General features: G+C 41.0%; 3 non-coding genes across 3 annotated transcripts; all 3 read right to left on the bottom strand.

Annotated features, from left to right (window-relative positions):
- Positions 1-7,995: 7,995 nt before the first annotated feature.
- LOC112768350 (small nucleolar RNA R71) lies at positions 7,996-8,099 on the bottom strand. The gene has a single exon (XR_003185791.1). It is a non-coding gene; the product is annotated as a small nucleolar RNA R71 (small nucleolar RNA).
- A 29,749-nt stretch (positions 8,100-37,848) lies between these two features.
- Positions 37,849-37,955, bottom strand: LOC112764271 (small nucleolar RNA R71). The gene has a single exon (XR_003183076.1). It is a non-coding gene; the product is annotated as a small nucleolar RNA R71 (small nucleolar RNA).
- A 27,541-nt stretch (positions 37,956-65,496) lies between these two features.
- Positions 65,497-65,604, bottom strand: LOC112764850 (small nucleolar RNA R71). Its single transcript, XR_003183370.1, has one exon. It is a non-coding gene; the product is annotated as a small nucleolar RNA R71 (small nucleolar RNA).
- Positions 65,605-72,089: the final 6,485 nt, after the last annotated feature.

Genomic DNA, 72,089 nt, shown 5'->3' with positions numbered 1-72,089 from the left:
TTTTTTCAAAATAGTTCTCAATCAAATCTTTTTGATTTCTAATTTCAAAATCTTTTTCAAAAATCACTTTACTTCTTTCTCAATCATGGTTTTCGAAAATCAATTAAAGTTTTTCAAAATGTTTTTAAAATCTTTTTAAATTATTTTCGAAAATTTCTTCCCCCCTTCTCACATCCTTCTATTTATGGACTAACACTATTCCTTAATGCACAATTCGAACTCCATCTTTCTTGATAAGTTCGAATTTTCTACCTCTTCCTTCCATTTTTCTTTTTCCTCTGACACCTCAAGGAATCTCTATACTGTGACATAGAGGATTCCATATTTTCTTATTTTCTTCTCTTTCATATGAGCAGGAGCAAAGACAAAAGCATTCTTGTTGAGGCTAATCCTGAACCTGAAAGGACCTTAAAGTGAAAGCTAAGAGAAGCTAAGGCACAATTCTCTGTAGAAGACCTAACAGAAATCTTCAAAGAAGAAGAACCCATGGCAGCCGAAAACAACAACAATGCCAACAATGCAAGGAAGGTGCTGGGTGACTTCACTGCACCTACTCCCGACTTCTATGGGAGAAGCATCTCTATCCCTGCCATTGGAGCAAACAACTTTGAGATTAAGTCTCAATTAGTTTCTCTAATGCAATAGAATTGCAACTTCCATGGACTTCCATTGGAAAATCCTCATCAGTTTTTAGCTGAATTCATGCAAATCTGTGACACTGTCAAGACTAATGGGGTTGACCCTGAGGTCTACAGACTTATGCTATTCCCTTTTGCTGTAAGAGACAGAGCTAGGACATGGTTGGACTCACAACCTAAAGAAAGCCTGAACTCTTGGGAAAAGCTAGTCAATGCCTTCTTGGCAAAGTTCTTTCCACCTCAAAAATTGAGTAAGCTTAGAGTGGAAGTCCAAACCTTCAGACAGAAAGAAGGAGAATCCCTCTATGAAGCTTGAGAAAGATACAAACAATTAATCAGAAAGTGTCCCTCTGATATGCTTTCTGAATGGAGCATCATAGGTATTTTCTATGATGGTCTGTCTGAACTGTCCAAGATGTCTTTGGATAGCTCTGCTGGAGGATCTCTTCATCTGAAGAAGACGCCTACAGAAGCTCAAGAGCTGATTGAAATGGTTGCAAATAACCAATTCATGTACACTTCTGAAAGGAATCCTATGAACAATGGGACAAATCAGAAGAAAGGAGTTCTTGAGATTGATACTCTGAATGCCATATTGGCTCAGAACAAAATATTGACCCAGCAAGTCAATTTGATTTCTCAAGGTCTGTCTGGAATGCAAAATGCACCAAGCAGTACTAAGGAAGCTTCATCTGAAGAAGAAGCTTATGATCCTGAGAACCCTTCAATGGAAGAGGTGAATTACATGGGAGAACCCTATGGAAACACCTATAATCCTTCATGGAGAAATCATCCAAATCTCTCATGGAAGAATCAACAGAGACCTCAACAAGGTTTCAACAACAATAATGGTGGAAGAAACAGGTTTAGCAATAGCAAGCCTTTTTCATCATCTTCTCAGCAACAGACAGAGAGTTCTAAGCAGAACAACTCTGACTTAGCAACCATGGTCTCTGATCTAATCAAAACCACTCAAAGTTTCATGACTGAAACAAGGTCCTCCATTAGAAATTTAGAGGCACAAGTGGGTCAGCTGAGCAAGAAAATTACTGAACTGCCTCCTAGTGCTCTTCCAAGCAACACAGAATAAACTCCAAAAGGAGAGTGCAAGGCCATCAACATGGCCAAATCTGGAGAGGAGGGAGAGGCAATGAACGCCACTATGGAAGACCTCAATGGACGTCCACTGGCCTCCAATGAGTTCCCTAATGAGGAACCATGGGAATCTGAGGCTCCCACTGCGACCATAGAGATTCCATTGGATTTACTTCTGCCATTCATGAGCTCTGATGAGTATTCTTCCTCTGAAGAGGATGAGTATGTCACTGAAGAGCAAGGTGCTAAATACCTTGGAGAAATCATGAAGCTAAATGACAAGTTATTTGGCAATGAGACTTGGGAGGATGAACCCCCTTTGCTCACCAAAGAACTGGATGACTTGTCTAGGCAGAAACTACCTCAAAAGAGACAAGATCCTGGGAAGTTTTCAATACCTTGTACCATAGGCACCATGACCTTCAAGAAGGCCTTGTGTGACCTAGGGTCAAGTGTAAACCTCATGCCTCTCTCTGTAATGGAGAGGCTAGGGATCTTTGAGGTGCAAGCTGCAAAAATCTCACTAGAGATGGTAGACAATTCAAGAAAACAAGCTTATGGACTTGTAGAGGATGTTCTGGTAAAAGTTGAAGACCATTACATCCCTGCTGATTTCATAGTCCTAGAGACTGGTAAGTGCATGGATGAATCCATCATCCTTGGCAGACCCTTCCTAGCCACAACAAAGGCTGTGATTGATGTGGATAGAGGAGAATTGATCATTCAAGTGAATGAAGAATCCTTTGTGTTTAAGGCTCAAGGATATCCCTCTGTCACCATGGAGAGGAAGCATGAAGAGCTTCCCTCAAAACAGAGTCAAGCAGAGCCCCCACAGTCAAACTCTAAGTTTGGTGTTGGGAGGCCACAACCAACTTCTAAGTTTGGTGTTGAACCCCCACATTCAAACTCTAAGTTTGGTGTTGGGAGGTTCCAACATTGCTCTGAGCATCTTTGAGGCTCCACGAGAGCCCACTGTCAAGCTACTGACATTAAAGAAGCGCTTGTTGGGAGGCAACCCAATGTTATATTTTATCTATTTTCCTTTGTTATTTTATGTTTTCTGTAGGTTGATGATCATGAGAAGTCAAAAAATCAACTGAAAAAGCAAAAACAGAATGAAAAACAGAAAGAAAAATAGCACACCCTGGAGGAAGATCTTGCTGACGTTTAAACGCCAGTAAGGCTAGCAGATGGGCGTTTAACGCCCAGTCTGGCACCATTCTGGGCGTTTAACGCCAGAAAAGGGCAAGAAGTTGGCGTTAAAAGCCAGAAATGGGCACCAGCCCGGCGTTTAACGCCAGAATTGGCACAAAGGGCAATTTTGCTCGCCACTTGGTGCAGGGATGACTTTTCCTTGACACCTCAGGATTTGTGGACCCCACAGGATCCCCACCTACCCCACCACTCTCTCTCTTCTTCACCCATTCACCAATCACCTCAACACCTCTTCCCCAAAAAAAAAAACCCTTCACCTATCAAATCCCATCTTTCTTTTCACCACTCAAATCCATCCTTCATAAAACCCCACCTACCTCACCATTCAAATTCAAACCACTTTCCCACCCAAACCCACCCTCCCATAGCCGAACCCTACCCCTCTCTTCACCCCTATATAAACCCCTCTTCACTCCTTCATTTTCACACAACCTAAACACTACTTCTCCCCCTTTGGCCGAACCACAAAGCCATTTCCTTCTCCTTCATTTCTTCTTCTTCTACTCTCTTCTTTCTTCTTTTGCTCGAGGACGAGCAAACATTTTAAGTTTGGTGTGGTAAAAGTATTGCTTTTTGTTTTTTCATAACCATTTATGGCATCCAAGGCCGGAGAAACCTCTAGAAAGAGGAAAGGGAAAGCAAAAGCTTCCACCTCCGAGTCATGGGAGATAGAGAGATTCATCTCAAGGGTGCATCAAGACCACTTCTATGAAGTTGTGGCCTTGAAGAAGGTGATCCCCGAGGTCCCTTTTAAACTCAAAAAGAGTGAATATTCGGAGATCCGACATGAGATCCGAAGAAGAGGTTGGGAAGTTCTTACCAACCCCATTCAACAAGTCAAAATCTTAATGGTTCAAGAGTTCTATGCCAATGCATGGATCACCAAGAACCATGATCAAAGTGTGAACCCGGACCCAAAGAATTGGCTTACTATGGTTCGGGGGAAATACTTGGATTTTAGTCCGGAAAATGTAAGGTTGGCATTCAACTTGCCCATGATGCAAGGAGATGAACATCCTTACACTAGAAGGGTCAACTTTGATCAAAGGTTGGACCAAGTCCTCACAGTCATTTGTGAAGACGGCACCCAATGGAAGAGAGATTCAAGAGGGAAGCCGGTTCAACTGAGAAGGCATGACCTCAAGCCTGTGGCTAGGGGATGGTTGGAGTTTATCCAACGCTCAATCATTCCCACTAGCAACCGGTCTGAAGTTACTATAGACCGGGCTATCATGATTCATAGCATCATGATTGGAGAAGAAATAGAAGTTCATGAGGTTATCTCCCAAGAACTTTATAAGGTGGCAGACAAGTCCTCTACCTTGGCAAGGTTAGTCTTTCCTCATCTCATTTGTCACCTCTGCTATTCAGTTGGAGTTGACATAGAGGGAGACATCCCCATTGATGAGGACAAGCCCATCACTAAGAAGAGGATGGAGCAAACAAGAGACCCCTCTCATCATCAAATCCCTGAGATACCTCAAGGGATGCACTTTCCTCCACAAAACTATTGGGAGCAACTGAACACCTCCCTAGGAGAATTGTGTTCCAACATGGGACAACTAAGGGTGGAGCACCAAGAACACTCCATTCTCCTCCATGAAATTAGAGAAGATCAAAGAATCATGAGGGAGGAGCAACAAAGATAAGGAAGAGACATTGAGGAGCTCAAGCACTCCATAAGATCTTCAATAGGAAGAACAAGCCGCCATCACTAAGGTGGACCCGTTCTTTAATCTCCTTGTTCCTTATTTTCCTGTTTTTCGAAAATTATGCTTATGTTTATCTATGTTTGTGTCTTGTGATCATTAGTGTCTTAGTGTCTATGCCTTAAAGTTATGAATGTCCTATGAATCCATCACCTTTCTTGAATGAAAAATGTTCTTAATTGAAAAAGAGAAGAATTGCATGAATTTTGAATTTTATAACAGATTAATTTTTGATGCCAAGGCATCTTAGGCTAGTTTCACTAGCATTTTTCTGTTAGTTTTAGTTGTTTTATGCATTTTCTTGAGCTTAAAGTAACCAAGAATGGTTAAATGAACAACAAAGTAATGAATCATCCAAACAGTGTGATTTTGATGCAAATTCCATGAGTTTTTAGTTATATTACTTGAATGCTATGAATGGAAGAATTCTCATGAATTTTTGCAAGACTTTGATACAATTGTGTGGATGATTTCAGGGAAGAAGAGGCTAGGCAAGGAAGCAACAAAATCAATAAAGGAAGCTTGAGGATCAAATGTGCCAAGCCATACAATTTGAAAGTGGCGTTTAACCTCCAGTTTAACCTTAAACTGGAAGTTAAACGCCAGAATAAGGAATGCACCAAATGCTGAAAGTGGCGTTTAACCTTCAGTTTAAGGTTAAACTGAAGGTTAAACGCCAGAATCATGAAAGCTGAGAAAAGAGGAACTGGCGTTTAACCTCCAGTTTAACCTCAAACTGAAGGTTAAATGCCAGAATGGGAATGGCACCAAGGAAGTATTCCCACGTTTAACCTCCAGTTTGACCTCAAACTGGAGGTTAAACGTGTTCGAGCTATTTTGTGCACCAGGGAGCCATTTCCACGTTTAAGCTCCAGTTTGACCTCAAACTGGAGCTTAAACGTGTTCGACATTTACACTCCTGGGCTACCTTCTTCATTCCCACGTTTAACCTCCAGTTTGACCTCAAACTGGAGGTTAAACGTGTTCGGCGTTTTAAGCTCCTCCAGGGTTGCCTTCTCATTTCCACGTTTAAGCTCCAGTTTGACCTCAAACTGGAGCTTAAACGTGTTCGACCAAGAATTGCCTCCAGGGTTGCAATATTCATTTCCACGTTTAAGCTTCAGTTTAACCTTAAACTGAAGCTTAAACGTGTTCGATTAATTACTCTCCTGGGTTGCTTTCTTCCAATTCCACGTTTAAGTTTCAGTTTAACCTTAAACTGAAACTTAAACTTCAACTTAAACGCCACTTTTCAAAAGGGTTTTTGGGCAAAATATATTGAGGTTTAAGTTAGCATTTGAACACAAATATTAACTTAAACATAATATGGTATGAAACCCAATTGAATATCATGGTTTATGGGATTGGGCTTGAAGAATTGATGAGTCTGGAACTTCAATTTGTTGAGCCTTGTGTCATTACTTGTTTATCACTAAGTTTGCTCAGTGAATGTTGCAGAATTGGATCACAGCCTCATCAAGATTATGGACCATAAACCCAAGGCAAAAGGAAATCAAGGGAAGGCCTCAAAGCCCAAGAAACACAACAGAAGCTCAATTTAGAAAGTGTATAAATAGGATAGAATTGAAGTTAGTTGGCACTTTTTGACACTTTGGAATTTTCATACTTTTGTAATTGAATTCAGAGCTATGATTCACTAAACCCCTTTCATTGGGTTAGGGAGCTCTATTGTAATTCAATGAATCAATAATAGTTTTATCTTCTTCTTCAATCTTTTCTCTTGAATTTTGTTAGAAAGCTTCTCGATCTAATTCCATTGGGTAGTTGTCTTGGGAAAGAAACTATCCATAATTGGAATCCTTCGGAACCTTGGGAAAGGAATGGAGGATTCATGCTAGAGAAGCTTTCTCACAGTGAATTGGATTGGGGTTTGGATGGATATTGTGACATGTAATCCTACCAAATTGTGGTCCATGAAACTGTGTGGTATAATCAGTGATCAAGCATCATCTCTTCTTATGAACATTTAAACCAAGGGATTGAGAATTTGTTTGTTTTTAGAGAGAATTGGTGAGCCAAGGGATTGGGATCCAATTATATAAGATTGCCAAGCAAAATTCAATGAATGCATTGGTTGAGGAAGAGATAAAAATGTTTTGATTCGGAGATCTCAATATCTCCTAACACCCAATGAACTCCCCATCCTGATCTACACTTTCTATTTACATTCTGCAATTTCAATTCATGCAATCACCCCCATCCCTTTTAATTTCAGCACTTTAATTTCTCGCTCTTTAATTCATGCAATTTAATCTTCCGCAATTCTCATCTAAATCTTGATTCCGCTCAACTAGAACAAACTTCTAATCCGAATTGCTCATTCAACCAATCCTTGTGGGATTCGACCTCATTCTATTGTGAGTTTTTACTTGACGATAACCGGTGCACTTGCCGGAAGGAATTTTGCCGATTGTGCAATTTCCTAAAATCATAGCATCAAGGTTATGCTAGCATCAAGTTTATGGCGCCGTTGCCGGGGATTGGTTTTCGATTGACAATTCTCAACTTGGAAGTTAACTAGATTGAGCATTTTTCTTGTTTTGTTAATTCAGTTACTTGTTGATTTTAATTTCTGCCCTCTGTTATTTGCTTTCTTTCTTTATGCCTTTAAATTCAAGCAACCAACTCACTGACCCACTAACTATTTGAATTAATTCCTCAACTGCTATAACCATACTCTTCCATTAACCAAGAGTATTCAACTTGTTTGTTGCTTGTGGTGTGTTCTTGTATGATAGGTAGGAGAGGAGAGACATCAACTCCTCCATATACCGAAGCAGAGAGGACCCTTCATAGACTTAGAAGGGAAGCAAGAAGGAAGAGGGTACTGGGAGAAGAAGAATCTGAAGGAGAATCTGAGGACAACTTTGAAGAAGCTCTAGATCTCAACATGGATAGAGAAGTTCACAACCATGAGAGGGTTGATGGAAACAATGCCATTCCTGAGAGGAGGGTTCTTGGCTCATACATAAACCCAACCTCTGGGAATTGTGGTAGCAGCATTCAGAAACCACCCATTCAGGCCAACAATTTTGAACTTAAACCACAGCTAATATCACTGGTGGAGAACCATTGTTCATTTGGTGGGAGTGCTAATGAAGATCCAAATCAACATCTCACCAAATTCCTGAGAATTTGTGACACAGTGAAGTCCAATGGAGTCCAGGAAGATGCCTATAAACTGCTCTTGTTCCCATTTTCACTTAGGGACAAGGCAGCTAAGTGGCTGGAATCATTCCCAAGGGACAGCCTAACAACCTGGGATGAGGTGGAGAGCAAGTTTCTGGCACGTTTCTACCCCCCCACAAAAGGTCAATAGGCTTCGATCTGAGGTTCAGACTTTTAGACAACAAGATGGTGAGACGCTCTACGAGGCATGGGAGAGGTTCAAAGAGTTGACAAGGAAATGCCCACCAAACATGTTCCCTGACTGGGTGCAATTGCATATTTTCTATGATGGACTTTCTTATGAATCAAGGAAGGCTGTAGACCATTCATCAGGAGGTTCATTGAACAGGAAAAAGACTGTGGAAGAAGCCATTGAAGTGATTGAGACAGTGGCTGAGAATGAGTACTACTATGCTTCAGAGAGGCACAACACTAAGGGAGTCATGGAGCTGAACCATGTTGATACAATCCTAGCCCAAAACAAGGTGTTTGCCAAGCAACTAGCAGAGCTCACCAGGAAATTAGACACAAAGCAAGTGGCTACAATACACACACAAGATCAAGAGGAAGTAAGCATTGAAGGAAATGATTGGGAAGAGGCTAACTATGTGGGAAACCAACAAAGGCAATCATATGATCCACATTCCAACACTTACAACCCAGGATGGAAAAACCACCCAAACTTTGGGTGGGGAAACCAGCAAAGCCAACCACAAAACCACAAACCTTACAACCACAACCAACATAACAATTCCACATATCAAAACTCTAACCAAAGATCATACCAAACCACACAAAACACTTACTCCCAACCACCATATCATGGCCAAAATAACCAATCTGACCAACCCAATCCGAACCAACAATTTCAAGAGCAATTAAACAGGATAGAAGGAAGGTTAGTAAACATGGGTCAGGACATAAGTGAGTTGAAAAGCTTTAGGGATGATGTGAGATCGACCTTGAGGAACCATGGCGAAAAACTCAAGTGGATGGAGGCTCGAGTAGGAGAACTATCTCAACAGGCCCCCAAGTCAACTGCAGTGTTCCCTAGTAACACAGAAAAGAATCCAAAAGGGGAACAAAAGGGAATGAGATGGGAAGAATGCAAGGCCATCACCATATTGAAGGAAGTCCCAGAAGAAGAAGGAATCAAACCCTCAGAAAAGGAGTCAGAAATCTTGAAAGAAGGTGTGGAAGAAGCTAAGCAAGAAAGTGAAAATGAGCAAGCCAAGGAAATGCAAAAGGAAGGCATGCTGGAAACTTACCAACCAAGAGCACCATTTCCTCAGAGGTTAGGAGGAGGTGAAAAGGGGAAAACATATTCAAGGTTTTTAGAGACATTTAAGTCTCTCCATATCAACATTCCCTTTCTTGAGATCCTCCAGCAGATGCCTACACATATCAAGTATTTGAAGGAATTGCTGAGCAAGAAAAGAGTTTTGAAGGGAGGACAAACTGTAATCATGAACAAAGAATGCAGTGCACTCATCAAGAAGGACATAGTCTCTAAGAAAACAGACCCAGGAAGTTTTCATATCCCCTGCATCATAGGGGAAACAAAAATTGACAGGGGATTCTGTGATCTAGGAGCTAGCATAAATGTGATGCCTCTGACTCTTATGAAGAGGCTACAACTGAATGAGGTAAGATCCACTGATGCAATCATACAACTGGCTGACAAAACTCAAAAGCAAGCTGAAGGGGTAGTTGAGAATGTGCTGGTGAAAGTGGGAAATTATTTCTTCCCCACAGACTTTGTCATTTTGGACATGGAGGAAAGCTACTTACATCCTATCATTCTGGGAAGGCCATTTCTAGCCACTGCTAGAGCGCTCATAGATGTAGAACAAGGAGAGCTAATTTTGAGAATACAAGATGAACAGCTCATCTTCCATGTTTTCAAACCTGCATCTGAGCCTGAACCAGAATCTGAAAAGACTAAGGATGATAGTAGCCATCTCTGTTTGGAGGGAAGCAATCCAGCAACTGAAACTCTAAAACAGTCCTTGGGAGGCAAACAAGATTTGCAAGAGTTAAAGCCACAAGAATTAAAAGAAACAGATAAGAAGGAACCTCCTGGCATAAGAGTCAATGAAGAAGTCCTCAAGAGAGAGGGAAGAATTGTAAAGAAAGTGCCAAGAGGGTGGAGAAACAAGAAAATTCCCACTGAAGGTTTCTCTCCGGGAGATGAAGTGATATCAAGTCATTATCTGCCAATCCCACCTGGCCTCAAAACCATTCCTTCCCAGCTCCCTCAAGTGTTCACAATCAGGAAAGTTCTTTCTATGGAACATTTGGAAATCATAAAGGAATCAAATGGGGACGTTTTCATAGTAAGAGGAGAAGACATCAAGCACTACAATCCACCCTAACAAGGGACAACCGTCAAGCTAGTGACATTAAAAGAGCGCTTGTTGGGAGGCAACCCAACCTGAGGTAACACTCTTTTTGCTGTTTCTTTTAATTGTTTCAATAAAAAGGTGAAGTAGTTTCTGTGCATTGCAAAGAATTAAGTTTGGTGTTTCACACCAAACAATGAATTCGTGGATCAATAATTCAAAGGGGAATGTGTAACTCTAAGTTTGGTGTTCCACCATAAAGATCAACTGAACACAACAACCCTTGAATTATATGAAAGGAATAACCATTCTAATCAATCACAGAAATGCTTAAAATCCTTAGCAGCAACTTCATTCCAAGGAGAATTCAAGGATTCAAAGAGCAGAGGAGTAAGTAGGAGATTAAGTTTGGTGTTCACACACCAACTTAAGACTCAGTCGCTTGCCCATACATAGTTGAGCTAACCACTCAAGTGCTTGAGAAGCAAGCAACTTCATCACTCTTTGCAGGAAAGGAAACAAGGATCTTAGAAAAAAAAAAACATGAAGCAACAACTAGGAGAAGAAGGAGAAATCAAATTGTTTCCTGGCAATAAGGAGAAAACAAGAAATGTCACAAGGTGGTGTTGTTTCTTGACCATTCTTTAAAAGGCAAACAAAAGCATGCTTGTTCTGGTTTGAACTGTAATTGTTGAATCTTTCTGGAATGTGAAGTCATTTTGTAGGAGTGTTGGTTTACTGCTTTGAATAAAGTGAATGCCTAGATGTTTGGATATAACTTCACCTTCTTAAACAAATGCTTGCCATGCTTGTTCTGTTTCCAAAAATAAAATAAAAGATTGAACAAAAGTAACTTGGCTCAATTAGTGACAAATCAAGTAGAATTAAGTGGTGGTATGCATGCTTGATTGTTAGTCAGATCACTGGAAATAGAATGTAGAATTATCATTTTTTGTGTAGAAATTGAAAACTGTCTATGGATCCTGATGAATAAATATCTGTGGCCATGAAAAAGAAAGAAAAAGAAGAAGAAAAAGCCACTGAAAAAGGGCAACCAAAAAGCAAAAAAATTGAGAAAATAAGCTAGGCACCAATGGTTTGAACTTCTGAGACAAATGCCTGTGGTGTTTATGTATTAAGGATATGCTTGGATGAATAGGTTCTGAGGAGTGTTTCAACACATGGTAACTTGGGTTAACTAACCCGGGATTATCAACCAAAAGTCCATTATCAAGAGCAACCTAAATACAAAACATTTAGTCACACAAAGAGGTGCTGGGCACCAATGTATCAAGAAGAAATGTGAATTAAAATGCCTGTAGTGGATATGTGTAATGCACTGATAAGAAAAAGAAAATGCCAAAGGCTTGTGCAACACATGACACTGAGCAAACAAGGAGCAAAAGAGCTCTAAGAAAAAGAAAAACAAAGAAAGGAAAATGTGCCAAAGACATAAGAATAACAAGAGGCCATAGCAGTGTTTGATGGATGCAATGAAAAAGTGATAATTCTACTTGATAAGAATGAAAAAGTGATGCTGCAACTTTCTGCATAAAACCCTTCTGATGAACTTCAAATGTTGCTAATATAGCCAATGTAATTGCTTTTTGTTTCATACTTTCTTCTCAAATAACTCAGGACTTGCTTAGGGACAAGCAAGTATTAAGTTTGGTGTTGTGATGCCAAGGCATCTTAGGCTAGTTTCACTAGCATTTTTCTGTTAGTTTTAGTTGTTTTATGCATTTTCCTGAGCTTAAAGTAACCAAGAATGGTTAAATGAACAACAAAGTAATGAATCATCCAAACAGTGTGATTTTGATGCAAATTCCATGAGTTTTTAGTTATATTACTTGAATGCTATGAATGGAAGAATTCTCATGAATTTTTGCAAGACTTTGATGCAATTGTGTGGATGATTTCAGGGAAGAAGAGGCTAGGCAAGGAAGCAACAAAATCAATAAAGGAAGCTTGAAGATCAAATGTGCCAAGCCATACAATTTTAAAGTGGCGTTTAACCTCCAGTTTAACCTTAAACTGGAAGTTAAACGCCAGAATAAGGAATGCACCAAATGCTGAAAGTGGCGTTTAACCTTCAGTTTAAGGTTAAACTGAAGGTTAAACGCCAGAATCATGAAAGCTGAGAAAAGAGGAACAGGCGTTTAACCTCCAGTTTAACCTCAAACTGAAGGTTAAACGCCAGAATGGGAATGGCACCAAGGAAGTATTCCCACGTTTAACCTCCAGTTTGACCTCAAACTGGAGGTTAAACGTGTTCGAGCTATTTTGTGCACCAGGGAGCCATTTCCACGTTTAAGCTCCAGTTTGACCTCAAACTGGAGCTTAAACGTGTTCGACATTTACACTCCTGGGCTACCTTCTTCATTCCCACGTTTAACCTCCAGTTTGACCTCAAACTGGAGGTTAAACGTGTTCGGCGTTTTAAGCTCCTCCAGGGTTGCCTTCTCATTTCCACGTTTAAGCTCCAGTTTGACCTCAAACTGGAGCTTAAACGTGTTCGACCAAGAATTGCCTCCAGGGTTGCAATATTCATTTCCACGTTTAAGCTTCAGTTTAACCTTAAACTGAAGCTTAAACGTGTTCGATTAATTACTCTCCTGGGTTGCTTTCTTCCAATTCCACGTTTAAGTTTCAGTTTAACCTTAAACTGAAACTTAAACTTCAACTTAAACGCCACTTTTCAGAAGGGTTTTTGGGCCAAATATATTGAGGTTTAAGTTAGCATTTGAACACAAATATTAACTTAAACATAATATGGTATGAAACCCAATTGAATATCATGGTTTATGGGATTGGGCTTGAAGAATTGATGAGTCTGGAACTTCAATTTGTTGAGCCTTGTGTCATTACTTGTTTATCACTAAGTTTGCTCAGTGAATGTTGCAGAATTGGATCACAGCCTCATCAAGATTATGGACCATAAACCGAAGGCAAAAGGAAATCAAGGGAAGGCCTCAAAGCCCAAGAAACACAACAGAAGCTCAATTTAGAAAGTGTATAAATAGGATAGAATTGAAGTTAGTTGGCACTTTTTGACACTTTGGAATTTTCATACTTTTGTAATTGAATTCAAAGCTATGATTCACTAAACCCCTTTCATTGGGTTAGGGAGCTCTATTGTAATTCAATGAATCAATAATAGTTTTATCTTCTTCTTCAATCTTTTCTCTTGAATTTTGTTAGAAAGCTTCTCGATCTAATTCCATTAGGTAGTTGTCTTGGGAAAGAAACTATCTGTTCCGAGGGTTACCTGAAACGTGTAGCTCGGTCGTCTGGAGAGGCCCGAGGTGGGGGTTCAGGGACCCGAGCTTGATATGCGGAGTGGTTGGTGGTTGTACCTGCAATGACACTCCGATGCTTAAGTTAGCATGGGTCCAAGCAGATATGTGTAGAATGTGGAATGAATGCCATACCTGGGTGCTCCAGTGTATTTATAGTAGTTGGCCGTGACCTTCCCTGGATAAGATATTCTTATCTTATCTTATCTTTGGGAGTTTTATCTCTATCTTTGTGGAACCACCTTTTCTAGGCCTTTTCGGCCTTTAGGTTTTGGGCTACGTTCCTTTTGATGGGCCTTCCTTGTTTTATTGTCCGAGGTCCGACCTGTAGGCGTGAGCCTTAGGACGAGGTCGGACCTTTTATGAATTTGCCGAGTTGGAGGAGCCCGGTCAGGGTATGAACAGTGCCCCTGCCCGAGTTCGTCCTTTTTGGGAGGTCGAGCTCGGGCATAGTAGTTTTTTCAAAATTCAAAAATGGCCGTTCCTGCATTTATTGCATTTTACCGTTTTTCCTCGATTTCCGTTCGGGCCCTGTGAAGGCTTTATTTATTTGCCCCTTTTCCTCCTTTTCTGCATTTTATTTTTCTTTACCCTTTTTCGAGCACTGCTTCTTCTTTCTCTTCCCTGAATCTCTCCGTGTGTCTTTCTGGGGTTTCCTCTGTGCCGTCGTTCCGTTCTCCTCGCTTCGGAGCTCGTCGTCTTCGTTTCTTTCTTCCAGGTTTGTTCCCATGTTTTTCTTTTCTTGTGCATATATGCTTCTGTTCTTTGTGTGGCTCTTGTTTGTTTCTTTTTCTTTATGCCTGGGTTGCCCCGAAAAGAGGCGCCGCCATTGCTTGTTTGTTTGTATATATGGGGGGGCTCTTTTTTTTTCTCTGGTATTTTTTGATCCGGGTTGCCGCATTTTCTTCGTGGGGTTTTTGTTTCTTGCTTTGCTGAATGGGTTTTCGCTGTCTTCTTTATGTGATTTTTGCTTGCTGTTGTATTCTTCTTTGTAGGTAAGAATTTTATGTCTCGAAAGGTTCTTCAAGCGATGTCGACTAAGATTCCATGTGGTCTTGGTTGGGTAGACCCTCTTCCTCTAAGAGTCCCTTCTGTGGTAGATTCTGAGTATTTAGCTAGGTTCCGTAGGCACTGTAGTATATGTGAAAATAGAGAGTCTGAGAGGGATTATGAACTAGTAGCCCCGGATTCCGAGGAGAGAGTGTGCTTCCCGCCCTTAGATAGTTCCGAGAAGCTCTTCTTTTATGCTTATGATTGTTTTTTCTCTAAGCTGAGTGTCCGACTTCCCTTTACCGATCTGGAGACCGAGGTGTTATGGTCGTGTAACCTTGCCCCTACACAGCTCCATCCAAATTCTTGGGCGTTTTTAAAGCTGTTTCAACTTTTGTGTCAGTTTTTGGGCGTCTCTCCCTCTATTTCTCTTTTTTCCTATTTGTTTGTGTTGACGAAGCCGGGGTCGGGTGGAGGGAAGGTATCTTGGGTCTCTTTTAAGGCTAACCAGGGAAGGAAGTTTTGTACCCTGTATGATGAGTCCTTTCATGATTTTAAGAACTTTTATTTCAAGGTCCGGGCTACTGGAGATGTCCGACCTTTCTTTCTAGATGAGAGTGGGGAGCCTTCTTTTCCTCTTTGTTGGCAGGAGAATGTAGTGTCTACTAAGTATACCCTTGAGAGTCTAGATGAGGTGGAGCAGGCCTTTGTGGGTGTGGTAAGCAGTTTATGGGGTCGGGCACCTCACTTGGACACGAAGAAAATGTTGGGAGATCCAAGCCTTCTCCGTTCCGAGTTAGGTAGTTCCCGACCTCTCCGAGATTCATCTTTTTTTAGCATTTTGGTTTTGCTTGTTTTGGTGGAATTTCTGTTTGTGGTAATCCTTTTTTATTTTTGCAGAGATGTCTTCTCAGGCGGATTCCATGAAGTACCTTCGTCGGACGAAGAAGTCTGTGGCTGCTCGAAATATCGAGGCTGGGGAGGCTTCTGCCCGATCTTCTCCGAAGAAGACTACTGTGGGTGTTACTACTCGGTCGAAGACTATTCCGACTCCCCAGTTCCGAGCTATAAATCAAGATCCTCCGACCTCTGGACCCGGTCACTCTTCCCCGCCTTCGTCCTCGGGTCCTCCTCCCAAGAAACAGAAGACCTCTCAAGAGCTTGCGGGTTTTAATGACAAGGATTTTGATGCTCTTGGTTGGATTGAACAGCATATTCTCCCACAGACCTTTATTTCTACTGATGATGTGTCTATGGAGCACCATTTTCAGTATATGGCGCGGAGTTGTGTCCGGATGGCTAGTCTTCATGCCGCTATTGCCCGGGAGTTCAAGAAATCCCCCATTGGTGCGACCAGCTCCCGACTTGAGAAGGCTCAGTCTGAGTTTGAGAAGATTAGTGAGCTGAAGGCTGCTAGGATTACTGAGCTGGAGGCATCTTTCGAAAAAGAGAAAGCTAAAGCTACTGCGGCTGTGGCGGCAGCGAAAGCATCTGAGGAGATGGCGAAGGCGGCGACGGAGAATTATACTCGGATATATGCCGAGCTTGTGGAGACAAAGGAGAGGTTGCAATCCGCTCAGGATGATTTTTACGAGCTAGAAGGTCATGTGGCTAAGGGTATGGATGCTATGTTTGAAAATTTGAAGGCTCAGGTCCGGGTTCTTACTCCTGACCTGGATCTGAGCTTATTTAGTACGGTTAACGTTGTTGTGGAGGGAAAGATTGTTCCTGCTCCCAACGAGGATGAGGTTCCGGTGTCGGACCCCAAAGTTCCGGTTGCGAACCCGACTTCACCTTTGGATGGATCTGGTGTGGAGGTTTTAAACCGGGATGACGGTGCCGTCGATGCAGTCCCGATTTCTATGTTTCCTCCGCAGCCTTCTGTTGATGTGGAGTCTGGAAAGGACCTTGATCCTCTGTAATCTTTTATTTTTGGTTTTTTGCCCGGCCTGTGGGCTCTTTTGTTTTTGGATGGTTTCTGTGAACGCTTTGGACGCCTTTTTGCTATTAGCTACTTGTAGTAACTTTTTAGCTTATTATGCGGTGTTGCGTTTTGACTTTTTGTTTCCGCTTTTATGCTTTTTAGTTGTTTTTGGATAACAACCTTTTAGCTAGCGCTTGAAACTTTTGTTTTACCCCTTCCTTTGATTTCGTTTTTTCGCTTGTACTTTTTAGTTGTTTTTGTATAGCAACTTTTTAGTAAGCGTTTTCGAAATCTTTGCTTTCGCCGTTTTAAGGCTTCTTTCTCGGATCCGGGCTTTTTTCTCGGACCTCGGGCGTTCGAGTACCTCCCTTTGTTGGGTCCGACCTTGTCGTTGGTCGGCCTTTTAAGTTATTTTTGTAATCTCTTTTTATTTGGCTTTTTGAGCCTTTTCAGAGTTGCTTTATAACTTCTCACATTAATTTGAACCTCGTCGCTTTATCTTTGCCGACCTTGTGTGGTCTCTTGGCAAATGATTTTTTGCGTTTTGCCGAGCATAAATTAATGCGCCTTGGCGGGGTACTTTCTAGGATTTGTTTCATCATGAGGAAGAAGAAAAGAAAATAGAAAAATTTGATTAGTATTAAAAAAGAAAGAATATTTACAGAGTGTTTACCCTTGACTAGGTCGGGTGCCTTACTTGACCGGGTGTATTAAAAAACCCTTGTAGGGAAAAAGAGTACACCTTGGGTTAAATTTTTCTAGCTGTAGTACCGTCTTAGATTACAGGCGTGCCAGGCCCTGGGCAGCTCATTGCCTTCTAGGTCGGATATTTTGTAATAGCCTGTCCCTAAGACTTCTGTTACCTTGTAGGGTCCTTTCCAATTTGCAGCTAGCTTTCCTTCTCCCGACTTTTGTGTTCCGATGTCATTTCGGATTAGAATCAGGTCGTGAATGGAGAAGCTTCGCTTTATTACTTTCTGATTGTATCTGAGGGCCGTTCGCCGTTTTAAGGCTTCTTCTCGGATCCGGGCTCTTTCTCGGACCTCGGGGAGGAGGTCGAGTTCTTCCTTTTGTGCCTGCGGGTTACCTTCTTCGTGGTAGAAGATGACTCTGGGTGACCCTTCATCTATTTCGATAGGAATCATTGCCTCCATCCCGTAAGCTAGTCGGAATGGCGATTCTCCCGTTGTAGAGTGTGGGGTTGTCCGATATGCCCATAGTACCTGGGGGAGCTCCTCGGCCCATGCCCATTTGGCCTCTTGGAGTCTTCGTTTTAACCCGGCCAAGATGACTTTATTTGCGGCCTCTGCTTGTCCATTGGCTTGTGGGTGCTCGACTGAGGTGAATTGCTGTTTGATTTTTAGTTCGGCCACCAAGTTCTGAAAACTTGTGTCCGTGAACTGTGTTCCATTGTCTGTTGTGATGGAGTAGGGGACTCCGAACCTTGTGACAATGTTTTTGTATAGGAATTTGCGACTTTTCTGAGCCGTAATGGTGGCTAAGGGTTCAGCTTCGATCCACTTTGTGAAGTAGTCGACCCCTACGATGAGGTATTTGACTTGCCCCGGTCCTTAGGGGAACGGGCCGAGTAGGTCAAGTCCCCATTTTGCGAAGGGCCATGGTGCGATGATGCTGATAAGGTCTTCGGCTGGTGCCTTGTGGAAATTGGCGTGTTTTTGGCAGGGGGGCATATTTTCACAAATTCCGTTGCGTCTTTCTGCAAGGTCGGCCAGTAGAACCCGGCTCGGACTACTTTTTTGGATAATGCCCGAGCTCCGAGATGGTTCCCACACATGCCTCCGTGGACTTCTTCGAGGACGTTCTTTGTTTCTGAGGTCGGGACGCACCTAAGGAGGGGGTTTGAGAATCCTCTTCTGTATAATACGTCGTGAATTAGTGTATAATTCTGGGCGTCTTTCGTGAGTCTTTTAGCTTCCTTTCTTTCGGTAGGAAGAGTTCCCGACTTCAGGTAGTTGAGTATGGGGGACATCCATCCTTGCTGTTGGTTGGATATATTTAGCGTTTCTTCCTCTCTTAGCACGGAGGGGGATTGTAAGGTTTCTTGGAGGAGACTTCTGTTGTTGCCTCCGGGCTTGGTGCTGGCGAGCTTTGAGAGGGCGTCTGCCCGGGCGTTTTGTTCCCGAGGTATGTGCTGAATCTGTATCTCTGAAAAGTGGCGTAGTTGTGCCTGTGTTTGGTCCAGGTATTTTTTCATGGTGGGGTCTTTGGCCTGGTAGCTTCCATTTACTTGTGATGTGACGACCTGGGAGTCGCTGAAGATCGTGATTTTCTGGGCTCCGACCTCTTCGGCTAGCTTTAGACCTGCTAGTAGGGCCTCGTATTTGGCTTGGTTGTTCGAAGCCTGGAACTCGAATTTTAGGGATAGTTCTATCCGCATTCCTTGGTCGCTTTCGAGTATAACCCCAGCTCCGCTTCCAGTTTTGTTTGAGGACCCGTCGACATACAGGTTCCATGAGAGTGGGGTTCCAGGGGTCTCAGTGTATTCTGCGATGAAGTCGGCTAGATACTGAGATTTTATGGCAGTCCGGGTTTCATAGTGGAGGTCGAACTCGGACAACTCCACCGCCCATTGCAGTATTCGTCCTGCCAGGTCTGTTTTTTGGAGGATGTGTCTCATGGGTTGGTTTGTCCGGACTTTGATGGTGTGGGCTTGAAAGTAGGGACGGAGCCTCCGAGCTGTGAACACTAGGGCGTAGGCGAATTTTTCTATCTTCTGATAGTTTAATTCGGACCCTTGTAGTGCCTTGCTTACAAAGTATATGGGGTGTTGTCCTTGGTCATTTTCTCGTATTAATGCTGAAGCGACTGCTCGATGTCCAACCGAGAGGTATAGTACGAGCTCTTCTCCTTTTAAAGGTCGGGTTAGGATTGGTGGCTGCCCGAGGAATTCCTTGAATTCTTGAAAGGCTTTTTCGCACTCCGGGGTCCATGAGAAGGGTTTCCCTTTTTTTAGGAGTGAGTAGAGAGGTAGTGACTTTATTGCTGACCCTGCCAAGAATCTTGATAGGGCGGCTAGCCTTCCATTCAGTTGTTGTACTTCTTTGACACACGTCGGGCTCTTCATATTGAGTATCGCTTGGCATTTGTCCGGGTTTGCTTCGATGCCCCTTTGAGTCAGCATGAAGCCTAAGAACTTTCCGGCCTCTGCGGCGAAGGTGCACTTTGTCGGGTTAAGTCTCATGTTGTGTTTTCTGATGGTTCCGAAGATACTGGCGAGGTCGGTCAACAAGTTTTTGTCTTCTTGTGTCTTTACCAGCATGTCGTCGACATACACCTCTAGCTGTAATCCGATGTGCTCTGAGAACACTTTGTTCATTAGCCTCTGGTAGGTTGCCCCTGCGTTCTTCAGCCCGAAGGGCATCACTACGTAGCAGTAGTTTGCCCTTGGGGTTATGAACGAGGTTTTTTCTTGGTCGGGTCCGTACATCGGGATCTGATTGTATCCCGAGTATGCGTCCATGAAGGAGAGATACCTATAGCCTGAGGCTGCGTCTACTAAGGCGTCGATGTTTGGTAGTGGATATGGGTCTTTAGGGCAGGCTTTGTTGAGATCCGTGTAATCGACGCACATCCTCCATTTTCCATTGGGCTTTTTCACCAGGACCACGTTTGCGAGCCATAGGGGGTATTTTACTTCCCTAATGAACCCTGCATCTAGCAGTGCTTGTACTTGTTCTTCTATTGCTTGCATGTGCTCGGGTCCGAGCTTTCGGCGTCTTTGTTGGACAGGTCGGGATCCCGGGTAAACTGATAGCTTATGGCACATCAGGTCGGGGCTTATGCCTGGCATGTCGGAGGCTTTCCAGGCGAAGAGGTCGGAATTCTCCCTTAAGAGGGTTATGAGTTCCTCCTTTAGGCCCGCTTCGAGGTTTGTTCCTATGTTTGTTATTTTTTCAGGTGTGTTCCCAATCTGGACTTTTTCGGTTTCTCCCTCTGGTTGTGGCCGAAGATCTTCTCGGGATTGAACTCGTCCGAGCTCTATTGTGTTGACCTCTTTCCCTTTTAGGCTCAGGCTTTCGTTATAACATCGCCGCGCTAGTTTTTGGTCGCCTTTTAGGGTAGCGATTCCTTTTGCGGTAGGGAACTTCATACAGAGGTGTGGGGTCGAGACTATAGCTGCCAGTCTGTTTAGGGTCGGTCGCCCAATGAGGGCATTGTATGCTGAAGTGACGTCGACTATAATGTAGTCGATGCTTAATGTTTTAGATTGCTCGCCTCTTCCAAAGGTAGTGTGTAGCGAGATGTATCCTAAGGGATGGATCGGGGTATCCCCTAGCCCAAATAGGTCGGTGGGATAGGCCTTTAGTTCTTTTTCTTCAAGTCCGAGCTTGTCGAAGGCCGTTTTGAACAGGATATCTGCTGAGCTTCCCTGGTCAATCAGGGTTCGATGTAAGTTGGCGTTTGCTAGGATAATGGTGATTACCATTGGATCGTCGTGCCCGGGTATTATCCCTTGAGCATCTTCTCGGGTAAATGAGATAGTAGGTAATTCGGGCAGGGGACTGTCTTCTCGGACGTGATAGACTTCTTTGAGGTGTCTTTTTCGCGAGGATCTGGATGTTCCTCCGCCTGCAAAACCTCCATTTATCATGTGAACGTGCCTTTCAGGGGTTCGTGGGGTTTGTTCGGCCCGATCTTCGTTATCTCCCCGCCTTCTCTTCCTGGTCTCTTCTCCTTTCTCTGCTATGTATCTATCGAGTTTTCCTTCTCTGGCTAGCTTTTCTATAACATTTTTTAGGTCGTAGCAGTCGTTAGTAGAATGACCGTAGAGCTTGTGATATTCACAGTATTCGGACCGATCTCTCCCCGCTCTTTTGTGTTTTAGCGGTCGGGGCGGTGGGATCTTTTCGGTGTGGCATACTTCTCTGTAGATGTCTACCAGGGAGACTCGGAGGGGGGTGTAGTTGTGGTACTTCCGTGGCTTGTCCGAGTTGGGTTCTTCTTTCTTCTTTTGTTCCCGATCTCGATCTCGGAGTGGGTAGGTTGATTCCTTCCTAGAAGAGTCTCTTAGCTGGGAGGTTTCCTCCATGTTGATATATTTTTTTGCCCGCTCCTGCACCTCGTATAGGGAGGTCGGGTATCGTTTGGATAGGGATTGGCTAAACGGTCCCTCTTTTAGGCCGTTTGCTAGTCCCATGATGGCTGCTTCAGTGGGCAAGTGTTGTATGTCCAGACAGGCTTTGTTGAATCGCTCCATGTATTCTCGGAGAGTTTCTTGGTTACCTTGTTTGATCCCGAGTAGACTGGGGGCATGTTTTGTCTTGTCCTTTTGAATGGAGAACCTTGTTAGGAATTTTTTGGTTAGGTCTTCGAAGCTGGTGATTGATCTTGGTGGCAGGTTGTCGAACCACTTCATGGCTGACTTGGTGAGAGTGGTGGGGAAGGCTTTGCACCGAATCGCGTCGGAGGCGTCGACTAGGTACATTCTGCTTCTGAAGTTGCTAAGGTGGTGACATGGATCGGTGGTGCCGTCGTAGAGATCCATATCGGGTGGTTTGAAGTTTCGCGGTACCTTCTCCTTCATGATCTCTTGCGTGAAGGGATCATGGTTACCTTCGGGGGTGGTGCCGCGTTCTGTCCGGTCTTTCAGGTTGGCCTCTATTTTCCGCAGTTTTTCTTCTAATTCTCTGCGTTTTCGAGTCTCCCTTCTCAGATCTTGTTCAGTTTCTTTCTGCTTTTTTATGTCCTCTTCGAGTTGTTTCAGCCGGTTTTGTTGTGCCCGGACTGCTTCTAGAATTTCCGAGCTCTTCTCTTTTTCGGAAATTTGTGGATCTTTGTTTGGGAGTGATGTCTTTGGGCGATTCTGTTTGTTTCCTCCTGGAGTGCGTGGTGATAGAGGGCTGTCCGATCGTTCTCCGGTGTCAATTTCGTCCTCTTGTTCAGACGCAGCGCGGTCATTGTTGTGAGGGTTGTCCGCCATGGTAGAGGGATGACTTCCAGGTCCCCGGCAACGGCGCCAATGTTCCGAGGGTTACCTGAAACGTGTAGCTCGGTCGTCTGGAGAGGCCCGAGGTGGGGGTTCAGGGACCCGAGCTTGATATGCGGAGTGGTTGGTGGTTGTACCTGCAATGACACTCCGATGCTTAAGTTAGCATGGGTCCAAGCAGATATGTGTAGAATGTGGAATGAATGCCATACCTGGGTGCTCCAGTGTATTTATAGTAGTTGGCCGTGACCTTCCCTGGATAAGATATTCTTATCTTATCTTATCTTTGGGAGTTTTATCTCTATCTTTGTGGAACCGCCTTTTCTAGGCCTTTTCGGGCTTTAGGTTTTGGGCTACGTTCCTTTTGATGGGCCTTCCTTGTTTTATTGTCCGAGGTCCGACCTGTAGGCGTGAGCCTTAGGACGAGGTCGGACCTTTTATGAATTTGCCGAGTTGGAGGAGCCCGGTCAGGGTATGAACACTATCCATAATTGGAATCCTTCGGAACCTTGGGAAAGGAATGGAGGATTCATGCTAGAGAAGCTTTCTCACAGTGAATTGGATTGGGGTTTGGATGGATATTGTGACATGTAATCCTACCAAATTGTGGTCCATGAAACTGTGTGGTATAATCAGTGATCAAGCATCATCTCTTCTTATGAACATTTAAACCAAGGGATTGGGAATTTGTTTGTTTTTAGAGAGAATTGGTGAGCCAAGGGATTGGGATCCAATCATATAAGATTGCCAAGCAAAATTCAATGAATGCATTGGTTGAGGAAGAGATAAAAATGTTTTGATTCGGAGATCTCAATATCTCCTAACACCCAATGAACTCCCCATCCTGATCTACACTTTCTATTTACATTCTGCAATTTCAATTCATGCAATCACCCCCATCCCTTTTAATTTCAGCACTTTAATTTCTCGCTCTTTAATTCATGCAATTTAATCTTCCGCAATTCTCATCTAAATCTTGATTCCGCTCAACTAGAACAAACTTCTAATCCGAATTGCTCATTCAACCAATCCTTGTGGGATTCGACCTCACTCTATTGTGAGTTTTTACTTGACGATAACCGGTGCACTTGCCGGAAGGAATTTTGCCGATTGTGCAATTTCCTAAAATCATAGCATCAAGGTTATGCTAGCATCAATTATTTTGATGTGGTGGCAATACTTTTGTTTTCTGAATGTATGCTTAAACAGTGCATATGTCTTTTGAATTTGTTGTTCATGAATGTTGACTCTTGAAAGAATGATGAAAAAGGAGACATGTTACTGAGGATCTGAAAAATCATAAAAATGATTCTTGAAACAAGAAAAAGCAGTGAATTAAAAAAAAATGAAAAAAAAGAAAGAGAAAAACGAAAAAAAAGAGAGAAAAGAAAAAAATAAAGTTGTGATCCAAGGCAAAAAGAGTATGCTTAAGAACCCTGGACACCTCTAATTGGGGACTCTAGCAAAGCTGAGTCACAATCTGAAAAGGTTCACCCAATTAGGTGTCTGTGGCATGTATGTATCCGGTGGTAATACTGGAAGACAGAGTGCTTTGGGCCACGGCCAAGACTCAATAAGTAGCTGTGTTCAAGAATCATCATACTCAACTAGGAGAATCAATAACACTATCTGGATTCTGAGTTCCTAAAGAAGCCAATCGTTCTGAATTTCAAAGGATAGAGTGAGATGCCAAAACTGTTCAGAGGCAAAAAGCTAAAAGTCCCGCTCATCTAATTAATGCTGATCTTCATAGATGTTTTTGGAATTCATTGTATATTCTCTTCTTTTTATCTTATTTGATTTTCAGTTGCTTGGGGACAAGCAACAATTTAAGTTTGGTGTTGTGATGAGCGGATAATTTGTATGCTTTTTGGCATTGTTTTTAGTATGTTCTAGTTAGTTTTTAGTATATTTTTATTAGTTTTTAGTTAAAATTCACTTTTCTGGACTTTACTATGAGTTTGTGTGTTTTTCTGTGATTTCAGGTATTTTCTGGCTGAAATTGAGGGACCTGAGCAAAAATCTGATTCAGAGACTAAAAAGGACTGCAGATGCTGTTGGATTCTGACCTCCTTGCACTCGAAGTGGATTTCCTGGAGCTACGGAAGCCTAATTGGCGCGCTCTCAACGGCGTTGGAAAGTAGACATCCTGGGCTTTCCAGCAATGTATAATAGTTCATACTTTTCCCGAGATTTGATGGCCCAAACTGGCGTTCCAAATCAGCTCAAAACTGCCCGGCGTTAAACGCCGGAACTGGCACAAGAATGGGAGTTAAACGCCCAAACTGGCACAAAAGCTGGTGTTTAACTCCAAGAAGAGTCTCTACACGAAAATGCTTCAATGCTCAGCCCAAGCACACACCAAGTTGGCCCGGAAGTGGATTTTTATGTAATTTACTCATTTCTGTAAACCCTAGGCTACTAGTTATCTATAAATAAGACCTTTTGCTATTGTATTTTCATCTTTGGATCTTTGGATCTTTGGGATCATTTTAGATCTTTTGATCACGTTTGGAGGCTGGCCTCTCGGCCATGCCTAGACCTTGTTCTTATGTATTTTCAACGGTGGAGTTTCTACACACCATAGATTAAGGTGTTGAGCTCTGCTGTACCTCGAGTATTAATGCAATTACTATTGTTCTTCTATTCAATTCAGCTTATTCTTGTTCTAAGATATTCATTTGCACCCAAGAACATGATGAATGTGATGATTATGTGACACTCATCATCATTCTCACTTATGAACGAGTGCCTGACAACCACTTCTGTTCTACAAGCAAACAAGGCTTGAATGTTTATCTCTTGGATACCTTAATCGGAATCTTCGTGGTATAAGCTAGAATTGATGGCGGCATTCAAGAGAATCCGGAAGGTCTAAACCTTGTCTGTGGTATTCTGAGTAGGATTCAATGATTGAATGACTGTCACGAGCTTCAAACTCCTGAAGGCTGGGCGTTAGTGACAGACGCAAAAGAATCACTGGATTCTATTCCAACCTGATTGAGAACCGACAGATGATTAGCCGTGCCGTGACAGGGTGCGTTGAACATTTTCACTGAGAGGATGGGAGGTAGCCACTGACAACAATGAAACCCCACATACAGCTTGCCATGGAAAGGAGTAAGAAGGATTGGATGAAGACAGTAGGAAAGCAGAGAGACGGAAGGGACAAAGCATCTCCATACGCTTATCTGAAATTCCCACCAATGAATTACATAAGTATCTCTATCTTTATCTTTATGTTTTATTCATCATCCATAATCATTTGAGTTTGCCTGACTAAGATTTACAAGGTGACCATAGCTTGCTTCATACCAACAATCTCTGTGGGATCGACCCTTACTCGCGTAAGGTTTATTACTTGGACGACCCAGTACACTTGCTGGTTAGTTGTACGAAGTTGTGATAAAAAGTTGAGATTACAATTGTGCGTACCATGTTGATGGCGCCATTGATGATCACAATTTCGTGCACCATGCATGCACACAATTATTATGAGGTCTCTTCATAGGTTGTAATGGGGCTAGGGTCAAGGTAGGATTGTATATTTGGTTAAGTGAGCTTGAATTTGAATCTTTGATTAACATAAGCCTCCCACCTAACCTATATAACAACCTATACAATTAAGTACTAATCTAACTACCCATTCCTCACTTTTTCACATAGTCATGTATTTTTTTCATTTCACAACACCTATGCATTGATCTTTATTGAGCTTCTCTTTGGGGCATTTTGTCCCCTTTTTATTTTTTTCTCTTTTTTTCTATTTTTTTTTCTTTTCTTTTCTTTTCACATTTATTATATTTTTTCTTTTTTTCTTTTATTTTTTCTCATTTTTTTATTTTTTCAAGCTACATACAAGAACATCAATGCATAAGGTCTATACATTTTAATTAATACATGAGTATGTACCCAATTCCCAATATAGAAATACAAAACAAAAACACAACCTTTTTCCCAACCAATGTCCTATGTTTCCCACACTTGAATGATACACACACACACTAGCCTAAGCCAATCAAAGATCCAAATTAAAGACATTTGTTATTTTTTGCTTTAAGGCTTGTAATGTGCTAAATTAAGAACAAAGTGGGTTAATTGTAGGCTCAAATTGGCTAACAATGGAAGATAAAAGGTAGGCTATATGGGTAAGTGAGGTAATGAAATGATGGTGTCAATCATATAAATGCATGAATATAAGGAATAATGGACATATAGACTCAAACAAAGCAAAGATTACAATCATAGAAAGAGAATAATGCACACAAGAAGGAAGATAAGTGGTTATAAGATGTAACCACGCAATTAGGCTCAAAACTCACATGCTTGTGTGTTCGTAGCTCAAAAACCATGTTCCGAGATAAATTCTTTCAAGCAAGTTCAACAAAAATTTTTTCTCAAATTGGTAGGGTGTCCTAAAAATAGTTTCTTGGAAAAGAAATCATCACCTTAACCAAGTAGTCCTAACGAGAAAGAAATGGTAAAAATATGTATAAATTCTAACTAACATGAAACCTATCATGCAATGCAATAACTATCTAACAAAGAAAATAAAAAATTGGTGTTGAAAAGGAATTGTTACCTATGGAGATCGGTCGAATGACCTCCCCACACTTGAAAATTGCACCGTCCTCAGTGCATGCTTAGAAGCGCAAGGTGGACGGGTTGCTACAACTGGTGATTTTCTTTAAAAGGTCGTGCGGTGACTTATTTGTTGCCCCATTTAAAAGCTTTTCCTTTTTCTTCCTTCTTGGTGGCTAAACTAAAAGGAAAGAAAAAGAAAAAAAATTAAGCCTATAACAAAAATTTGAAAGTAAATAGAACATAGGCAGGGGCTAATGCCAAATAAGGGTATGGTTGGCTACTACATGGTAGCTACTACATGTGAGTAAGAAAACAATATAAGCAAAGGGCATATCAATTAATACTTGATGCGAGAGTAAAGTCAAAGCATGAAGAGCATGTTGAGCATCAAGTTCAAACAAGAAAGAGTGGGTCATGAAAGACAATAGAAGTTCATGCCAATGCACAAAGGATGCAAAAATCATCAAATGTTAAGTATTGACATAGAAATTTCATCACCCATCAATATCAAACAAGTTCATGAGCACCAAAAGAATGCAAGAAGATTCTCAACAATTGAGTATAAGAATTCAACACCATTCTTAAAATGAGAAACTTAGAAAATAAAATGAAAACAAAGTAGAAAAACAAAACTAAAATGCAATGAATGAAAATAAGCAAATGCATTAAAAGAAAATGGAGGAAACGAAAAAAATTTGTATTTTTAGTATTTTATTTATTTATTTATTTATTTATTATTATATTATTATTATTTTTTTATAATCATTAAAATTTGTTTTTTATTAAAAGAAAAAAAAATTTCCAAGAGAGGAAGAAGAAAAAAATAGAAAGAAAGAAGAAGAAAAGAAGAAAGAAGGAGAAACGAGAAAAGCAGGGTGCAAATCCGCGCGCACGCGCGGATGCAGCAGGGACAATCCGTGCGCATGCGCACCGCGCTCTTATGCGTGGATGAGATTGTGCTCCCAGCACAATGCCAGCATAAAGCTCGCACAACTCTCGGGTTGTTGTACTAGAAGTTGCGGAAGTGCAATCCGTGCGTGCGCGCATAGCATGCTAGCGCGCCGATGCCCGTTTTTTTTCTTTTTTCTTTTTTATTAGAAGCATAAGAATACAATTTAACACTTTCCTAACCTATAAACATTCTAAAGCAACTAAAATGCAATTTTAACAAAAATCTTCAACTTTTCAAAAAATTTTCAAAAAAAAACAAAACTTGTACTTCAAGTAACCTACTTTAACAACAATCTAGACTAATCAAAATACACTACAACAACCTATCAATCACAACAAAATGTATAAGAGTGTAGAAAAGAAGAAAACTACCTATAATGGCAACTCAAATCACTTATTAAGTATATATACAAGAGAATGGAAAGAGTTTACCATGGTGGGGTGTCTCCCACCTAGCACTTTTATTTATTATCCTTAAGTTGGACTTATGGGGAGCTCCTCATCAAGGTGGCTTGTGCTTGAAGCTATCCTTGAACATCCACCAATGCTTGAATCTCCAATAAGCTCCATTGTTCAAAATCAATATCTCCAAGCTTTGATGGAGTTCTTCACAAACTACGGGCTCCCAAAATTGATCCACATCTATCCCTGGATCCCAATATCTTGTTTCTACACCCATCTTTAAGTTGGTCATCATTAATCCACTCGGGTGGCATAATCTTGGAATTCTCATTTAAGCAACCAAACAACATCCTAGACCGAAGCAATCTAATTCTACACCAACCGTTGCAATTAAACTTTGAACATGCAACCATAATGAACCTAGAATGATGTTTTCAACCACTAACCATCTCCTTCTTACTCTTAAAGCCACAAATATGTCTAAGTTGACCATCCATTTCAATCAACCCATATTCACGGGGAATAATAAAGCTTAAGTATAAGGAACTTACCCACTTGAATGAAAGAATGGATGATAATGGCTTACCCACTTGAATGTATCTCCAATGTCCTTGCAAGCTCTACTCCCTTGTTTGCTTCCTTGTCAATCTCCACCACTTCATAAACTTCTTCATTCTCAATCCTTTGTTCATCAACTTCATCTAACTCTTCTCCATCACTCAAGTCATAAATGGGAGGTTGAGAGAAATCTACCTCCACATTACTTTCTATCTCATTGGGAGAGGGGTCTTCAAGTTCAAAGGATTCACCACCAAGAAGGTTTGATGCTTGATCTTCATCACCAAGGGAACTCAATTCTTGCTTCATTCCTTCCAAGTCTTCATTCAAAAATTGTTTTGGAGGTTGTGCACATTCCTCCTCAACATCAAATTCAATCTTCTTGGAGGAAATCTCTATGATTTTAGCTTCCCATGGAGGTTCCGAATCTCCTATGTCTTCAACCACTTCTTCCTTTTCTTCAATGATCATAGGCTTCTCCAATTGTTCTAGTACAATATAGCATTCCTCCTTCTCCACCGGAGTTTCCAATCTCTCCTTCATGCTATGATCTTCCTTGGATCCTTCACATGTAGCTCTGGGAATTCCTTGAATATTCAAGCATTGGGAGGATAAATGATTTACTACCTTGGTCAAGGTAGCCACAAATTGTTGCACATCCCTTTTCATTTCATTTTGCCCTTAAAGAAGAACACCATGGGTCTCATCCATTAGAGATTGGGGTGGATAAGAGGGTTCATTGTCTTGGAGGAAGGATTCATTATAGGAAGGTGGTTCTTCTTGGTAAGGTGGTGGTGTATATTGAGGTGGTTCTTGGTAGTATTGATATTGGAATGGTGGTGGTTCTATGTGTGGCTCATATGGTTCAAAATGTGGTTGGTATGGTGGATATGGATTAGGGTCAAATGGATGTGTTTGGTGGAAAGGGGCTTGTGAGTATGGTTGAGGGCTATCTTGAGGATATGGCTCACAGGCATATGGTGGTTGTTCTTGAAAGTCACAAGGAGATTCACCATAGCCATTTGATTGGTGTGTATCATAGAATGGCTCTTCTTCATAGTGCATTGGTGGAGGTTGTTGCCAAGAGGATTGATCATATGCATGTGGCTCCTCCCACCTTTGATTGTCCCATTCTTGATGTATATTGTCATTGAAGTTCTCATTCCCTACAACATAGTTGTAATCACACTCATAGCCAAAGTGAGAATTCATTATGAAAAGAGAAAATAAAAGACAAAAGCTAATAAAAAATAATGAAACAAAGTCCTAAAGCTAGCAAAAGCTAGCAAGCAACCCAAGCAACGGCGCCATTTTGATGATAGGACTTTTGACGGTTTAGAATTTCACTAATGAAATCTCATTGTAAAGTATAGTTTCTAAACCAACAATAATCTTTTGATACAAAAGATTGTTTGTTACTAAAACAAACCCCTAAATTTATAAACCAAAGTATTGAACCTCGGGTCGTTCTCCCTATGAATTACAATAAAGTGTCTTGTTATTGGTTATGAGATATTTTGGGGTTTTTGAGATTACAAGAAATATAAATGGCAAAGAAAATAAACTAACAACTAACAAAACTCTTGGCAAGATATGAGAACTAGAAATCCTATCCTAGTTATCCTCCTCAATCATAACCACAAATTGTTCATTGCTCCCACTTAGTTAACCTCTAACCATGGAGGAAAGTCAAGTGGATGAATCAATTTGATTCCTCAAGTCCTAGTAAACTCCTAAAGGAAAGACTAGCTTTAGAGGCATTCAAATCAATTAGCAACTTCTAATTATCAATCAACAAAGGAGCTAGATAACTCAAGAGTCACTAATTACTCTACCTAGGCCAAGAGGAACAAAATCTATACTAAAATCCAACCAAGTATTTTATCAAATACTTGGAAGGTACAAAAGAAAAGGAAAGCAAATTGACAACAAGAATAGAATCTAACAACAATTATTGCAAGGAATTAACAACAACAATCAAAAGAAACACAATTATTATGAATTACCTCAAATTGAATTGAAAGAAAAGAGAAGGAACAAGAGTAGATCTACAACAAAGTATAAGAACAACATAAAGGAGATTACAACAAAAGAATAAAAGAAGAATGAATGTGACAACAAGGAATTGAAAGGTAGAAGTAGATGAGAGCAAAGATTAAAACTTAGATCTAGAAATTCTAATTTAAACCTAATCCTAATTCTAGAGAGAAGTGAGAGCTTCTCTCTCTAGAAACTAACTATAACTACTAAACTAAACTAATGGTAACTAAATATCTCATCCCTCTTCAATTCTTGGCTTAAATAGCATCAAAAATGAGTTGGATTGGGCCCACAAGGCTTCTAAAATCGCTAGCCACGAGTTGCATTAAGTGGATCATGTGCCACCATCGGTGCATCTGCATACCATGCGCGTTCGCTCCCCTATGCGCGATGCAACTATGGCAAATCTTATATCATTTCGAAGCCCCAGATGTTAGCTTTCCAATCCAACTAGAATCGCATCATTTGGACCTCTGTAGCTCAAGTTATGGTCGATTAAGTGCGAAGAGGTTGGCTTGACAGCTTTTGCGATTCCTACATTTCTTCATGAGTTCTCCATTTTTACGTACTTTTCCTTCATTCCCTTAATCCAATCTTTGCCTCCTAAATCTGAAATCACTTAACAAACATATCAAGGCATCTAATGGAATCAAGGTGAATTAAATTTAGCTATTTTAAGACCTAAAAAGCATGTTTCCACTCTTAAGCACAATTAAAGAAGAAGTTATAAAACCATGCTATTTTAATGGATAAATGTGTGTAAAAGGTTATAAAATCCCCTAAATTAAGCACAAGATAAACCCTACAAATGGGGTTTATCAAAGACCAATCTTGTGCTATCTTTGCTACTTTTCAGCACCCTATGAATATTGTTGGCAATCATCTCCCCCACATTGACATTTTCCCCTTTCATGATGCTGTAGATGAGTACAGCTCTCTCCAAAGTAACCTCCGAAGTGTTAGAGGTGGGCTTGAGGGATCTCCTCACAAAATCTAGTCACCCTCTAGCTTGGGGCTCAAATATCTTCTCCGTAATTGGTTTGGCCTTCCATCATTGTCATTGATCCATTGAACATTGACAACGCATATCTCATTCAAAATTTCTTCAAATCTAGGATCTAGTTGCTTCACCTTTTCTTCATAGCTCCGGGTGCAATTTGTGCTCTTCAACATCAGCATCTTGTCTATGTTGGAGGGGCTATAGTCAATGCTCTTTCACCTCACATAGCTTTTATAATCGTAGGGTTGCCCGGGCTGAGGCACAGCATTGGCATAGAACTCCCATACCAAGCTTTCCACCACCTTTGGTGGATTACACAAGAGTGTCCAGCCTCTATTGTTAATATATATATTGATTTCTCTATGCTCATTCCTCCCTAGTTGGAATCCAACTTCAGTGTTGATTTGGCTCTTACTCACCCACCCATAAAACTGGTTTTGGTGAAAGAGTGAGAGGAACTTGAACTCATTATAGCTTGATGAGCCAGAGCCAATTTCCTTGGTCTTTCTTTTCTTTGATGTGGAGGCTTTTGGTGGTGCCATTTAGGTGAGAAGAGAGGATTGATTCACCCGAAAACTAACTCTTAACAATTTTCTAGCGGTAAGTGCACCGGATTTGTCGTCAAGTAAAAACTCACTATTGAGTGAGGTCGAATCCCACAGGAATTGGTTGGTTGAGCAACTTTAATTGGAGAATTGTTCTAGTTGAGATAAATTGGAATTGAAATTGGGATTGCACAAAGTAAATTGGTGGGAAACTTAAATTGCAAGAAATCAATATAACAGAAATTAAATTACGGAATATAAAGAGCAAAAGCTTAAATTGCAAGAAATTAAATGGAAATGGGGATTAAGCATGAAATTAAAGAACAGAATGTAAAGAGAATGGGTAGATAAGAAAATGGAAAGCTCATTGGGGTCAGGAGATGTGATAATTCTCCAGATCAAGTTCATTTTCATCTCTTCCTCAATCGATGCATTCATTGGTCTCCTTGGCAATCTTAGGTGATTAGATCCCAATTCCTTGGCAATATAATCTCTCTAAGCATGAACAAATTCCCAATTCCTTGATTTAAGTGCTCATGGGAAAAGATGAAGTATGGTCACTGATTATACCACACATGTTGGTAGGATTACAACTCACGATATCCATCCAAACCACAAATTAATCCAATCTGAGAAAGAATTTCTAGTATGATCTCCTCATTCCTCTTCCAAGATTCAAAGGAGATCCAATTATGAATAGCTTCTTTCCTAAGATAACTATCCAATTAGATGAAGATCGAAAGCTTTCTATCAAAATCAAGAGAAAAGAAAAAAGAAGATGAATGAAAACTAATATTGATCCATTGAATAATGAAAGGAATTTAGTTGTTCATAGCTCTAAGAATGGAAAATGGAGTTGAAAGATACATTGCAGAATTGAAATTACAAAGAAAATGAAAATTGGCAGAGTTTCTAAGCTATTTATACACTTTTTTTCATTGATTCTTCCATCTCTGAATTGGGATTTTGGCCTTAACTGAATTGGGTTGAAGTTGCTCCAATGGGTTTCCTGGCTGTTGAGAAGAGTTCTACTTGGGTGTGCTAAGTTCTAATGCTTTATGTTGAAGTCCACATTTGATTGTCAACGTTGAATCAAACGTCTCTTAAAAATTCAGTTCTGCTTGCTCTCATTGGCGTTTGACTCAATGTTGGAGTGCCAACATTCCTCTACCCACGCATACGCGTGCTTTGCGTGTCTACGCACTTGGGGTCATAATGCACATCCACGCGTGCGCATGATGTACGCGTGCGCGTGGATGCAGAAATCCCAATTCCAGTTTTTAAAGCTTTTAGAAGAACGTTGGCCTCAACGTTGGACTGGAAACGTTCCTTCCAATGTTGGCCTATCCAAGCGTGCGCGTGGATTCTCAAAACTTAAACTTACACGTACGCTGATGCTAGGGCATCTTGGCCAGTTTCACTAGCCTTTTCTTCACATATTTTAGGTAGTTTCATGCATTTTCTTAGGTAATAAGTAAGTTTTTGGGTGAATATGCACTTACATCTTGATTCAAGAAAATATTGTGAACTTAACATGATTTCATGAGAATAATGCATGAATTAAATGCCAATTTAGATGATGCAGGATCTCATAATCTAGAACAAAGCTTTGATGCACCTTGTTTGTTTGATTTTAGGCCAAATGAAGCATAGAAGAGCCATGTTAGTAGCCACGTTAGTACCACTAACGTGGAAAGGGAGAAAGTTTGCAACGTTAGTTGTAAAGTTTAACACTACTAACGTCTTTGAAGGCCATCTTAACCCACGTTAGTTGCCATGTTAGTTGCACTAACGTAGAAACTAACGTGGAAGAAAGAAGAAGCTCCAACGTTAGTGGTAAAGTTAACACCACTAACGTTGCAAAGGCCACAAACAACTACGTTAAGAGCCACGTTAATGCCATTAACGTGAGCTCTAACGTGGAGCAAAAATGATCGCCAATGTTAGTGACACTAACTTTGTCACTAACGTTGGATCAGGCCAAGTTGACCCATGTTAGTGGCCACGTTAGTGCAACTAACGTAGGAGGTAACATGGAGCAAGGAATATAAGAAGCCAACGTTAGTGACACTAACTTTGTCACTAACGTTGGAGATGGCCAATATGCCCACATTAGTAGCGATGTTAATGCCATTAACATGAGCACTAACATGGAAGGGAAAGAGTTTTGTAACATTAGTGACAAAGTTAGTGTCACTAACGTCTTCGTGTCATGGCATGCCTACGTTGGTGGCCTCCTTAGTAACACTAACGTGGGCCATTAACGTGGGAGAAAAGCAAGGCTGTAGCGTTATTGGCAAAGTTAGAACTGATGCCAGGGCATCTAGGCCAGTTTTATTGACCTTTTCTTTACTGTTTTAGGGTAGTTTCATGCATTTTCTTAGTGAATAAGGCAAGTTTTGGATGAAAATACACTTACACCTTGATTCAAGCAACTATTGTGAATTTCATATGATTTCATGAGGATTTTGCTAGAATTGCATGATAAATTGATGATACATAATCTCATGACTTTGGCTAGAGCTTTGATGCACATTATTTGCTTGATTTCAGGGCAAAGGAAGCAAGGAAGAACCACGTTAGTACTCACATTAATCTAGTTAACGTGAACACTAACGTGGAATGGTAAATAGCTTGCAACGTTAATGAGAAAAGTGATCACCAATAACGCCTGCGAAGCCATCAATAGCTCACGTTACTTGCCACGTTAACTAAGTTAACATGGTAGTTAACGTGGAGACAAAAGAGAACTCCAACGTTAGGGGAAAACGTGAACACCACTAACGTTCTACTCCAACGTTAGTAGTAAACGTGAACACCACTAACGTTCCAAGACTTGGCAATGAGCTACGTTAAGAATCACGTTAACTAAGTTAACGTGAACTCTAACGTAGAAGAGAAGAACAACGCCAACGTTAGTGACACTCACCTTTGTCACTAACGTTGGATCAACTAGCATTCCCACGTTAGTGGTCACGTTAAGACCACTAACGTGAGAGTTAACGTGGAGTTGAGGATTGATGAGCCAACGTTAGTGACACTCACCTTTGTCACTAACATTGGAAGATTGCATTACTACCATGTTAAGAGCCACGTTAACTTAGTTAACATGAGCTCTAACGTGGAGAATAGAGGCACTTGGAGCGTTAGTGACAAAGGTAAGTGTCACTAACGCTCTCAAAGGTGAAGCATACCCACGTTAAGAGCCACGTTTACACTAACGTGAACTCTAACATAGGGACAAAAGGCACATAGCAACGTTATTGGGAAAGGTGAGTCCCAATAACGCTTGCGAAAGGGGTATAAGCCAATGTTATTGGGAAAAGTGAGTCCCAATAACGTTAGTAAAGATTTAGAAGGCAACATTAGTGGTCACGTTAGTGCCACTAACGTTGGAGTTAATGTGAGGTATTTGAGGGTGGAACGTTAGTGGAAAAAGTGATTGCCACTAACGTTCTCGAACCCACAATGTCACTTAACGTTAATCTCACTAACGCCCATGCCTAATTCATACTTCTCTGTAAGATGGGCCCACTAAAGATTAGAACTACTTTAACTCAAGATCCAGAGCCCACATCCAAGACTTGAAGAACTCACTAGAAGATCAAGAGGAGTAATATATATAGGAGTAGTTTTGAACTATAGAGAAGCTTGGCACTTTGGAGAACTACCTCTATATATTTACTTTTCTGCACTTTTAGCATGGATTCTTCTTTTCTGCCATTTTTTATTTCTAGAGCTATGAACAACTAAACCCCTTTCATTGGGTTAGGGAGCTCTGTTGTAATTTGATGGATCAATTATAGTTTTCATTCTTCTTCTTCTTTCTTTTCTCTTGATCTTACTAGAAAGCTTTCGATCTTCATCTAATTGGACTGTTATCTTGGGAAAGAAACTCTCCATAATTGGATCTCCTCCGAGCCTTGGAAAAGGGATGAGGAGATCATGCTAGAAATACTTTCTCATGTTAGACCAAATTGGGGTTTGGGCAGATATAGTGACATATAATCCTCCCAACACTTTGATTTGGAAATACATGTGGTATAATCAGTGACCACACTTCATCTCTTCCCATGAGCAATTAAATCAAGGAATTGGGCAATTGTTCAAGCTTAGAGAGATTGGATTGCCAAGGAATTGGGATCCAATCACTTAAGATTGCCAAGGAGATCAATGAATGCATTGATTGAGGAAGAGATGAGAATGAACTTGATCCGGAGAATGCAACCATCTCCTGAACCCAAAGATTTCCCCATTTCTGATCTTACCCATTCTCTTTACTTTCTGTCATTTATTTTCATGCTCATTTCCCCAAATCCCCATTTAAGATTCTGCACTTTATTTTCTATTATTTACTTTCCTGTAATTTAATTTTCTGCAATTCTCAACTTCATCCAGTTTAGCTCAACTAGCATAATCTTCCAATTAAAATTGCTTGACTAATCAATCATTGTGGGATTCGACCTCACTCTATTGTGAGTTTTTACTCGACAACAATTCGGTATACTTGCCGAAGGAAAATTTGTTGGGATTGATTTTCATGCATCAAGTTTATGGCGCCGTTGCAGGGGATTGATTTTGAATCAACAATGATTAAGTTGGAAAATCACTAGATTGAGCATTTTTTTTATTTGTTATTTGATTTGGTCGATTACCTTCAGTTTGTTTAGTTTCTTCCTCATCCCCTTCACCCTCTTTGTTTTTCTTTTTTTTTTAATTACAATTTTGCTCACTAACCCACTAACTGTTTGATAATTTGCATCACTCACACCAACAATTACTCTAACAAGAATAATCTCTTCATTTTATCTCTTGCTGTGAGTTTTTTCTATTGTATGACAGGGAGAAGAGAGGGAGCTTCAACTTCCTTTGATTCAGAACCTGAAAGGACCCTCTGGAGACTAAGGAGGGAAGCAAGAGGGAAAGGAATTGTTGGTGCTGAGGAAGAGGAAGAGTACTTTGAACCCAACATGGAGGAGAATTTGGAAAACAATCTTGAAGAAGAAGCTCACAACCATGCTAGAGAAGGCCCTGCAAACCGTGCTGGGCAAGAAAGGAGAGTTCTAGGCTCCTACATTAATCCTAATCCAGGAAACTATGGAAGTAGCATTCAGCAGCCCACCATACATGCCAACAACTTTGAACTAAAACCTTAGCTCATCACCCTTGTTCAGAACAATTGTTCATTTGGAGGAAGTGCTCAAGAAGACCCCAATCAACACCTAACCATCTTCCTGAGAGTTTGTGACACTGTGAAGTCTAATGGAGTCCACCCGGATGTCTATAGGCTGTTCTTGTTCCATTTTTCACTCAGGGACAAGGCATCCAAATGGCTTGAATCCTTCCCAAAGTAGAGCTTAATAAATTGGGAAGATGTGGTGAACAAATTTTTGGCAAGATTCTACCCTCCTCAAAGAATCAACAGGCTGAGAGCTGAGGTGCAGACTTTCAGGCAACAAGATGGTGAGACTCTCTATGAAGCATGGGAGAGGTTCAAGGACTTAACAAGAAGATGCGCACCAAATATGTTCAATGAATGGGTTCAACTTCACATTTTCTATGAAGGTCTTTCCTATGAGTCAAAGAAGGTCGTAGATCATTCATCAGGAAGCTCTCTAAACAAGAAGAAAGCCATTGAAGAAGCCATAGATGTCATTGAAACAGTTGCTGAGAATGACTACTTCTATGCCTCGGAAAGAAGTAACACCAGAGGAGTAATGGAGCTGAACCACATTGATGCATTGCTAGCTCAAAGTAAGATAATCACCAAGCAGCTAGCAGATCTTACTAAGAAGGTGGAGAAAAACCAAGTTGCAGCATCCATCACTTCATCACCAGCTCAAGAAGGAGTGAATATAGGAGAAGAAGGTGACTGGGAGCAAGCCAACTATGTTGGAAACTTACCTAGACAAATCCATGATCCATACTCCAAAACTTACAACTCTGGATGGAGAAATCACCCCAACATTGGGTGGGGAAATCAACAAGACCAAGGTCAAGATCAGAGACGCCACAACCTCAACTCCAAAACAATGCAACGCACCAACACACCTCGCAAAGATCCTATCAACACCCACCTAACCAACCCTTTCAACCACCTAATCTCAACCCACCATCACTAAAAAATGATAGGCTCTCAAAGATTGAGGCTCTACTTGAAAATTTATGTAGAGAAGTCCAAGACAACAAGGTGTTTAAGGAAGAAGTGAGAGCCAATATCAAAAACCAAGGAGAAAACATCAAGAGATTGGAGTCTCAAGAAGGGTATTGATAAACCCATATTTCATGAGTTCTTTTGTGCTTACTTTGAGTGATTTATTCAATCCTTCACCTACTTATTCATATTAATTGCATGATTTTACTTTCCCTTCCTTATTATGTCATATTGTGAAAAACATGTTTCCTAAGCTTTAAAATTAATTGTTTTAATTACCTTTATTTCCATTCGATGCCATGATTAGGGTGTTGAGTAGTCTCAGGTTTTCTAAGGCTGAATGACTTAAAGGATGAAAAAGGAAACATACAAAAATGGAAGGAGAAGGCAAAATGGAGCTTTAAGGAAACTGGTATCCACGCGATCGCATGGACGACGCGATCGCGTGCCAGAAGCGAAGAAGCAGCGACGCGGCTGCATGACTGACGCGACCGCGCGCCTCAAGTAGAACACCCACGACGTGGACGCGTGACCGACGCGACCGCACGGCAAGGAAAAGCTCCAGACAACGCGACCGCGTGACCCAAGTGGACGCATGACAGAGGCCACGTATCAAAATTCACAGAATACGCCCCCAGCAATTCTGATGCCCTTTTTAGCCCAGATCCAAGCACAGACAGCATAGATTAGAGGTTATAAAGTGGAGGAATGCATCCATTCAGGGAGAGCTCGCCAATTTCTAGTTTTCATGATTTAGATTTAGTTTAGAGAAAGATTCTCTCTCTCTCTTTAGGATTTCGGATTTCTTCTTGTTTTGAGAGTAACTCTGGATCCAGGTTTAATGTTCTTTTATTTTCAGTTTACTTTTATTTATTTATTTGCTTTTAATATTTGAATTGATTTATGAATTATTCCATGTTACAGATCTCTATTTTGAATTAATGATATTTGAAGTATTTTCAGTTAAGATTGTTCTCTTTGATTTAAGTTACTATTGCCTTCCATCTAAGGTCACCTCTATTATTCTAGCAATTTTACTTTTTCCCCTTTTGGTTTTGGTTAAGAAATCAGTAACTCAACAGTTATTAAACTCAACATATTTGATAATTGTTATCTTGCTAATTGAGCTGAACTTAAGTAATCCCAACCTTTTCTTAGAAAATAAATAGGATTCAAAGTTCAATTTAATTAGTCCCTTGACTTTCCATTGCTTTAGTAAAGGTTTACCAAGTGGAGTTTAGATTCAACTTTCCTTATAGTTGAGAGAGATAACTACGTTGGACCTCCAATTTCTCATACCTTGCCCAAAAGTTTGCTTTACAGTATTTATTCATTTTTAATTGCCATTTAAATTATTTGTCATATAACATATTCCCACCTTACTTCCAAAACCCCAATTTACAAACTCATAATCAATAATAAGAACATACCTTCCTCGCAGTTCCTTGAGAAGACGACACGAGGTTTAATACTCGGTTATCAATTTTAAAAGGGATTTGTTACTTGTGACAACCAAAACGTTTGTACGAAGGGATTTCTGTCGGTTTAGAGACTATATCTACAACGCGACTATTTTTATGAAATTCTTTACTGGCAAAAATCCTAACGTCAAAATGGCGCCGTTGCCGGGGAACTGCTAACGTGTGCCTTATTATTGGTTATTGTAAATACTTTTCTTTTGCTTGCTTATTTATTTTTATTTTTATTTTTCCTTTTTACCTTTATTTGCTACTATGAACTCTCACTCCTCTCACTTTGAGTTTGGTTCTAATATTATTAAAGGAAATAGAAGTTACAGCAGGAATGTGAATCAAGGTCAGACCAATCAAAGATGGATGGAACCAAGAGGATCTAATCAACCTCTTTGGCAACAACACCCTCTAAGATATCCTGGACAGAGACCATTCTACCGTGCATACCCAGCTGAAAGACATGGTGGACAACCTTGTAACTACCAACAAGCCCCACCCCGTACATATAGACCGTCCTTTCAGCATAACCTTGAACCACCACACTCACAAGCTTCTCTTCACCATCGCCACCATATGATCCTTCCTTGCCCCAATACCAGTCCAATCGTTCCCAATCATCACCACTTCCCTTTGTATCATGTCTAAGTCCAGCAAACCGCGAAGCAGAGGATCACCTCAAAGAAAAAGTAATTAAATTTCAAACAACCGTTCAACAACTGGAGCAAGCATTAATTCAATGGGCTTCTAGGCGCTCAAATATACAAGGATCAACCACAGCTCCATGTGGACAGTCTAACGAAGAGCGTAGCATGGAAGAAATACTAGAGACTCCAGTGGACAAGACAGAGAATGAATTTGTACTAGAACAATAAGAAGCTGTCATTGTTCAAAAAGAAGAGTTGGTTGAAGATCTAGGAGATGCTGAACTTCCATGGGAATCAAGAGTTGAGGAGAACCCCGTCAAGGACATCACAGTTGATGCTAAGGAGGATAAAGTACAATCTCCAAAGCAAGTCGTTTATGAGGAATCAGACGGAATAATCCAGGAAGCAATTTCCCTTGATGATGATAGTCACAAGTCTAGTTCTCTTAGTGATGAACTTGCATCCGCAAGCGAATTCTCTGAGATCGAAGAATCTTCCCCAAGTGAATATGAAGATGATGCGGAGGTAGATTTCTCTCAACCTCCAATCTATGACTCAAGTGATGAGGAAGACACAAAAGACTTTGACCAGGATACAGATACAATTGAAGATCCTTGCAAGGAAGTGGAGGAATTCACAGAATAGCACAAGGAAACGGAATTTACAGAACCACCAAAAACACCTATCCCAAGGCCATTACCACCTAATACAAGCTTCAAGTGGGTACAATCCTTAACTTTTAACTGCATTTTTTCACTTGAATATGGTTTACTTGAAACAGATGGCCAGCTTAGAGCTATCTGCGGCTTTAAGAGTAAGAGGGAAATGGCTCGTACTTAGAGCTGGTGCAAAAGGTTTAATAAGGATCCACGCTTCACCTCGAAGTACACGGATTGGTATCATGCTCAATTGCATGGATCACAGAGGATGTTTGGTCACCACGGTGAGATTCTACCTCTTAACCCGCCCGAATGGAAACGTGTAGATCAAAATGGAGGCGGATTTAAAAGCAAGGCTCGGAATCATGGACTCTATCCTGACATTTGTCATCCCGGGAGCCTGAAAATCTGCTTGAAGCTGCTCAGAAGCTTCACATGCCTAGTTTGGGACCCCGGAGGCTATTGGCATTTCAAGCATTGCTGGAGATTTTTGGACAAATTTAAACATAAGCCGCCATAGCAGGAAGCTCTTCCAATGTCCAACTTAAGGACTTTAACTAAGTGCTAGGTGGGAAACAACCCACCATGGTATGGTCGCTTCCTTTTCAATTTATTTCTTGTTTATTGTTTTCATTTTTCCTTTTTCATATTAACATTAACCTGGAATCATGCATAGCATTCATGTTAATCACTGCATCCTACATTTTTCAACTAAAAAAAAAGGGTGCACAACGCGACCGCATGCCCCATGCGATCGCGTCGAATCGTGAAAAATACCACCCATGCGACCGCGTGATGCACGGGGCCGCGTGATATACATATCGGCGTAAGGATCCAATGAACAGAAAGTTGGGCTGGAATCGTGCGGCCCTTGTGCGATTCGCACAAATTGGCCCACGCGATCGCATGCACCATGCAATCGCGTCCCTTACCCAAACCAAATCCCACGCGACCGCGTGAGCGACTCGATCGCGTCGCATGGATTGCCCATCACCCCAAAAGGAGACAGAGAGTTGCGCTGAAACGGCGCTGGAGTCGTGCGTTTAGCACGAATTCCAGCGACGCGATCGCGTAACCCACGCGATCGCGTCACCCCTCTTTTCCCCCTCTCATGCGATCGCGCTCCCCACGCGATTGTGTCCCTCTCATTTTTCACCCTAACCACGTGACCGAGTGCCCCACGCGGTCGCGTGGATCCAAAAATATAACCCCCTAGCCACGCGAACCCTATCATTTGCGCAGCCACCAACCCCCAACCCCCAACCCTCCTCCCCTTCTCTGCCTCCTCTCCCTCCAGCCACCACCCACCACCTCCCAGCCGCCACCGCCCCATCACCCAGACGCTGCCGCCGACCTGCCACCACTGCCATACCACCCCCTCCCCTTCTCTCTTCTTCCTTCTTCTTCTCTCCTCCCCTCTCCGCCGCTTCCTACCGCAACCACCGCCCCCCTCCGCCGCCACCGCAACGCCGTGGCCCACCATCGCGTCGGACGCCGCAGCGGCCACCTTCTTCCCTGTTCCACCCCTTCCGCTTACCAGGTTCCGCAATACGTAGCCCTTTTTATCCGTTTGTCATTTTTCTGTATTCTTTTTCCCGTTTATGTTCATGATTAGGATAGATAGTCTTAGTGGATTTTTAGGTTGTTAGGTAGCTTAGGCTGTGGTTAGTGGATCTAGGTCTGTTTACTTGCACCGTTCTTACTTCTGTTTTATCCTATGTGCATCTCTGTGCTGCTATAATCCTAATTCATATGCTACATTTCTTGTATGTTGCTGCTGTTACATTGTGTTTTTATATTTATTTTACATTTATGTACATGCAGCTTTATTTTTAAACTACTGTGATTGCTGTTTATTTTCCGGGACAATCCAATTTTAGCCGGAATGCTGCCTAAATTTTTTTAATTTGTTTTCATTCTTGTTTTGGTTTGGCATTTCTAAACTCTGATTTACTCTACTTTACCCAAACCAATTCATGAATGCTATGGCCAGCTTTCTTATCCTTTTTGTTTCCTGGTTCATAAACTGCATTTGTGATTCACTGATTCCAATTTTTGCCTTCTTTATTTTTTATTCGAATCAGCATCACCCTGTTTTCTTTATTCGATTATGAGTACTTCTATTCTTACCTGTGAATCCTTGTTATATGGAATTTTTCTATGCCACTTACTTTACTAACTCCTTTTTTTTACCATACTAACCCTTGGGTTCTCTTGTCTGATTATTTTCCCTTTCTCTAACTTTCTCACCTTGGCATATTGACGATTTCTTCCATTTAATATATATTCCATCACATTTCATTTACTCATTTTCCTTATTCTCCCTTGCCGCTTTGAGTTTCCTTTGTTTATATTGTCTTTTGCTTCCCTATTTTATCCATTCCCTGGTTTTCTGTTTTTCAGGATGTCTGTCTCACAGAGAAAAGGGAAAGGCAAGGCTACTGGAAAGCGCAAGCGAGGAGATTCCTCCCAGTTCATTATTGACCTCATGCACGATTCTTCCTGGTGGGAGAAGAACTTCACACCGCAGGAAAAAGCTGACCAGCTGCTCCCTTCGACTGATCCTATAAAATTTGCAAACTGGTACTGTGAGCTGAAGTACCCGGTATTTGCAAACTTCAGGAATCTATACCTGGAGAGAACTCTGAGGATTCCAGAAGCCCTCTAGTAGTACATCACTGAGCAAATCAAGCAGAGAGGCTGGTTCTTTCTGGAAAGAGCACTGACAGGGGTCAATGCATCTTGGGTACGGGAATTCTATTGCAACTACTACCTTACTACCCTAGATGCAGTAAACTTGAGAGGAAAGCAAATTCTGGTCACTGAGGAGGCCATAGAGGACATTCTCCGGCTCCCAGCCAAATCCGACCAGCCTGATGGTTATGTAAAGGCTGAGGAGGACATGGGCCAGATGAGGTTTGATTGGGATGCTGTAAAGGCCCGGATAGCTCTCGACCCTGCTGTTCCTTGGGAGATGGGTCAGGACACCACTATGTCTCGTGGGATCAAGAGAGTGTACTTAAATGATGAGGCTCGGCTTTGGCATCAGATCTTGAGCAACTTTGTGATGCCAAGTACTCATGAGACAGAGATCCCGGCTGCTATGATCACCCTCCTATGGTGTGTGCTGAAGGGTAAGGACCTGTACTTGCCACGTTTTATCCGGCTTTATATGGCCAGGGTCCACGTCCGAGGCACCCTCCCCTTTCCTTACCTGGTTACACAGCTAGGTCGTCGAGCTGATGTGCCATGGGAGGATGCCGATGAGAGACCACCAGCGGCAGACTACAGGAAGATCATTCCTCACAGCAGGAACTTCCTCGCTTTGGGCTACAGACCACCACCTTTCACTGCTACTGATGAGACAGCCCCTCCGTCTGCTGGACCCTCTTCATCCACTTTTGCACCTGCTGCCACCACTGCACCTCCACCTGCCTCTGAGCCGGTATACCGCCTCGTGCACCGCCTATTTCGCCAGCTCGATCAGATGGAGCGCCGTAACAGGCGCCGGTATGAGAGACTGGAGCGTCGCAGCAGGCGACGTTATTCGCATCTGAAGCTGATGATCAGACAGGGCGCCGACATCCCCTCCGAGCCCGACACACCATCAGAGCCATCAGAGGAGGTGGAGGATGAGCACGAGGAGGAGCCTCACCCCCAGGCGGAGACTCATCAGCAGGCAGGTGCAGAACAGCCTGTACCACACCAGGAGGTCCCACATCAGCTTGAGGCTGCAGACCCGGAGATCCCGATCCAGTCCGTCCCTCCTCTACAGCAGCCAGACTCTCAACCCACCACCACCACAGAGACCCCAGCTACCATCCTTACCAGTGATGACACTCCTTCACACCTGGCTTGATTGAGCATCGGGGACGATGCTTCATTTTAAGTGTGGGGAGGTCGCCATCTCTGGCGTTTATCTTGGTGAACCACTACATACTTTTCTTTTATTTTGGATACTTTTCTGTATTTTTCTCTTTTTTTTTCTTTTATTTGTTATTTTCTGAGTACTTATTCATTGCTACTTGTGTATTGTTACTCTATTTTCTGCATTTTGCATTTTTAGTTAATCTTTTAAGTTATTTAGTTCATTAGTTTAGTTGCAATTCTAACTTATTAGTGGATCAATTAGTATAGTTTACCCTTTTGACATAAGATAGCTTAATTATAGCTTAGTTTAAATTGACAAAAATAATAAAGAGTAAGCTAGGAACTTGAACATAATAAATTTAGATCCATAAAACCTTGTATATATAGCAGTACATGATGTAGTTAAACTGACAACATTTTATCAAGGAGAAACATTAAAATTTCAAAGGCTACCCTAAATTACTTTTTAAGAGAATAATGAGAATTTTTAAACCTGCATGACATACATAAGTGATAAATGATTTTTCAGCTAGAGAACACATAGCCTGTGAGTTTTGAGCTTAACTGTATGGTTACATTCAAACCATAATTTTTATTCCTGTGTGTTCCAACCTTCTTTCTTATTCTGGTGTTCTTTACTTTGTTTTAGTCTATATGTCCGATTGTAGAATATAGGTACATCCCAAAATAATGATTGAGGCCTTTTTTTGATGTTAGCTCACTTACCCCAGATTAGCCTACCTTTTACATCACCTTTGTTAGCCCCCTTGAGCCTTTTAAAACCTCTTTATTCTATTTATCCAAATTACTAGCCTTAAGCAGAAAAACAAAAGAAAATCCCAAGTGAATCCTTGGTTAGCTTAAGATAGAAAATTATTAATAGAATAAAATGTGGGAAACCTTATGGGAACATAGTTGATAAAAACAAAAGGTAGAAAAATTAGAAAGAATAAAGCAACTCAAAAATTTTGGGAAGCATGCTCATGAAAATTCAAATTAATTAAAATTACCATGTGTATTCAAAAAAAAAATAAAAAGGGTTATTTTTCAAGCATGTAAATAAGGGGATACAAAAAAAACTCCCCAACGCAAAATAAAAATAAATTCACATGGGATAAAAACAAGAACTGAAACATGAGCATGTCACATCAAAAGTGAGAAAATAGGGAGAATAGGTAAAGAAGCATTATTTTACTAAATATGTATGTTAGGTGAGATCTTAGTCTAATTAAGGATTCACTTATTAGCTCACTTAGCCTTATACATATATCCTTACCTTTACCTTGACCCCATTACAACCTTGATTAAAGACCTCATGAGTTTTGGTATGACTATGTTCTATAATTGTTGATTGGTTAGACGAAAAACAAAGTTATAGAAGGGAAGAATAGAAAGAAGAATAGAGTGATTAACCCAATAAACACTGAGTGATTAGAGAGTAAACACAAAATCCAGTAAGGGTTCAATAGCTCATTAACATTTATCTCTATTCAAATTAATAATTGTCTTGCAAGTTTTAATGTTTTCTTTCTCATCTCACTTGCGTTATTATTTGAGGGTTAGCTATATATGTATATATAACTCCTTGAGAATGCGAAATAATTTAACTACATGTAGGCTTTATATATGAGTGGATAAATTAGAATTGCATGACTCATTAGGTAGATGCATTTAGATAGGTTGCATTTCATAACATTCCATCACTTTAACCTTAATTATTTACCTTGGATTTAGCATGAGGACATGCTAGTGTTTAAGTGTGGGGAGGTTGATAAACCCATATTTCATGAGTTCTTTTGTGCTTAATTTGAGAGATTTATTCAATCCTTCACCTACTTATTCACATTAATTGCATGATTTTACTTTCCCTTCCTTATTATGTCATATTGTGAAAAACATGTTTCCTAAGCTTTAAAATTAATTGTTTTAATTACCTTTATTTCCATTCGATGCAATGATTAGTGTGTTGAGTAGTCTCAGGTTTTCTAAGGCTGAATGACTTAAAGGATGAAAAAGGAAACATACAAAAATGGAAGGAGAAGGTAAAATGGAGCTTTAAGGAAACTGGTATCCACGCGATCGCATGGACGACGCGATCGCGTGCCAGAAGCGAAGAAGCAGCGACGCGGCTGCATGACTGACGCGACCGCGTGCCTCAAGTAGAACACCCACGATGTGGACGCGTGACAGAGGCCACGTATCAGAATTCACAGAATACGCCCCCAGCGATTCTGAAGCCCTTTTTGGCCCAGATCCAAGCACAGACAGCATAGATTAGAGGTTATAAAGTGGAGGAATGCATCCATTCAGGGAGAGCTTGCCAATTTCTAGTTTTCATGATTTAGATTTAGTTTATCTCTCTCTCTTTAGGATTTAGGATTTCTTCTTGTTTTGAGAGTAACTCTGGATCCAGGTTTAATGTTCTTTTATTTTCAGTTTACTTTTATTTATTTATTTGCTTTTAATATTTGAATTGATTTATGAATTATTCCATGTTACAGATCTCTATTTTGAATTAATGATATTTGAAGTATTTTCAGTTAAGATTGTTCTCTTTGATTTAAGTTACTATTGCCTTCCATCTAAGGTTACCTCTATTATTCTAGCAATTTTACTTTTTCCCCTTTTGGTTTTGGTTAAGAAATCAGCAACTCAACAGTTATTAAACTCAACATATTTGATAATCGTTATCTTGCTAATTGAGCTGAACTTAAGTAATCCCAACCTTTTCTTAGAAAATAAATAGGATTCAAAGTTCAATTTAATTAGTCCCTTGACTTTCCTTTGCTTTAGTAAAGGTTGACCAAGTGGAGTTTAGATTCAACTTTCCTTATAGTTGAGAGAGATAACTACGTTGGACCTCCAATTTCTCATACCTTTCCCAAAAGTTTGCTTTACAGTATTTATTCATTTTTAATTGCCATTTAAATTATTTGTCATATAACATATTCCAACCTTACTTCCAAAACCCCAATTTACAAACTCATGAGCAATAATAAGAATATACCTTCCTCGCAGTTCCTTGAGAAGACGACCCGAGGTTTAATACTCGATTATCAATTTTAAAAGGGGTTTGTTACTTGTGACAACCAAAACGTTTGTACAAAGGGATTTCTGTCGGTTTAGAGACTATTGATGCAATTGCATATTTGTTATATTAGCTAGTTAGTTTAGTTGGTTTTAGCTTACTTTCACTCATTTTCTCTAAATAAACAAGTCCTTTTATGAGTTTTATCTCCATGCATGAGAATACCAATGAACATGTGATTCTAGCCAAATTCATGCAAATGATTTAAGGAATGCATATATGAATGAGTATGAATGAATCTCATGAAATTTATTGCATGAATTGGTAAGACTTTGAAGCTATTCCCCTTGTTGATGATAGGTGATGAAACAAGAAAGCATGGAAGCAAGAATGATCCAAGCTGGGCAGGAAGAGGTTGGCGTTGCCAACTTGGAGATAATGGGCGTTGTTCATGGCAACGCCAGGTAACCTTGCAAGAAGAAGTTGGCGTTGCCAACTTGGAGATAGTGGGCGTTGTTCATGGCAACGCCAGGCAGCCCTGGAGAAGCAAAGTTGGCGTTGCCAACTTGAAGAATAAGGTGCGTTATTGAAGGCAACGCACACAAGCAAACTTGGGCCATGAAGGAGCTTCGAGGGCGTTGCCAACGTGGGGAGTATGGGCGTTATTCAAGGCAACGCCAAGCAACTATGGCACCATCCAAATTGCTAACGCCAAGACATGGCACCAACCAAGTTGCCAACGCCCATAAGCCTTGCCATGCACGTTGCCAACGCCAGGAAGGGCACCAACCAAGTTGCCAACGCCCATAAGCCTTGCCATGCACGTTGCCAACGCCAGGAAGCAAACATGGAGCCTTGAGAAAGGCTCGAGCACGTTGCCAACGTGCTGAAGAGAAGGAGTGTTCATCAACAACGCCAGGAAATTGTGATGCACGTTGCTAACTTGGAATATAGGGGCGCTATCCACAACAACTCCAACAAGGCAGCCTGACCTTACCTCCTTCAATGGAGTATATCTTGAGCTACAAAACTCCAAATGAGGTTATTCCAACGGCATTTGAAAGTAGACATCCAGAGCTTTCCAACCATATATCATAGTATGGGGTTGTCATTCATTTTGAAGCTTCAAAAGCTGGCGTTACCAACGCTGGAAACAAGGGCGTTTTCACCAAAAACGTGTGCGATTTTGGCAGCCTGACCATGTCTCTTTCAATGGAGCATAACTTGAGCTACAGAGATCCAAATTGAGTGATTCCAGTTGAGTTGGAAAGCTAACATTCAGAGCTTTCCAACCATATATAATAGTCTATGGTGGAGCACAAAATTGAAGCCAAACCAGAGTCATCTTTAGGCCCTAAAAACAAGAATATGAAGTTGAAAGTCAAGAAGGCTAGAGATGAGCCCTAGAGGGGGGGCACGAGCACGTTGCCAACGTGCTAGCAAGGGTGCGTTTTTGGCAACAACGCCAGCCTCATTTCCCTGCTTTGGGAGGCTAGGCACGGGCACGTTGCTAACTTGGCAAAATGGGTGCGTTTTTGGCAACAACTTGGCAGCTTGACCTTACCTTCTTTGAGGAAGCATAACTTGAGCTAGGAAGGTTCAATTGAGGTGATTCCAATGGCATTGGAAAATAGACATCAAGGGCTTTCCAATGATGTATAATAGTCCATATTGAAGCAGAAGATTGACACTCAAATTCTGGGCTACATTTAGCATGAAAGTAGAGCCAAGAAGAGGAGAAGCAAGTTGTTAGCAACAACTTGGGCTAGCAACGCCCAAGCCTCAAAGCTCACTCCAGGAAAACACCATGCACGTTGCCAACGTGCATTAAGCCTGGAGTTGTTGCCAATAACGCCCCTCAATGGGCCAGAATGATTGCCAACTTGCTCTGCTTCCCCTATTCATCACAAAGGCCAAAACTTCTTCAATTGAACCAAGAATGCAACAATGAGAAAGCCCACATTGCTAACCCAAATTGAAGATCTCTGAAGAAGTTTTGGGAGTATTATAAATAGAAGAGATTGGTGTACTTGTAGAGGACTTTTTACACTTTTTGACACTTAGAACTTTTTCATACTTTGAGCACTTTTACTTGTTAGCACTTCCGGGAGGATACCCGGGGAGCATTTATGGGTTCTTCTTGGAACTTCTCTTCTTCATTTCTTAAGCTTTAAGCATTTCATTATTCTTCTTCATCTTTCCTTGCAATTTAGTTTAATTTTGATTTATGGCAATTGTTGTTGAAATTGGAGCAATGACTCACTAAACCCCACTTTCATTAGGGGAGGAGCTCTGTTTGTTGGAATGAATTGGTGAACCCATCTTCTCCTCCTCACTTCTAGTGGTTGATCTAAAGAGGGAACTCTTGCTCTTCAAAGATTCAACCACCATCGAGAGAGGGGTTAATCTATATGAACTATGTGGTGAATTTGTGGAATGAGCCACATAATTCAGTTTAGAGTTCATCCTTTCATGATTTCTTTAATCAATACACCTTGGTTAGTATGTGAGATGTAACTCTCCTTGGTTGAGGTTATGGGAATTGTGTGGCTGGATTAGATTTGAGCTTCATCTCTTCTCATGAACAATTAGATCACGAGAGTGGCAATTGGTTATGTTGAGAGAGATTGAATCACCAAGAGATTGGGATTCAATCACCCACTTGCCATGGATCTATACCCATGATTGAGGAAGATTTGACTAACATCAATTCATGAAAACTAGCATCTCTGATCCCTAATGATCCTCTCTATCATTAATTCTCATTTCTCTTGTTCTTAGTGTTTGAAAACCCATTGCCCAATTCCCTTCTACATTCTTGCAATTTATTATTCTTGTCATTTACATTCTGTTTCTTTATTTCTTACTCTCTTGCTCTTTAGAATTCAGCACTTTATTTTATTGCAATTTACTTTTGATGTCATTTAAGTTTCTTGCAATTTAAGTTTCCGTTATTTACTTTCACTTTATTTCTATCTTCTAGTTCTTTACATTCTGTGTCATTTACATTCTTGCAATTATGTTCAAAAATCAAAACGCTCATGAAATCAAAACTATGTTTGCTTGACTAAATCTACCATTTAACTAAAGTTGCTTAATCTACCAATCTCCGTGGGATCGACCTCACTCTTTGTGAGTTTTATTACTTGATACGACCCGGTATACTTGCCGGTTGTACGTGAAATCTAATTTTTACGCATCAACTATATCTACAATGCGACTGTTTTTATGAAATTCTTTACTGGCAAAAATCCTAATGTCAGGTATCTATCTCAACAAATTTCCAAACCCACTGATGGATTTCCCAGTGACACAGAGAAGAATCCAAGGGGAGAAACAAGGAAAGTAAGGTGGGAGGAATGTAAGATGATAACCACAAGTGATGAGGGGAGTATGAATGGAGTAGAACACCTCCAAGATGATTGAAAGGAAAACCAGGAAGAAATAAGCCATGCACTTCAACCCATACTCAAGGAAGAGATGAAGAAGAAGGAGGTATTGAACCCATATGCACCTTTTCCCCAAAGGCTTAAAGGTGGTGTAGCAGGGAGAATGTATTCAAGGTTCCTCGATATGTTTGCATCTCTTGATGTAAATATACCATTCATTAAGGCCCTCCAGCAAATGCCTTTCTACATCAAGTATATAAAGGAGCTCCTAGCCAGAAAAAGTCCATTGAAGGGTGGACAGACAATAAAGTTGAACAAGGATTATAGTGCTCTCATTCAACTAGGGCCACCCACAAAGAAGAAGGATCCAAGGAGTTTTCACATTCCCTGTGCCATAGGAGAAACAATGATTGATAAGGGACTTTGTGACTTGGGAGCAAGCATCAACATAATGCCCTTCTCCCTCATGAAGAAGCTCCAAATCAATGAACTAACTCCTACTGATCTAATTATTAGATTGGCTGACAAAACTCAAAAACAGGCAATAAGAGTAGTTGAAAATGTGCTGGTGAAGGTTGGGAGCTATTATCTTCCAACAGATTTTGTTATCCTGGAGATGGAAGAAAGTCATCTCCATCCAATCATCTTAGGGAGGCCATTCTTAGCCACTGCTAGGGCACTTATAGATGTGGAACTGGGAGAGCTAATCTTAAGGATACATGATGAACAACTCACCTTCAATGTCTTCAATTTAGGGCAAGAAGCAAGTCAAGAAAACAAAGAATCAAGAGAAGGGCATAATGAAACACTGATGCAAGAAACAAACAGTGAAGCACAAATAACACAATTGGAAACCCCATTGGTTGGGAAGCCATATATTCAGGAAGAACCTCATTCAAGGGTAACTCAAGGAGAGCTGAGTACACTAGAGTCATCTAAAGCTAGCAACAAGGAGTCCTTAGAAAAAGAGTCCATAGACAGCAAGACAGCATCAATGGAAACAAGGAGGAAAGTACCCAGAAGGTGGAGAAACAAGAAGATCCCTACAGAGGATTTCTCCCTAGGAGATAAAGTGATCTCTGCTCACTATCCAACCATCCCACCTCATCTTCCTACCACCCCGTCTTAGCTACCTTAAGTATACATCATCAACAAAGTCTTGTCCTTAGAACATATGAAGCTTATCAACAAGGCCAATGGACATAGGTTCACTGCAAGGGGAGAAGATTTCAAGCACTATCAGCCACCTTGACAAGGACCAAACGTCAAGCTAATGACACTAAAGAAGCGTTTCATGGGAAGTAACCCATGATTCTTATCCCTTCTTTTAAATTCTTTAGTGTTAGTTAATAAAGTAAGATCATGAATTTCAAAACAACTTTGACAAACATTTAACAGAACCCTTATATGCAACATATAGTGAATAACAAGTTTGGTGTTCAAGGCACATTAAGATGGCATGAACACAAATTATGTCATTTTGGGCTAAGAGTCTTGATTAAACCCTTAAACACCACATGATCACAAACTAAGTTTGGTCTCACCAATGTGCATATATGAGCATAAAAGAAGTCAGTTGTTTTGTCTTCATGAAGATCATATAAAAAATTTTTTTTTTCGGTAGCTAGTTCATATTTTAAATCTTCCCACCAAAAATTCAATTAATTTTTTTTGTACCCCTTTTGTCTTGTATAGGAAATGAAAAAAGGGGGATTGGAGTAGATTGATGGAACAATCAATGGAAGGAGGTTCGGCCACTTCAATTAAGGGGGTTATACACTTGTCTTCAAGGAGAACCCCTTGGAAAATGTTGCCATGCAAGGATGAGAAAGGGTCATCATGGAAACCGATGCAATCAGTTCATAAATATGATGATCCTTGTGCTCACCTTGTGCCAAACCCCAACCGTCCACCATTGAATTTCTCTAACAATCTACACGTTCAATTCTCACCACCGGCCTATATAAGGAACCTTCACCACTCTAACCCTTCTCAACTATTCATCCAACTCACCTCTCTTCCTTCTCTCAAAACACATTCCTCTAAGACACATCTTACCTCAAACCATCCAAACTTTATTTTCAAACTCATATCCTTCACCACCTTCACAAACCAATTTTTACTTATGGCATTATCAAGCTCCAAGAGGCAAAAGAGGAAGGAACTAGTGGAGAGCATCCCCTTCGATGGAGTGAGATTCAAAATAGCCTTCCACGAGGTCGAGTTCGAACGAATAAAGAACAAAAAGATACTGCCTGAGTTAACATTCCAGTTTAACAAAGATGAATGTCCACAAATTCGAGAGAAGATTGAACAAAGGGGTTGGCAAAAGATCACCAATCCGGAAATAAGGATTAATGTAACCCTCACAAGGAATTCTATGCAAATATGGTTAGAGAAGACAAGACTAGGGCCCTCACCTTCAAGAGCTACGTAAGAGGAACAGAGGTGGATTTAAGCCCCAATGCAATAACAAGGGCTCTCCAGCTGAAATCACCACGTTTTGTTGAGCACGGTTATCAAAAAAGAATAAATAATGGCCCCGACAATGATGAACTGGAAGAAATTGTAGGTGACATATGTATTGTGGGATCTGACTGGGAAAGGTATTCGGATAATAGGCCCTGGTTCATCAGGAGAGGAGACCTCATCCTGGAAGCTAAGGGATGGTTTGAGCTTGTGAGACGATCTATCCTCCCAGCTGCAAACAATTCTGAGGTCAACATCGTTAGAGCTACTATGGTACATTGCTTAATAAAGGGTGGAGGCATCAATGTGCACAAAATCATAGCTGAGGGAATTCAAGAGTCAGCAGAGAAGAGTGATTCAGGTGCTAGACTTTGGTACCCCAGCACCATCTTTAGATTATGCATGAAAGCCAAGGTAGTCTTCGAAGACAGTAATCCAATTTGGGTGAGTCTCTGGAGGTCACTTACACTTCAACGCATAACTCATGTGACACCAGCTCAACAACAGAAGTATAACCTCAACTAATGAAAGAATCGTCGAGCTAGCGACACTAAAAATGCGCTTTGTTGGGAGGCAACCCAACATGAGGTAACTCTCATTTCATAAGTCTTTCAATAAAAATTTCAAGTTGGATTCTCTGTAGTGTGAGGAGCTAAGTTTGGTGTTACACACCAAAAACAATTCAAGGGTGAATATAGGGCTCTAAGTTTGGTGTTCCACCAAAAACTCCAACTGAAGAGTGCATTACAACCCTTAGTGATGAAGCATTGCTCTAGCAATCAGAGAACTCACTTGATAGAGGCTTAACCTCTAATACATAAATTGTCTTTTTAGCTCATAGTTATTTCTTAATAAAAAGCATACAAAGTTCTTACATGCATCCAATTTGTCGAAGTAAGCAAAGAACTAAGTTTGGTGTTCACACACCAAGTTAAATTTAGAAACTCACAAGCACACATGCATGCTAAACCTTTTCCAAGTGCTTGGGGAACAAGCAACTTTCAATAGTGTTGCAGGAATTCAATCAATATCAGGGAATGAGTATACCACATCATCCAAGAAAACAGACAAGGATGCAAATGCTAGGACAAGAATACCAAGGAAGATATCATGAGGTTGTATCAAACCATCTCGAAATACAGAACTCTAAGTGAAAAATGATTGAATAGAACCTGCATATTTTACTTGTTCCTCTTTATTCACATCCAAGTGTGCTAACTTAATGTCCTGGTGATCACTTTCATCTTTCTTACTTGTATGCTTGTCTTTTTAAGTTAATCAAAAAAAGAAAATGTTATGAAAAGAACAAGAGTGAAGTTATTTTGAGAAGTAGGTTCTGAATGTTTGTGGTAGGATGATTAGTAAGCTAAGTTGGTTCACCAAACAAGGAAAGAAAGCAACTATCTATCCCAAGTCCTATGCTTCAAACACATCCTATGAGACAAACTCAACAATAAGATCCCAATAAGAAAAGAGAAAGAGCAATAAAAGTGAAAAAGAAAGAAACACAATAAGAAACCATGCTAGGCACCAAGGGTTTTAAAATTGAGGCATGTGTCTGTGGTGTTTATGTGCAAGGGATATACTTGGATGAATAAGCTCTTAGGGGTGCCTTATCACTTGGTAACTTGGATTAACTAATCCGGGATTATCAGCTGAAAGTCCACTATCAAGAGTAACCTTTGCTACAGAGCACTCAGTCTCAAGGTTTTCACTTGGGCCTTCATGACACAAGCACATGGTTAGGGACAGCTTGATTTAGCCGCTTAGGCCTGGATTTAATTTCCTTGGTCCCTCCTATCCATTGAAGCTCAAAGCCTTGGATCCTTTTTACCCTTGCCTTTTGGTTTTAAGGGCTATTGGCTTTTTCTGCTTGCTTTTTCTTTCTCTTTCTATTTTTTTTCGCCATTTTTTTTCTTTTTTGCAAGCTTTTGTTTTTTTTTTCACTACTTTTTCTTGCTTCAAGAATCAATTTTATGATTTTTCAGATTATCAATAACAATACTCTTTGTTCATCATTCTTTCAAAAGCCAACAATTTTAACATTCATAAATAACAAGTTCAAAAATATGCACTGTTCAAGCATTCATTCAGAAAACAAAAAGTATTGTCACCACATCAATATAATTAAACTAAATTCAAGGATAAATTCGAAATTCATGTACTTCTTGTTCTTTTGAATTAAAAACATTTTTCATTTAAGAGAGGTGAAGGATTAATAGAATTTATTCATAGCTTTAAGACATAGTTACTAACTACTAATGATCATGAAGTAGAGACATAAAACATAGATAAACATACAACATAAAAACCGAAAAGCAGAAAGAAATAAGAACAAGGAATGAATCCACCTTAGTGATGGTGGCGCCTTCTTCTTGAAGGACCAACAATGTCCTTAAGCTCTTCTATGTCCCTTCCTTGCCTTTGTTGCTCCTCCCTCATTGCTCTTTGATCTTCTCTTATTTCATGGAGAATGATGGAGTGCTCATGATGTTCCACCCTTAATTGTTCAACATTGTGGCTCAAATCTTCTAAGGAAGTGTTGAGTTGTTTCCAATAGTTGTTGGGAGGAAAGTGCATCCCTTGAGGCATCTCAGGGATTTCTTGATGATGAGCTTCCTCATGCATCTCTTGAGAACCGTGGAGGGTCTCTCTTGCTTTGAGCTCCCTCCACACATATGTCCATTAGGACTTGGTTCAACCTTTTATTAAAGTTGACCCTTCTAGTGTAGGGGCGGTCATCTCCTTGCATCATGGGCAAGTGAAACGCTAACCTCACATTTTCCGGACTAAAATCTAAGTATTTCCCCCGAACCATTGTGAGATAATTCTTTGGACTCGGGTTCATACTTTGATCATGGTTCCTAGTGATCCATGCATTGGCATAGAACTCTTGAACCATTAAGATTCTGACTTGTTGCATGGGGTTGGTTATGACTTCCCAACCTCTCCTTCGGATCTCATGTCGGATCTCCGGATACTCATTCTTCTTGAGCTTGAAAGGGACCTCAGGGATCACCTTCTTCTTTGCCACAACATCATAGAAGTGGTCTTGATGGCTCTTGGAGATGAATCTTTCCATCTCCTATGACTCGGAGGTGGAAGCTTTTGTCTTCCCTTTTCCTTTTCTAGAGGATTCTCCGGCCTTAGGTGCCATTGATGGTAATGGAAAAATAAAAAGCTTATGCTTTTACCACACCAAACTTAAAAGATTGCTCGTCCTCGAGCAAGAGAAGAAAGAAGAGAAGAGAAGAAGAAGAAGAAGAAGAAAATATGGTAGAGAGGGAGAGATGTAAGTTCGGCCAAGGTGAAGAAGAGGGGGTTTTGTTTTGTGAAAATGAAGTAGAATGGAGGGGTATATATAGGGAGAGGGGGGAGTGTATGTTCGGTCATTTAAGGTAGGAATGAGTGGGAAAATGGTTTTGAATTTTTTTTTTGAAGGTAGGTGGGGTTTATGGGGAAGAGTGGATGGATGTGAGTGGTGAAGGAGGTGATTGGGAAGAGGAATTGAGGTGATTGGTGAAGAGTGTTGGGAAGTGTGACATGGGGAATACTCATCACAAAATAGGATTAGGAGGTAAGGTAGGAATATAGTAGGTGGAGATCCTGTGGGGTCCACAGATCCTGAGGTGATCCTGTGGGGTCCACAGATCCTGAGGTGTCAAGGAATTCCATCCCTGCACCAAATAGGCATGTAAATTGCCTTTGCACACCATTCTGGCGTTTAAACGCCGTGTGGTGCACATTCTGGGCGTTCAACGCCCATGTAAAGCATGTTTCTGGCGTTGAACGCCAGTTTCATGCTTGTTACTGGCGTTCAGCGCCAGCTTTTCCTCTTAGGCACATTCCTGGCGTTCAGCGCCAGAATGTTGCTTGTTTCTGGCGTTCAGCGCCAGGTTGATGCTCTGTTCTGGCGTTGAATGCCAGCCAGATGCTCCTTACTGGCGTTGAACGCCAGTCTGTGCTTCCTCCAGGGTGTGATTTTTTTCTTCTGCTGTTTTTGATCCTGTTTTTACTTTTTATATTTTTTTCGTGACTCCTCATGATCATGTACCTAATAAAACACCAAATAACAATAAAATAAAAATTAGATAAATAAAATTGGGTTGCCTCCCAACAAGCGCTTCTTTAATGTTAATAGCTTGACAGTGGCTCTCATGGAGCCACAAAGGTGTTCAGGTCAATGTTGTATAGTCCCAACACCAAACTTAGAGTTTGGATATGGGGTCTTAACACCAAACTTAGAGTTTGGTTGTGGCCTCACAACACCAAACTTAGAGTTTGACTGTGGGGGCTCTTCTTGACTCTGGACTGAGAGAAGCTCTTCATGCTTACTCTCTTTTGTCACAGAGGGATGGCCATGTGCCTTAAACACAAGGTAGTCCCCATTCATTTGAAGGACTAATTCACCTCTGTTGACATCTATCACAGCTTCTGCTGTGGCTAGGAAAGGTCTTCCAAGGATGATGCAATCATCCTCTTTCTTCCTAGTGTCTAAGATTATGAAATTAGCAGGGATGTAAAGGCCTTCAACCTTTACTAACATGTCCTCTACTATTCCATAAGCTTGTCTCAATGACTTGTCTGCCAATTGTAATGAGAACAAGGCAGGTTGTACCTCAATGATCCCCAGCTTCTCCATTACAGAGAGTGGCATAAGATTTATCCCTGACCCCAGATCACATAGAGCTTTTTCAAAGGTCATGGTGCCTATGGTACAAGGTATTAAGAACTTGCCAGGATCTTGTTTCTTTTGAGGTAGAGTTTTCTGAATCCCAGTATCTAGTTCACTAATGAGCAAGGGAGGTTCACTTTCCCAAGTCTCATTACCAAACAACTTGGCATTCAGCTTCATGATAGCTCCTAAATATTGAGCAACTTGCTCTCTAGTCACATCTTCATCCTCTTCAGAGGAAGAATAGTCTTCAGAGCTCATGAATGGCAGAAGGAGATTTAATGGAATCTCTATGGTCTCTGTATGAGCCTCAGATTCCTTTGGATCCATAATAGGAAACTCCTTCTTGCTTGAAGGACGTCCCAGGAGGTCTTCCTCACTAGGATTTTCGTCCTCCTCCTCCTTTGTGCATTTGGCCACATTGATCACATCAATGGCCTTGCACTCTCCTTTTGGATTCTCTTTTGTATTGCTTGGGAGAATACTGGGAGGAGTTTTAATGACTTTCTTACTCAGCCGGCCCACTTGTGCCTCCAGATTTCTGATGGAGGATCTTGTTTCATTCATGAAACTGAAAGTGGCCTTTGACAGATCAGAGACTAGATTGGCTAAATTAGAAGTGTTTTGTTCAAAATTCTCTGTCTGTTGCTGAGAAGATGATGGATATGGCTTGCTATTGCTCAGCCTATTACGTCCACCATTGTTAAAGCCTTGTTGAGGCTTTTGTTGATCCTTCCATAAGAAATTTGGATGATTTCTCCATGATGAGTTATAGGTGTTTCCATAAGGTTCACCCATGTAATTAACCTCTGCCATTGCAGGGTTCTCAGGATCATAAGCTTCTTCAGAAGCTGCCTCTTTAGTACTGTTGGATGCATTTTACCATCCATTCAGACTTTGAGAGATCATGTTGATCTGTTGAGTCAACACTTTGTTCTGAGCCAATATGGCATTCAGAGCATCAATTTCAAGAACTCCTTTCTTCTAAGTGATCGGGGTAAAACTTGCCTCTCAACAAATTCCCATTCGGCAAGTGTACCGAATTTGTCGTCAAGTAAAAACTCACAATAGAGTGAGGTCGAATCCCACAGGGATTGATTGATCAAGTAACTTTAATTAGAGGAATGATCTAGTTGAGCGAATCCATGAATAGAGTTGATAATTGCAGAAATTAAAATGGCAAGAAAGTAAATGACTGAAAGTAAATAGCAGAATTGTAAATGGGAATGGGGGAATTGCTCATAAAAGTAAATTACAGAAAATAAAGAGAATGGGTAAGATCAGAAATGGGGAGTTCATTGGGCTTAGGACATGTTGCATTCTCCGGATCAATTTCATTTTCATCTCTTCCTCAATCAATGCTCTCATTGATCTCCTTGGCAATCTTAAGTGATTGAATCACAATTTCTTGCAATTCAATCTCTCAAATCTTGATCAATAGCCAATTCCTTGGTCAATTGCTCATGAGAAGAGATGAAGTGTGGTCACTGATTATACCACATGCACTTCCCAAATCAAATGCTTAGAGGGTTATAGCCACATACCCATCCACACTCAATTTGGTCCATCGTGAGAAAGCATTTCTAGCTAATCTCTTCATTCCTCTTTCAAGGATCCGAAGAGATCCATGTTTGAATAGCTTCTTTTCAAAGATAACTATCCAATTGGATGAAAATCGAAAGCTTTCAAGTAAAATCAAAAGGAAAGATAGAAGAAGAATAAGAAAATTAGTATTAATCCATCAAATTACAACAGAGCTCCCTAACCCAATGAAAGGGGTTTAGTTGTTCATAGCTCTAGAAATCAAAATCAAAGATGGAGAATACATCATAAAGCTAGAAGTGCCAAGAAAGTAAATACAAAGAGTAGTTCTCTTTCCTAGCTCCTCCTAAAAGGCTCCTATCTATTTCAAAACTACTCTTATATATACTACTCTTCTCAGCTTCTAGTTAGCTCTTCAAGTCTTGGGCCTCTGGATCTTTGAGCTTGAAGCAGTTCTTTTCTTCAATTGGGCTTGGCTTACTTGCAGAGAGAAAGTGTGAAGTGGGCAGAGACTTTAGCTCAAGACGTTATGGGTGTTTAACATTTAATGAAAATACAAGTTCGAGAACGTTAGTGACACTTAACATTGTCACTAACGTTGCCATGCACCCCTTTGCCTTACATTAAAGCTCACGTTAACTGGGTTAACGTGGCTTTTAACTTTGCCTTGCTAGCCTTCGAGAATGTTAGTGACACTCAACATTGTCACTAACGTTCAAGTGTGCCCCTTCTTGCTTCACGTTAAAGCTCACGTTAACTAGGTTAAAGTGGCGTCTAACGTGGCTTTTGCCAACCTTCGAGAACGTTAGTGACACTCAACATTGTCACTAACGTTCAAGTGTGCCCCTAGGTCTCACGTTAGAGTCCACGTTAAATGGGTTAATGTGGCTTCTAACGTGGCCATTCTTAGCCATCCCAACATTAGTGACAATGTTGAGTGTCACTAACGTTGGCTCATTCTTCATTCCTCATCGTTAGCTTCCACGTTAACCAAGTTAACGTGGCTCTTGGGGTTTGTGTGGTTGCTCTAACGTTAGTGACAATGTTGAGTGTCACTAACATTGTCGACAACTCTCCATCTCTTACGTTATCTCCCACGTTAACCAAGTTAACGTGGGAGTTAACGTGGCTCTTTGCACCTTAGGCCAACGTTAGTGACAATGTTGAGTGTCACTAACGTTGGCTTCTCTTCCCCCTTTATCGTTAGAGGCCACGTTAACTAGGTTAACGTGGCTTCTAACGTGGCCATTTGTGAGCAATTTGCCAAAGTTAGTGACAATGTTAAGTGTCACTAACGTTGGCTGATGAGCGGATAATTTGTATACTTTTTGGCATTGTTTTTAGTATGTTTTTAGTATGATATAGTTAGTTTTTAGTATATTTTTATTAGTTTTTAATTAAAATTCACTTTTCTGGACTTTACTATGAGTTTGTGTGTTTTTCTGTGATTTCAGGTATTTTCTGGCTGAAATTGAGGGACCTGAGCAAAAATCTGATTCAGAGACCAAAAAGGACTGCAGATGCTGTTGGATTCTGACCTCCCTGCACTCGAAGTGGATTTTCTGGAGCTACAGAAGCCCAATTGGCGCGCTCTCAACGGCGTTGGAAAGTAGACATCCTGGGCTTTCCAGCAATATATGATAGTCCATACTTTGCCCAAGATTTGATGGCCCAAACCGGCGTTCAAAGTCACCTCAAGAAATCCCAGCGTTAAACGCTGGAACTGGCACCCAAATGGGAGTTAAACGCCCAAACTGGCACCAAAGCTGGCGTTTAACTCCAAGAAGAGTCTCTACACGAAATTTGCTTCATTGCTCAGCCCAAGCACACACCAAGTGGGCCCGGAAGAGGATTTTTATGTCATTTACTCATTTCTGTACACCTTAGGCTACTAGTTTCTTATAAGTAGGACCTTTTGCTATTGTATTAGAAATCTTTGGATCTTTATATCTTTTGATCACTTTAGATCTCTAGATCATCTTTGGACATTGTGTTCTTAGATCATTGGGAGGCTGGCCATTCGGCCATGCCTAGACCTTGTTCTTATGTATTTTCAACGGTGGAGCTTCTACACACCATAGATTAAGGTGTGGAGCTCTGCTGTACCTCGAGTATTAATGCAATTACTATTGTTCTTCCATTCAATTCCGCTTGTTCTTGTTCCAAGATATCACTTGTTCTTCAACTTGATAAAGGTGATGATCCGTGACACTCATCATCATTCTCACCTATGAATAAGGTGACTGACAACCATTCTTGTTCTACAAGCAACCAAGGCTCTAGTGAATATCTCTTGGATTCTTTAATCGGAATCTTCGTGGTATAGGCAGGACCTGATGGCGGCATTCAAGAGAATCCGGAAGGTCTAAACCTTGTCTGTGGTATTCTGAGTAGGATTCAATGATTGAATGACTGTGACGTGCTTCAAACCTGTAACCTACTGGGCGTTAGTGACAGACGCAAAAGAGTGATTCTATTCCGGTAGGGGAGGGAACCAAACCGGTGATTGGCAGCACTGTGACAGAGTGTGTGCATTAGCTTTCACTGCGAGGATGGGAGGTAGCTGCTGACAACAGTGAAACCCTACACGAGCTTGCCATGGAAAGGAGTAAGAAGGATTGGATGAAGACAGTAGGAAAGCAGGGAGACGGAAGGGAAGGCATCTTCATTCGCTTATCTGAAGCTCTCACCAATGATATACATAAGTATCTCTATCTTTATCTTTATGCTTTATTCGTTTATCACTATACCCATTTGAGTCTGCCTGACTGAGATTTACAAGGTGACCATAGCTTGCTTCATACCACCAATCTCCGTGGGATCGACCCTTACTCACGTAAGGTATTACTTGGACGACCCAGTGCACTTGCTGGTTAGTTGTGCGAAGTTGTAGTGATCACAATTTCGCGCACCAAGTTTTTGGCGCCGTTGCCGGGGATTGTTCAAGTTTTGAGCAAGCTTTGGTAACATCAGTGCCAAGATCCGGCAACAACATCAAGTTTTTGGCGTTATTGCCCGGGATTGTTTAGGCTGGACAACTGACGGTTCATCTTGTTGCTTAGATTAGGTATTTATTTTTTTTCGAAATTCTTGAAGATGAATTCTAGAGTTTCATGATGATTTGTTGAAATCTGGCTGGCTGAGAAGCCATGTCTAATTTCATTGGACCGAGGTTTCAACTCATCACCACAAGAGCTTGTTGATTTCGTATCAATCTTGCTTTTGGAGCAGTGATTTGCTAAGGCTTGGCCGGCCTCTGGCCATGTCTAGTGTTTTGGACCGAAGCTTTCTTTGAAAGCTTGGCTGGCTGTGAAGCCATGTCTAATTCCTGGACCGGAGTCTTAGACTAACATTGCACTGATTCCTGGAATTCTCATTAAGAATTTTGATATCTTTTTCCACTTAATTTTCGAAAAGACACAAAAAAAATTTACAAAATCTTAAAATCCAAAAATATTTGTTGTTTGAGTCTAGTGTCTCATCATAAGTTTGGTGTCAATTGCATGCATTCATGTGTCTAAGTGATCTTCAAGATGTTCTTGATGATTTACTTGCTCTGATCTTTGAAATTCTATTGACTTGATTGTTTTGTGTGTCTCATATGCATTGTTAGTGTCAGTAGTATACAAACTGCTAAGTTTGGTGTCTTGCATGCATTGTTATTTGATTCTTGTTGCATTTTGGTTTGTCCTTATTATTAAAAATCCAAAAATATTTTTAATTTGTGTCTTTTCAAGTCAATAATACAGAGAATTGAAGATTCAGAACATACAGCAGAGGAATTGCACAGAAAAAGCTGGGCGTTCAAAACGCCCAGTGAAGAAGGACAGACTGGCGTTTAAACGCCAGCCAGGGTACCTGGTTGGGCGTTTAACGCCCAAAAAGGTAGCATTTTGGGCGTTAAACGCCAGAATGTATACCATTCTGGGCGTTTAACGCCAGGATGGCTAAGGGAGGAAGATTTTGTTTTAAAATCAGATTTTTTCTAAGTTTTCAAAATCTTTTCAAAATCAAATCTTTTTCAAATCAATTTTCAATCAAATCTTTTTCAAAATTAACTCCTTTCCTTTTTCAAAGATACTTACTATCAATTAATGATTTGATTCAACATTTCAAGTATGTTGCCTTTTCTGTTGAGAAAGGTTTAATGATTGAATCATATCTTTTCTTGTTAGTCAAGTTTTTTTTTTTAATTTTCAAATCAAATCTTTTTAAAATGTTTTCAAATCATATCTTTTAAAATTGTTTTCAAATCATATCTTTTTAATCATGTCTTTTTTTTTTCAAAATAAGCTTTCAATCAAATCTTTTTGATTTCTAATTTCAAAATCTTTTTCAAAAATCACTTGATTTCTTTTCCATTTTCATTTTTCGAAAATTAAGTGATGTTTTTCAAAAATGTTTTCAAATTTCCCACTTAATTTTCGAAAATCACTTCCCTCCTTCTCACATCCTTCTATTTATGGATTAACACTATCCCTTAATGCAAAATTCGAACTCCATTCTCTCTGATAAGTTCGAATTTTCCCACTCCTGTCCTCTACTCTTCTTTTCCTCTGACACCTAAAGGAATCTCTATACTGTGACATAGAGGATTCCACATTTTCTTGTTCTCTTCTCTATCTTATGAGCAGGAGCAAGGACAAAGGCATTCTTGTTGAGGCTGATCCTGAACCTGAAAGGACCTTGAAGAGAAAGCTAAGAGAAGCCAAAGCACAACTCTCTTTAGAGCACCTGACCGAATTCTTCAAGGAAGAAGAACACATGGCAGCCGAAAACAACAACAATGCCAACAATGCAAGGAAGGTGCTGGGTGACTTTACTGCACCTACTCCCGACTTCTATGGGAGAAGCATCTCTATCCCTGCCATTGGAGCAAACAACTTTGAGCTTAAGCCTCAATTAGTTTCTCTAATGCAACAGAATTGCAAGTTCCATGGACTTCCAATGGAAGATCCTCATCAGTTTTTAGCTGAGTTCTTGCAAATCTGTGACACAGTCAAGACTAATGGGGTTGACCCTGAGGTCTACAGACTGATGCTATTCCCTTTTGCTGTAAGAGACAGAGCTAGAACATGGTTGGACTCTCAACCTAAAGAAAGCCTGGACTCTTGGGAAAAGCTAGTCAATGCCTTCTTGGCAAAGTTCTTTCCACCTCAAAAATTGAGTAAGCTTAGAGTGGAAGTCCAAACCTTCAGACAGAAGGAAGGAGAATCCCTCTATGAAGCTTGGGAAAGATACAAACAATTGATCAGAAAGTGTCCCACTGATATGCTTTCTGAATGGAGCATCATAGGTATTTTCTATGATGGTCTCTCTGAACTGTCCAAGATGTCTTTGGATAGCTCTTCTGGAGGATCTCTTCATCTGAAGAAGACGCCTACTGAAGCTCAAGAACTGATTGAAATGGTTGCAAATAACCAATTCATGTACACTTCTGAAAGAAATCCTGTGAACAATGGGACTAGTCAGAAGAAAGGAGTTCTTGAGATTGACACTCTGAATGCCATTTTGGCTCAGAATAAAATGTTGACTCAACAAGTCAATATGATTTCTCAAAGTCTGTCTGGAATGCAAAATGCACCAAGCAGTACGAAAGAAGCTTCATCTGAGGAAGAAGCTTGTGATCCTGAGAACCCTTCAATGGAAGAGGTGAATTACATGGGAGAACCCTATGGAAACACCTACAACCCTTCATGGAGGAATCACCCAAATCTTTCATGGAAGGATCAACAGAGACCTCAACAAGGTTTCAATAACAATAATGGTGGGAGAAACAGGTTTAGCAATAGCAAGCCTTTCCCATCATCTTCTCAGCAACAGACAGAGAGTTCTAAGCAGAATACCTCTGACTTAGCAACTATGGTCTCTGATCTAATTAAGACTACTCAAAGTTTCATGACTGAAACTAGACCTTCCATTAGGAATTTGGAAGGACAAGTGGGTCAGCTGAGCAAGAAAATCACTGAACTTCCTCCAAGCACTCTCCCAAGCAATACTGAAGAAAATCCAAAAGGAGAGTGCAAGGCCATCAATATGGCCGAATTCTGGGAGGAAGAAGAGGCAGTGAACGCCACTGAGGAAGACCTCAATGGACGTCCACTAACCTCCACTGAGTTCCCCAATGAGGAACCTTGGGAATCTGAGGCTCAAACTGAGACCATAGAGATTCCTTTAGACTTACTACTGCCATTCATGAGCTCTGATGAGTATTCCTCCTCTGAAGAGGATGAGTATGTCACTGAGGAGCAAGTTGCTAAATATCTTGGAGCAATCATGAAGCTAAATGACAAGCTATTTGGAAATGAGACTTGGGAGGATGAACCCCCTCTGCTCACCAAAGAACTGGATAACTTGTCTAGGCAGCAATTGCCTCAAAAGAAGCAGGATCCTGGGAAGTTTTCTATACCTTGTACCATAGGCACCATGACCTTCAAGAAGGCCTTGTGTGACTTAGGGTCAAGTGTGAACCTCATGCCCCTCTCTGTAATGGAGAAATTAGGGATCTTTGAGGTGCAAGCTGCAAAGATCTCACTAGAGATGGCAGACAACTCAAGAAAACAAGCCTATGGACTTGTAGAGGATGTTCTGGTTAAAGTTGAAGACCATTACATCCCTACTGATTTCATAGTCCTAGAGACTGGGAAGAGCATGGATGAATCCATCATCCTTGGCAGACCCTTCCTAGCCACAGCAAAGGCTGTGATTGATGTTGATAGAGGAGAGTTGATCATTCAAGTGAATGAAGACTCCTTGGTGTTTAAAGCTCAAGGATATCCCTCTGTCATCATGGAGAGGAAGCATGAAGAGCTTCTCTCAAAACAGAGCCAAACTGAGCCCCCACAGTCAAACTCTAAGTTTGGTGTTGGGAGGCCACAACCAAACTCTAAGTTTGGTGTTGAACCCCCACATTCAAACTCTAAGTTTGGTGTTGGGAGGGTCCAACACGGTTCTGAGCACTTCTGAGGCTCCATGAGAGTCCTCTGTCAAGCTAATGACATTAAAGAAGCGCTTGTTGGGAGGCAACCCAATGTTTTATAATTAATTATTTTCTTTTGTTATTTTATCTTTTTTGTAGGTTGATGATCATAAGAAGTCACAAAAACAATGAAAAAAGCAAAAACAGAATGAAAAACAGGAAGAAAAATAGCACACCCTGGAGGAAGATGCTGCTGGCGTTTAAACGCCAGTCAGCCTAGCAGTTGGGCGTTTAACGCCCAGTCTGGTACCCATCTGGGCGTTTAACGCCAGAAAGGGGCACCAGACTGGCGTTAAACGCCAGTAAAGGGCAAGAACCTGGCGTTAAATGCCAGGAATGGGCACCAGCCCGGCGTTTAACGCCAGAAATGGATCAAAACGTGGATTTTGATGCCATTTGGTGCAAGGATGCCTTTTCCTTGACACTACAGGATCTGTGGACCCCACAGGACCCTACCATCACTCTCTCTCTTCTTCCCCCATTCACCAATCACCTCAACACCTCTTCCCCAAAAACCCCTCACCTATCAAATCCTACCCTTCTCTTCACCACTCACATCCATCCTTCATAAATCCCCACCAACCTCACCCTTCAAATTCAAACCACTTTCCCTCCCAAACCCACCCATAATGGCCGAACCTTTACCCCCCTCTCTCCTATATATACCCTTCTTCAACCCTTCATTTTCACACACCCTAAACACCACTTCTCCCCCTCTTTGGCCGAATTCACCACCATCTCCCTCTTCCTCATTTCTTCTTCTTCTACTCTCTTCTTTCTTCTTTTGCTCGAGGACGAGCAAACATTTTAAGTTTGGTGTGGTAAAAGCGTTGCTTTTTCGTTTTTCCATAACCATTATGGCATCCAAGGCTGGAGAAACCTCTAGAAAGAGGAAAGGGAAGGCAAAGGCTTCCACCTCCGAGTCATGGGAGATGGATAGATTCCTCTCAAGGGTGCATCAAGTCCACTTCTATGAAGTTGTGGCCTTAAAGAAGGTGATCCCCGAGGTCCCCTTTTCACTCAAAAAGGGTGAATATCCGGAGATCCGACATGAGATCCGAAGAAGAGGTTGGGAAGTTCTTACCAACCCCATTCAACAAGTCGGAATCTTGATGGTTCAAGAGTTCTATGCCAATGCATGGATCACCAAGAACCATGACCAAAGTGTGAACCCGAATCCAAAGAATTATCTTACTATGGTTCGGGGGAAATACTTGGATTTTAGTCCGGAGAGTGTGAGGGTGGCGTTCAACTTGCCTATGATGCAAGGAGATGAACATCCTTACACTAGAAGGGTCAATTTTGATCAAAGGTTGGACCAAGTCCTCACAGTCATATGTGAAGAGGGCGCACAATGGAAGCAAGATTCAAGAGGAAAGCCGGTCCAATTGAGAAGGCATGACCTCAAGCCCGTGGCTAGAGGATGGTTAGAGTTCATACAACGCTCAATCATCCCCACTAGCAACCGGTCCGAAGTTACCATAGACCGGGCTATCATGATCCATAGCATCATGATTGGAGAAGAAATAGAGGTTCATGAGGTTATAGCCCAAGAACTCTATAAGGTGGCGGACAAGACCTCTACCTTGGCAAGGTTAGCCTTCCCTCATCTCATTTGTCACCTCTGTTATTCAGTTGGAGTTGACATAGAGGGTGACATCCCCATTGATGAGGACAAACCCATCACCAAGAAAAGGATGGAGTACACAAGAGATCCCACTCATCATGAGATCCCTGAGATTCCTCAAGGGATGAATTTTCCTCCACAAACTTATTGGGAGCAACTAAACACCTCCCTAGGAGAGTTGAGTTCCAACATGGGACAACTAAGGGTGGAGCACCAAGAACACTCCATCATCCTTCATGAGATTAGACAAGATCAAAGAATCATGAGGGAGGAGCAACAAAGACAAGGAAGAGACATTGAGGAGCTCAAGCACTCCATAGGATCTTCAAGAGCAAGAAAGAGCCGCCATCACTAAGGTGGACCCGTTCTTTGATTTCCTTGTTATTTGTTCTTCTGTTTTTCGAATTTTATGCTTATGTTTATCCATGTTTGTGTCTTGTGATCATTAGTGTCTTAGTGTCTATGCCTTAAAGTTATGAATGTCCTATGAATCCATCACCTTTCTTAAATAAAAATGTGCTTAATTGAAAAAGGAAGAATTGCATGAATTTTGAATTTTATAACAGTTTAATCATTTTGATGTGGTGGCAATATTTTTGTTCTCTGAATGTATGCTTAAACAGTGCATATGTATCTTGAATTTGTGGTTCATGAATGTTGTCTCTTGAAAGAATGATGAAAAAGGAGACATGTTACTGAGGATCTGAAAAATCATAAAAATGATTCTTGAAGCAAGAAAAAGCTATTCAAAAAAAAAAAAAAAGAAGAGAAAAAATCGAAAAAAAAAAGAGAAGAAAATGAAAAAAAAAAAGAGAGAGAAATAAGAGTTGTGATCCAAGGCAATAAGAGTGTGCTTAAGAACCCTGGACACCTCTGATTGGGGACTTTAGCAAAGCTGAGTCACAATCTGAAAAGGTTCACCCAATTATGTGTCTGTGGCATGTATGTATCCGGTGGTAATATTGGAAGACAGAGTGCTTTGGGCCACAGCCAAGACTCAATAAATAGCTATGTTCAAGGATCATCATACCTTACTAAGAGAATCATTAACACTATCTGGACTCTGAGTTCCTAAAGAAGCCAACCATTCTGAATTTCAAGGGATAGATTGAGATGCCAAAACTGTTCAGAGGCAAAAAGTTAAAAACCCCGCTCATCTAATTAGTACTGATCTTCACAGATGTTTTTGGAATTCATTGCATATTCTCTTCTTTTTATCTTATTTGATTTTCAGTTGCTTGAGGACAAGCAACAATTTAAGTTTGGTGTTGTGATGAGCGGATAATTTGTATACTTTTTGGCATTGTTTTTAGTATGTTTTTAGTATGATATAGTTAGTTTTTAGTATATTTTTATTAGTTTTTAATTAAAATTCACTTTTCTAGACTTTACTATGAGTTTGTGTGTTTTTCTGTGATTTCAGGTATTTTCTGGCTGAAATTGAGGGACCTGAGCAAAAATCTGATTCAGAGACCAAAAAGGACTGCAGATGCTGTTGGATTCTGACCTCCCTGCACTCGAAGTGGATTTTCTGGAGCTACAGAAGCCCAATTGGCGCGCTCTCAACGGCGTTGGAAAGTAGACATCCTGGGCTTTCCAGCAATATATGATAGTCCATACTTTGCCCAAGATTTGATGGCCCAAACCGGCGTTCAAAGTCACCTCAAGAAATCCCAGCGTTAAACGCTGGAACTGGCACCCAAATGGGAGTTAAACGCCCAAACTGGCACCAAAGCTGGCGTTTAACTCCAAGAAGAGTCTCTACACGAAATTTGCTTCATTGCTCAGCCCAAGCACACACCAAGTGGGCCCGGAAGAGGATTTTTATGTCATTTACTCATTTCTGTACACCTTAGGCTACTAGTTTCTTATAAGTAGGACCTTTTGCTATTGTATTAGAAATCTTTGGATCTTTATATCTTTTGATCACTTTAGATCTCTAGATCATCTTTGGACATTGTGTTCTTAGATCATTGGGAGGCTGGCCATTCGGCCATGCCTAGACCTTGTTCTTATGTATTTTCAACGGTGGAGCTTCTACACACCATAGATTAAGGTGTGGAGCTCTGCTGTACCTCGAGTATTAATGCAATTACTATTGTTCTTCCATTCAATTCCGCTTGTTCTTGTTCCAAGATATCACTTGTTCTTCAACTTGATGAAGGTGATGATTGACGCCCATCACCATTCTCACCCATGAACAAAGTGACTGACAACCACTCTTATTCTACAAGCATTCGAGGCTTAGTGAATATCTCTTGGATTCCTGATTGCACGATGCATGGTTGATCGCCTGACAACCGAGTGCTCGCCTGACAAACGAGCCAGCCATTCCGTGAGGTCAGAGTCTTCGTGGTATAGGCAAGAACTGATGGCAGCATTCAAGAGAATCCGGAAGGTCTAACCTTGTCTGTGGTATTCTGAGTAGGATTCAATGACTGAATGATTGTGACGTGCTTCAAACCTGTAACTTACTGGGCGTTAGTGACAGACGCAAAAGAATCACTGGATTCTATTCCGGTAGGGGAGGGAACCACACCGGTGATTAGCAGCACTGTGACAGAGTGTGTGCATTAGCTTTCACTGCGAGGATGGGAGGTAGCTGCTGACAACAGTGAAACCCTACACGAGCTTGCCATGGAAAGGAGTAGGAAGGATTGGATGAAGGCAGTAGGAAAGCAGAGAGACGGAAGGGAAGGCATCTTCATGCGCTTATCTGAAGTTCCCACCAATGAATTACATAAGTATCTCTATCTTTACCTTTGTGTTATTTTCGTTCATCATCATTATCATTTGAGTTTGCCTGACTAAGATTTACAAGATGACCATAGCTTGCTTCAATACTAACAATCTCCGTGGGATCGACCCTTACTCACGTAAGGTTTATTACTTGGACGACCCAGTGCACTTGCTGGTTAGTTGTGCGAAGTTGTGTAATGCCATGGTATTGAGCTACCACGTTTTTGGAGCCATTACCGGGGATTATGAGAGTTGTGAAAAAGTATAGTTCACAATTTCGCCCACCATTGGCTCAACTTCACTTCTCTACGTTAGAGTTCACGTTAAATTAGTTAACGTGACTCTTTAACGTGGGCATTGATGGCTTTTGAGAGTGTTTTTGGCAATCAGTTTTCTCCTTAACTTTGCAAGTTACCT

The sequence above is a fragment of the Arachis hypogaea genome, chromosome 2 (genome assembly GCF_003086295.3).
Source record: "Arachis hypogaea cultivar Tifrunner chromosome 2, arahy.Tifrunner.gnm2.J5K5, whole genome shotgun sequence".
NCBI lineage: Eukaryota > Viridiplantae > Streptophyta > Magnoliopsida > Fabales > Fabaceae > Arachis > Arachis hypogaea.
This window is presented reverse-complemented; position numbering and strand designations above follow the sequence as displayed.